Source organism: Tamandua tetradactyla, chromosome 16, assembly GCF_023851605.1.
Source record: "Tamandua tetradactyla isolate mTamTet1 chromosome 16, mTamTet1.pri, whole genome shotgun sequence".
NCBI classification, from domain to species: Eukaryota; Metazoa; Chordata; class Mammalia; order Pilosa; family Myrmecophagidae; genus Tamandua; species Tamandua tetradactyla.
This window is the reverse complement of record NC_135342.1, coordinates 39309430-39381518: the sequence shown is the minus strand read 5'-3', so window position 1 is coordinate 39381518 and position 72089 is coordinate 39309430. Positions and strand designations below refer to the sequence as shown.

The window sequence follows — 72089 nt, the reverse complement described above, 5'->3', positions numbered from 1 at the left end:
TCAAATTTTCCACTGACCTTTACTGTTCCCTTTGGCTATCTGAGAGGAAAGGAAGGTGAGTGCTGTGTTAGCAAGGGCCACCCTGTATCTGAGCCCACAAGTCAGCCTAAGAAGGATTTGGAAATGTCTTGTGGGAAATTTCATGGAACTCTCTGTGGTTAGCACAGCATGGGCAATTAGTCTTTTTGGCCTTCAAAAGTCCAAGCTAATTTAGCTCCACCCCGTGTGTCACTATTTTTCAAAATGTGCTATATTAGAGAAGACTCCAGATCACAAGTGCCTTGAGTCTTTCTTTAACTGGCTTAACTAAAAAAGGAATTTATTGGTGTATAAAACTGAAGAGTCTTAGGACAAAGCCATGGGGTCAGCTTACAAATTGCTACTCCCAAAACTCATGGACTGAGAGCAGAGAAGGCAAGTGTCTCAGAGGAATTACCAGAAGAAGGGTTATACACTGGGTAGGCAGGATCTCAAAGACAATAGTGTGGGCCTTAACTCCCCAAGCCTCCCTGGGAAGGTTGAATCCAGTGCAGCCTGGCTCCAAGGGTGACACCCATCAGCCTTGCTCACCCAGGGACTGGACACAAGTGCATATCTCGGAAGGCAGCAATATGGGGATCTCCAGTGCTTTTCTGTCCAGCATCTGGAAAAGGAACTCAGAGGCCTCCCTTCTGCCATGAGGATCCCACTAACAAGCAGATATTTGACATCTGCTCTGCTCCTTGCCTTGTGTGAATGGCTGAGCGGGATTCAAGGCTGGGAGAAAATGTTTGTCCCTTTACTTCCCAAATGTTCGATGTCAGTCAATAAACATACCTGAGACAGAGCAAGTTTTGCTTAAATATGATGGATGAACAGGACATCCATTCATGTGTGGATCACATATGAGGCTGGACAGAAAAGCCTAGCACAGAAGAAATTTAGGTGACGAAACTTAACTAAGAGAGAAAGAGAAAAAGATAGAATGAGACTAATGTAAATATCAGCTTCCCATACAATGCTGCCCCTAGACCATAAGCCAACTGACAAAGTAGATCTGTCAAATGCTGGAGAGAAAATGGCTGGGGTGGACTCACTGGGAGGAAGTATACTGGTTTCTCTAAGACAGAATTTTTCTAAGAGTGTTTCAAGAGTGATTTGGACCATCCATATTTTTTTCATTTTGTGTCCACTTTAGGAGACACATAAGGAGATGCCATAGGAAGCATCTCCATTGAATGTCACTGTGTTTGGACTTTTAAGAAGTTTTCCAGTCTGCTCCAGTTCCTGGCCCCTCAACAGCACCCATTTAGTAGCTGTTTGATGCATTTTGCGGGCTGTGTCTCCATCAGTCTCCACTCCTGATCTGGAATGAACTGTCTTAAAACACTGAGCACATGGTTAGTGTTCAGAAATGATAAGTATTTGTTGGATTTAATTTAATTTGACCTCCAGCTCTAAGTGCTTTGGCATTCCAAAAAGGGGCTGTCCCTGTGAGCTGGTTAGAGAGAGCAATCTTCCTCAGAGAGGACGTTGTGTGAACAACACCTTGAATAGTGGCTAGAGCTGAGATCGATGGTAAAAAGGGAGGAGAATGGTAGAAGGTGGTGGGGCTAGCTCCTTCCATTCTCTACATTCTCTGCTCTGTGTCTTGAGACTCACCAAGTCTAGGTGAGTTGGTTCTCCCATCACTGGGGTCAGGACTTCACTAACTTCTCCTTGACCCTCAAATTAATTGTTTTAGCAGACACTACCACAAATGCAGGTGTTTACCAGCCTAGAGGGCTGACCTATTCTTAATTGCATTAAGTTATGATAAGGAAAGAATGAAGGCTATTGAGGATGATTTTACAGGTGAATTGTAGGTAAATTCTCACTGTGAGTGGTAAAGAAGCATGCACCAGGTGTTCAGTCTTCACCCATACCCGCCCACTTCTAGAAAATGGCAAAGTTTCATTCTAGTCTGAAGAAAAATCCCATTGCAGAGTGATGTCATTGCAGAAATGGTGGCATAAGAAATCCTGGGGAACATTTCCCCTTACACTTAGCTAAATAAAAGGGCAGTTTTAAATCACTTAGAACTTTGGAGGATGATAGAGACTGGAGAAAGACTCCACAAATGCTGAATCAAGGAAGATAAAAACTTATCCCAAATGGTAAGAGAGTTTTGTTGGCTTGCCTTTTGGGATCTCTCCTCCATGCTTGGCCCCATGTAGTTCAAGAGACACACATCACCAGCATTCCAGCCTGGGTACCCCCTGCCATAGTCACTGACAATAGAACAACACATGGCAGTGACTTAGAGTCCCATGAACTCACAGTGGGATTCTGGCTGTCAGAATGCATACAACACAAAAAAATCCCTGGAAATCACAGCAACCCATGGCAGAACTATTAGCAACCTGTGCATACTTCTGGCCCAGTCCCTAATTGCTGGTGCACATAAACAAAAAAACTGGGTGTTTTTGAATATTGACTCTACCTGGATCTCTGGGTCTTGCTAAAGAGGCAGTTACTAGAGGCAGAAAATCCACACAAAAAGGAGAAACTAAACTAAACTACTGTAAGGCTGAGTAGACAAGGGCTGAAAGCTAGGGTGGAAAGATGACCCAGACTTTGGGAGAGGAGTTAAATCTAAATCATAAATGTTGAGGAGTAAAAGAAATGTGTAAAAAAAGAGAAAATAGCCTAGGACTCCCAGAGGAGAAACAAAGGAAAGAAAATCTTCTGGAGTGGAAAGAGTAGTATATAGTTAGGTAAAGTTGGTAGTTATTGCACATGACCAGGGTAAGAGGCAGGTGCAGAAAGACCTAAAATTTCACTTTAAATTGGACCAAATATTGAAGAAGAGGTTTAATATACATCTGTTCTACATTAAAGCTCTAGGCAAGTTGGAGAAACTGACTTCCATAGTTTATGTATCAAAATATTCAAATACCTAGACATCAACAAAAGATCACAAGCCATATAAAGAAGCCGGAGGAAATGGCTCATTCAAGGGAAAAAGTAAAACAGCAGAGTACACACAGATTTTGTAACAACTAGTCAAAGATGTTCAGTCAAATCTCCTGTACAGGTTTGAATCTGTTGTGAACTCCAGAAAAGCCAAGTTCTTTAATCCTCATTCAGTACTGCTGGGTGGGAGTTTTATTGTTTCCATGGAGATGTGACCCACCCAATGTGGGAGGTAACTTGTGATTATATGGTTTCCATGGAGGTGTGTCTCCATCCATTCAGGGTGGGGTTGTTTACTGGAACCTTTTAAGACAGAACCATTTTGGAAAGAGCCATGAGCCTGCACAGCCAGAGACCCTTGGAGATGAAGAAGGAAAATGCCCCCAGGAGAACTTCATGAAACAAGAAGCCTAGAGAGAAAGCTAGCAGACATCACTATGTTCACCTTGTGCCTTTCCACTTGAGAGAGAAATCATCAACCTTCTTGAACCAAGCTATCTTTCCCTGGATGCCTTAAATTGGACATTTCTATAGCCTTGCTTTAATTTGGACATTTTTTTTTTAATTTTTTTTATTAATCAAAAAAAGAAAAGAAATTAACACAACATTTAGAAATCATTCCATTCTACACATGCACTCAGTAATTCTTAGTATCATCACATAGATGTATGATCATCATTTCTTAGTACATTTGCATCGATTTAGGAAAAGAACTAGCAAAACAGCAGAAAAAGATATAGAATAGAGAAGAGAATTAAAATAATAATACTAATAAAAATATATATATATATAAAAAGGAAAAAGAAAAAAAACAAAAACAAAAGATACAAACACACCAACAAACAAACAAAAAACCATATTTCAGGTGCAGCTTCATTCAGTGTTCCAATCTAGTTACATTACACTTAGGTATTATTGTGCTGTCCATTTTTGAGTTTTCGTATCTAGTCCCGTTGCACAGTCTGTATCCCTTCAGCTCCAATTACCCATTATCTTACCCTGTTTCTAACTCCTGCTGGTCTCTGCTACCAATGATATATTCCAAGCTGATTCTCGAATGTCGGTTCACATCAGTGGGACCATACAGTATTTGTCCTTTAGTTTTTGGCTAGACTCACTCAGCATAATGTTCTCTAGGTCCGTCCATGTTATTACATGCTTCATAAGTTTAGTCTGTCTTAAAGCTGCATAATATTCCATTGTAGGTATACGCCACAGTTTGTTTAGCCACTCGTCTGTTGATGGACATTTTGGCTGTTTCCATCTCTTTGCAATTGTAGATAATGCTGCTATAAACATTGGTGTGCAAATGTCCATTTGTGTCTTTGCCCTTAAGTCCTTTGAGTAGATACGTAACAGTGGTATTGCTGGATCATAATCCATTCTGCCATTCTATGTCTTTTGATTGGGAAATTCAGTCCATTAACTTTTAGTGTTATTACTGTTTGGATAATATTTTCCTCTACCATTTTGGCTTTTGTATTATATATATCATATCTGATTTTCCTTCTTTCTACACTTTACTCCATACCTCTCTCTTCTGTCTTTTCGTATCTGACTCTAGTGCTCCCTTTAGTATTTCTTGCAGAGCTGGTCTCTTGGTCACAAATTCTCTCAGTGACTTTTTGTCTATAAATGTTTTAATTTCTCCTTCATTTTTGAAGGACAATTTTGCTGGATATAGGAGTCTTGGTTGGCAGTTTTTCTCTTTTAGTAATTTAAATATATCATCCCACTGTCTTCTAGCTTCCATGGTTTCTGCTGAGAAATCTACACATAGTCTTATTGGGTTTCCCTTGTATGTGACGGATTGTTTTTCTCTTGCTGCTTTCAAGATCCTCTGTTTCTCTTTGACCTCTGACATTCTAACTAGTAAATGTCTTGGAGAACGCCTATTTGGGTCTATTCTCTTTGGGGTGCGCTGCACTTCTTGGATCTGTAAATTTAGGTCTTTCATAAGAGTTGGGAAATTTTCAGTGATACTTTCTTCCATTAGTTTTTCTCCTCCTTTTCCCTTCTCTTCTCCTTCTGGGACACCCACAACACGTATATTTGTGCGCTTCATATTGTCATTCAGTTCCCTGATCCCCTGCTCAAGTTTTTCCATTCTTTTCCCTATAGTTTCTGTTCCTTTTTGGAATTCAGATGTTCCATCCTCCAGTTCACTAATTGTAGCTTCTGTCTCTTTAGATCTACCATTGTAGGTATCCATTGTTTTTTCCATTTTTTCTTCTTTGTCCTTCACTCCCATAAGTTCTGTGATTTGTTTTTTCAGATTTTCTATTTCTTCTTTTTGTTCAGCCCATGTCTTCTCCATGTCCTCCCTCAATTTATTGATTTGGTTTTTGAAGAGTTTTTCCATTTCTGTTCGTATATTCAGCATTAGTTGTCTCAGCTCCTGTATCTCATTTGAACTATTGGTTTGTTCCTTTGACTGGGCCATATCTTCAATTTTCCGAGCGTCATCCATTATTTTCTGCTGGTGTCTGGGCATTTGATCAGATTTCCCTGGGTGTAGGACCCAGCTGGTTGAAAGGTTTTTCTCTAATTTGGACATTTTCACAGACTTAGAACACATAAACTTTCAACTTAATAAACTCCCCTTTATAAAAGCCATTCCATTTCTGGTATATTGCATTTTGGCAGCTTGCAAAATAGAGTATCTCCTAAATCAGTACAAAAGTTAAAGAGAAAAATGGATAGAGATAAATTAAATGTAGCTATAGAACTAAAGAATATAAAGATGTATTTATGAGCAAAAAGAAGAATTAGAAAGTTTAAAAGAAACAGCAGAACTTATGGGGATGAAATACATTAATATTGGAGATTAAAATACACTAGAGATGTTCTTATAGAAGATTTGAACAGCCACATAAAAGGCAAAGAATTAAAAGATAGAAAGACCAAAATCATTCACTCAGAAAAGCAGTTAGAGAAAATAATGAACAAAATTAGCAGAGCCTAAGGGACCTATGGAACAACATGAAGTGTACCAATTTGAGAGTACTAGACAGAGAGAAGGAAAAGAGAGCTAAAAGACTATTTGAGGAAATAAAGGCTGAAAATTTTCCAAACCTTAAAAGTATAACAAACTCCAAAGGGAACAAGTCCTAGTAGATTTACTCCAAGACACATATTAATCAAAATGTCGAGTGCTAAAGATAAAGCAAGAACTCTGAAAACAGCAAGAGAAAAATAATTTATCACATAAAAGGGATCCTCAATAAAAGTAAGTGCCAAATTTTTTGGCAAGAAGGCAGTAGTATGACATTGGTACTGAAAGAGAAAACTGCCAGCCCCAAATTCTATATCCAGAAAAATTGTTCTTCAAAAATAAGGGATAGTTTAAGACACTCACAGATAAACAAAAAAGAATTTGGCACCAAATGCCTGTCCTACCAGAAATACTAAAAGAAATTCTTCCAGGTGAAATAAAAGGACAGGAGATAGGAGTTTGGAGCAGTGTGGAGAAGTGAAAGATTTCCATTAAAGGTAATTACACTGGTTAATGCAAAATCCAATAGTATACAACTCTGATCTTTATTCCCTGTAATGTTTACAGAACAATTGAATAAGAAATAATTATGTTTCCATATTATGGACACACAAAACATAAAGAGGTAATGTGTGACAAAAAATAACATAAAGAGGAGAAATGGAGAGGGTTCTGTGTATGCTATTGAAGTTAAGTTGATACGTTTTTTAATTGGTAGGTTAGAGACTTAGGGCATTTAATATAAACATCAGGGTACCCACAAGGAAAATATTTAAAATATATATAGAAACAGAAGCGAGAAAGGGATCAATTAGTTGCATTACAAAAGATCAACTGTAAAAACAAAAAAAGTCTGCAATAAAGGAAAAGAGAGATACAAGAGATAACATATAAAAAAATCAAAGTACAAGATGACTAAAGTAAGTACTGTCTTTACAGTAATAACAGAATGCTAATGGATTAACTCCCCAATCAAAAGACTTGGATTGGCTGCGTGGATATAAAGGACAATCTAACTATATGTTATAAGAAATAGCCCTTAGGCCCAAAGATACAAATAGGATGAAAATGAAAGGATGAAAAAATATTCCATGCAAATATTAGCCAATGCAATTGGACAAAATAGGCCTTAAGTAAAAAACTGCTACAAGAGGCAAGGAAGGAATTTATATATTAATAAAAAAAGTCAATCCACCAAGAGGAAATAACAATTATAACTATTTATGCACAGAATCATAGTTCCCCAAAATACATGAGGTGAATATTGACAAAACTGAAGGGAGAAATATATCTGTCTCAGTATTAGCTGTGGATATTCATACACCACTTTAATCAATGGATAGAACATCTAGACAGAAGAACAATAAGGAAACAGAGACATATACAGAATGCTGCACCTCCAAAACAGCGTAATAAACATTCTTCTCAACCACACATGGATCTTTCTCCAGGAGATACCAAATCTTAGGTCACAAAAAAAGTCTCAATAAATTAAAAAAGCTTAAAATTATACATAGTATCCTCTCTGACCACAGTGGAATCAAGCTAGAAATCAATAACAGAGAGAAAATTGGAAAATCCACAAATATATGGATGTTAACATGTTTTTAAAGCAATCAAAGAAGAAATCAGAAGGAAAATCAAAAAATATTTTGAGGTAGATGAGAACAAAAACACAACATAACAAATCTTATGAGATGCAGCAGAGGCAGTGCTCAGAGGAAAATTTTTAGCATGAAATGCTTACATTAAAAAAAAAAAGATCAAATAAGAAACCAAATGTCACACCTACAGGAACTTAAATAGAGAAGCAAATGAATCCGTATAGAGCAGAAAGAGGAAATAACAAATACTAGAACAGACATAAATAAAATAGAGAATTTATAAAACAGTAGAAGGCATATATTACATACCTATATGCCTTATAGTTATCTAAGGTTTGTACTAAAGTTTTGTAAGCTCTGCGTTTGTAGGACTAATAAAACAGTTTAACAATTATCTGCCTAAAAGAAAACAAAACAGTAGAGAGAATCAAGACAACCAAAATTCGTTCTTTGAAATGATCTATAAAATTGACAAACCTTTAGCTAGACTGACAAAGAAAAAATGAGAGAAGATGTGAACAAATGAAATCAGGAATGAAAGAGGGGACAGTACTACTGTTCCAACATAAATAAAAAGGATTATAAAAGATCCTGTGATTAATAAAGTAGATAACCTAGATGAAATTGACAAATTCCTGGAAACATATAAACACCTACACTGACTCAAGAAGAAATACATCTTAACAGACCAACAACTATAAGGGGGTTGAATCAGTTATCAAAAACCTCCCACAAAGAAAAGCCCAGGACCAGATGGCTTCAATGGTGAATTTTGCCAAGCATTCAGAAAGAATTAATACCAATCCTGTTAACGCTTCCAAAAAATTGAAGAGGAGGTTGCACATCCAAACTCACATGAGGTCAGTAATACCCTAAGGTCAGATAAAAATATCACAAGAAAAGAAAATTGCAGACCAAATCTCTTACAAAAATTTACAAAATTTATTTGCAAAAATTCTCAAGAAAATACTAGCAAACTGAATTCAACAACATATTAAAAGAATTATACAAAATGATTAAGTGGGATTTATCCCAGGAATTCAAGAGTTATTTGGCATAAGAAAATCAATTGATATAAAATACATTAGTAGAATGCAGGGACAAAGTCACGTGATTATCTCAATTGACACAAAAAAGGGCATTTGACCGAAATCATAATGCCATCATGATAAAAGCACTCAGAAAACTATGACTAAAAGGAAACAACCTGAACGTGATAAGGGTATGTATAGAAAACATTGGCTAGTATCATAGTCAATGGTGGAAGACTGAAAGCTTTCCCTCTAAGATCTGGAACAAGACAAGGATGCCCACTTCACCCCTGATGTTCAACATTGTACTGAAAGTTCTAGTGGAGCAATTAGGCAAGGAAAAGTAATAAAAGGCAGCCAAACAGGAAATTAAAAATTTTCTGTTTGCAAATGACATGATCCTTTATGGAGAAAACTCTGAAAAATCCAGAACTAAGCTCCTAGAACTAATAAACAAATCCAGTAAAGTGGCAGGGTAAAATATCAACATACATAAATCAGTAGTGTTTCTGTACACTAGTAATGAACAATCAGAAGAAGAAATCAAGAAAAAATTTCCATTTACCATAGCAACTAAAAGAACAAATGTCTAGGAATCAATCTAATCAAGAATGTAAAGGACTTGTGCACAGAAAACTATGAAACAATCATCAAACTCATATGCAATTGTAAAATGACCCCAAATATTCAAAGCCATCTTTAAAAAGAAGTACAAAGTTAGAGGAGTCAGATTTCTTGGTTTTAGAACTTATTATAAAGTTAAAGTAATCAAAACAGCTTGGTATTGGCATAAGAACAGACATAAAGAACAATGAGATTGAATTGAGAGTTCAAAAATAAACCCCTTAGGGTAGGCCACAGTGGCTGGGGCAGGCCATGGTGGCTCAGCAGGCAGAGTTCTTGCCTGCCACGCCAGAGACCTGGGTTCGATTCCTGGTGCCTGCCCATGCAAATAAATAAATAAATAAATAAATAAATAAATAAATAAATAAATAAATAAATAAGCAAGCAAACCCTCACATCTTTGAACAGCTGACCTTTGACAAGCTCCACTCAGTAGAGCTTTCCTATCTTCAACAGATGGTGATGGGAGACTGGATAGTCATAAGCAAAAGAATGAAGGTGGATCCCTACCTCATATCTTCTGTATCTTGTGATAAGCAATGGTTTCTCAGACTTCACACTCAGAGTTAAGCAACAAAAGAAGAAAAAAATGGATAAATGGGACCTCAACAAATTTAAAAAGTTTTGTGCATCAAAGAACTTTATCATGAAAGTAAAATTATAGGCTATGCATGGAAGACAATATTTGGAAACCACATATCTGATAAGGATTTAATATGCAGAATATATAAGGAAATCCTTCAACTTAACAGAAAAACCAAAAAATGCAATTAAAAAATTGGAAAGGACTTTCATAGACATTTTTCCAAGGAGGTATTTTGTGGACTTTTCAGTATCACCTGTAAATAGGGAGGGTTTTATTTCTTCCTTTCCAATTTGGGTGCCTTTTATTTCTTTTCCTGCCTAATTGCTCTGACTAGAACTTCCAGTACGATGTTGGATAATAGCTATGACAGTGGACTTCCCTGTCTTATTTCCTTAGAGGGAAAGCATTTGATCTTTCACCATTTTGTATAACGTTAGCTGTAAGCTTTTCATATATGCTCTTTATCATGCTGGGGAACTTTCCTTATATTCCTAGTTTTTAAGTGTTTTATCAATAAGGACTGCAGGATTTTGTCAAACACTTCTTCTACATCAATTGAGATGATCATGATTTTGTTTCCTTTTGTTCTGTTAATGTGTTGCATTACATTATTTGATTTTCTTGTGTTGAACCACTCTTGCAAAGCTGGGATAAATGCCACTTAATTAAGGTATATAATTTGTTCAGTGTACTGTTGTATATTTTGTTTAGTATTTTTGCATCTGTTCATAAGAGATATCGGCCTGTAATTTTCTTGTTATATCTTTATCTGGCTTTTGGATGAGGGTGATTTGGGCCACTTAGAATGAATTAAGGAGTGTTCCCTCTTCTTCATTTTCTTAGGAGTGTTTGAACAAGATTGGAGTTTATTCTTCTTGGAATATTTAGTAAAATTCCCCTATGAAGCCATTTGGTCTGGAGTTTTTCTTTGATGGGAGGTTTCTGATTACTTATTCAATCTCCTTATTAGCTATTTTTTTGAGATCTAATTCTTCTCGTGTCAGTGTAGGTAGTTGAATTTTCTAGGAATTTTTGCATTTTATCTAAGTTATCTAATTTGTTGGTGTACAATTGCTCATAGTACCCTCTTCTAATCCTTTTTATTTCAGTGAAGTCAGTGGTAATGACCCCTTTTTCTTTTCTGAATTTAGATATTTGTGCCCTCTCTTATTTTCTTTGTCAATCTAGCTAAAGGCTTGCCAATTTTATTGATCTTTTCAAAGAAACTGCTTTTGGTTTTGTTGATTCTATTGTTTGCTTTTAATTCTTGACTTCATTTATGTCTGCTGTAATCTTTGTTATTTCCTTCCTTCTGCTCACTTTTGATTTATATCTTTATCTGGCTTTCAGATGATATACATCTTTTTCTAGTTCTTTTTCTAGTTCTTCCAGTTTTGAGGTTTGGTCTCTGATTTGAAATATTTCTTATTTTTTAATGCAAGCGTTTATAATTATAAATTTCACCTCTCAGCATTGCTTTTGCTTTGTGCTGTAAGTTCTAGCATGTTGTATTTTTATTTTCATTTACCTCAATATATTTCATAATTTCCATTGTGATTTCCTCTTTAACTCATTCGTTATTTAAGAGCAACTAGTTTAATTTCCATATAATTGTGAATTGTCTTTTTCCCCCTCTGTTATTGATTTTTAGCTACATTCTATTATAACCAAAGCAGATACAGTTTATGATTTCAATATTTTTGTGTTTATTGAGTCTTGTTTTGTGACCTAAGATATGGTCTATCCTGGAGAATGATCCACGTATACTTGTGAAGAATGTGTATTCTGTTGTTTTTGGGTGAAGTGCTCTATTAGTACCTGTTATTATTAGAGCACTAATAATACTAGACCACTTAGTCTGTGTGGTTTAGAGTAGCAGTCAAGTCTTTGTTTCCTTACTGATCTTCTGTCTAGATATTCTATCCACTATTAAAAATGGTCTCTTGAAATCTCCTACTACTAATGCAGAGCAGTCTACTTCTCCCTTCAAATTCTGTCGATATTTGCTTTGTGCATTTTGGGGCTCTGCTGTTAGGTGCATATAGCTTTATAATTATTATGTTTTCTTGTTGAACTGACCCCTTAATCTGTATATAATGATTGCCTTTGTCCCTTTTAACAGTTTTTCACTTATAGTCTATTTTATCTGATATTAGTATAGCTACCTGGCTCTTGTTTGGTTACTGCTTACATGATATATAATTTTTCTATGCTTTCATTTTCAACCTACTTATGTCTTTGAATTTAAGGTGAGTCTCTTATAAGCAGTATGTACTTGGGCCACACTTTTTATCCATTCTGTCAGTGTCTGCCTTATGACTGAAGAATTTATTCCATTTATATTACTGATAATGGAGTCTTTACTTCTCTTTTAATAACTACTTACCATTCAATTCCAAGCCAGCATGATCTCCCTTCCAGACTACACAACTATATTCTGTGGTAGATGCTGCCAATTCCTCAACCACTGCCCTGTCTCCCAACACTTGTGTAACTTTACCACAACCCACTCTCCTTACATACCTATCAGGCCAGTAGGGCTGGGAAATTAATCCTGATGCTTCCCTCCCTCCACATCAGCCAATGACTGATGGGGGCTGGTGGATAAATATCCCAGCTCCCTCAGTTCTCAAGATATGCTGAGACACATGTTCTATATTACCTTCCAAAGTTCCCCAGTTGGATTAAGCTCCAGCTACCCACAGTGGTAGCCTGCTTAGGAACACATCTTGCTCTCCCTTTCCTGCCTCACTTCCCCTCTGTGCTTCCAGTTTTCTGACATCACTTCTCAAATAAATTGTTTACATATGATCTTTGGTCCAGAGTTTGCTTCTGGGGAACCCAAACTGAATCAGCCTTCTAATCTGGACTCTCTACTTTCATGATCATTTTCTTAAAACCTACTCTTTACATCGAAGCTAAAGTGATCATTTTGACTACAAATCAGAGCATGTTGCTCCCTGCTTAAAATTTCCCAATCCCTTCCCAGGGCCTTAGAATAAGATCTAAATCCCTACTAAGGTGGACAAGGCATGCATGGTCTGGTCCCTGATCCTGCTTTGACCTCCATGCTTGCCGTGTTCCTGTGACATGAGCTCATTTTTTGTGCCATGATCACACCAACTCAGGGTTTTGTAACTTGTTCTCTGCCCTTTATCTTATTATAGCTGTGGCCAGAATATATAGATATTAAAAATATTTAATAATGAATGCAGCTTGGAATGGAGCAATAAGAATGGGCACTGTCCACAGACAACATGGACAACTCTGCTGAGGTTTGCCATCCACACATCAGCCCTGGCCAGAGCCTTGATTTAATCCAAGTCTCACACTAATGTCTGCTCCTCAGGGAGGTCTCCTGTGACCACCTGATCTAAATGCTCCCTCTTCCCTCCATAAACTTCACTTTCTCACTTTGATTTTACAGCAATGATCACCATCTGCAATTATCTTGATTTTTAAAATTTATTTGCTTCCTATTTAGTGTTTCCCCAACTAGAATTTAAGCTCTGTGATGGGAGAGGCTGTATTCCCTAGGCTTGTCCCTTAGTAGACATTCAATAAATAGTTGTTGAATGAGTGACTGAACAGATAGATGAGTGTCATGGTCCCTGAAATCAAGAAGCTTATAGTCTTAACGAGTGGTAGGTCTTTTGCAGAGTGGCATTTTCCATTGCAGAGGCACAAAGAGCATGCTGTGGACACCTGCAGGATACCTCAGGGCCTGTGAGCTGCACAGAAATTAAAGTGAAGGGATGAATATTGGCTGATTGAGAAAATGGTCTTGGTAGGTGGATGAGCATTGAAATTTGTGTGATCAGGGCCCTGGTGACCTCTATGAGTGTGCCAGGAGCAGTGGTGGAGAGGGGGAAGTCAGGTTGCAAAGAATTAGGGAGCAAGGAGTATGGAGAAAGTAGGTTTGAGCAAGACAGAAGGTGTGATGCAGTGTGAGCTGGTAGAAGTGGCCAAGGGACTTCTGAAATCTTATTGGTGGGCTGCAAAAAGGATTTGGGGAGAAGTAAAGAGTGAAGGTGCAGGACTGTTGGGGACGGAGGCAAGCAAAGCCAGGATGGAGTTGAGAGGGGCCTGGACTGTGATCTCAGGGGTAGGATATGCTCTGGGTCAGAGAGGGACACTGTTTGGAAATGGGAAGGAAGGAGGACAGGATGAGTATAGAGACAGGTTATTGGAGTGGGAGAGAGAGGCTGGAAGGTGACCTTTAACCTTTAGAGTTAAGGGGGGAGAATTGGGGTCCTGAGGTCCTCCTGAAGGGAGGGTCAGTAAGAGCAGGAGTGCAAAGGAGTGGGTAGGATGGACTTCTGTCCCTCCTTATGTGAACTGTCAACCACAGTTATTTGCACTGCTGGAAATTAAATTGCTCAATGGGGGCTCCTTGAGGTGTGCCTGCAAGGGGTCAGAGGGCAGACTGAGTGGCATTTCAAGAACAGTCACAGGCAGGGCTGACTCAGTTTTGCCTGGCAGGGAGCGGACAGGAGAAGGAACAATTCCCACCTCCTCTCTCAGGAGTTGGGGAAAGAGGGGCTGCTGAGCCAGGCTTTCAAAGTTCCACTGTTTAGTTATGTGGTGTCATGTCATGGAGTGTGTTGGGCAGATTATCCTGTGGGCAGATGGAATCCTTGCCTGCCTGCCTCTATTTCCAGAGTTGCTGGGGAAAATTGCTGATCTTCCTTTCTCCAGCTCTCCTGATTCTGAAGTCACCTTGGTTGAATCTCTGATCATCCACAGGCTCTTGGTTGCTACCACTGCCCAAAGAAGTTTTCTTCAGCCTTAGTGAGCCATGGGGGCCAGCTCGTGTCCTGTGGGCCTGGAAAGGCCTCAGAACAGCTCGGCAGGTGGGAGAAACATGGGGCCAGGCAGAGCGCATGTCGATCTTGGAGATTTTGAGCCAGGTAGTCTCTTGACCTTGGGGTGCAGAGGCAACTGCAAGAGTAGAGTGGTCCCCTGGGCTGGGCTGTGCCAGCAGCTACATCAAGCTATTGAGCCCTTGACATGTGCTAGTCTCACTAAGATATGCTATACGTGTAGACTACATACCAGATTTCAAATATGTAGTATTTGAGAGAATAGAAACTATCTCATTAAAACTTTTTTATTTTAATTATGTTTAATATTTTTGATATATTGGGTAAAATGAGATACATTGTTAAAATTAATTTCATTTGTTTATTTTTATTCGTTTTAACATGGTTACTAGAAAAATGTAAAATGACGTAGGTGGCTTGCATTGCATTTCTATCGGGTATACAACTTTAGGGAGAATTATGTTCAGGAGTATGCCCTGGGCACAACTGAGAAAGTCCCTGTTATCTACGAACTCTGTGGTGTGGGAGAGACGGGTTGAGTGGACTGGGGCTGATAAGATTTCTGGGTCTTGAGAAAGATCTGGGCAGGGTTCCTGAGAGAGGTGGGAGAAGCAGCCACCCATTCCTGTGGGTGCCCCTGGCAGAGGACAGTGTGGCTGTCATCCTGTACAGTTTTGGTAAAGGGGATGGGAAGCCAGGAGCTTTGGGTGGTACTTGGTATTCTGCATGGATGCTGTGACTGACACAGCAATTATGGGTTTTTGCATTGTTTATGCCTCTCCAAAAGCATAGCGGAGTGGCTTTGAACCAGCAGCTGCAAAGCACTCCGCCAGGTTTCATTAAAATGTATAATTGTATTTACCTTTCAGGCCTCCTGGACTATTGGTGCCCCTTGCAGCTTTAACACTATCTACTTTTCTCATAATTAAATCACTGATTGAATGGGGGAAAAAAAGCAGAGAAAAAGTGAATCATTTTTCTAAACAATGATCCAAAATGGCTTGGGTGCATTAACATAAAAACACCCTACTTTCTGTCTCTTTACATTTTTCTGCTGTGATCAAGGGCATGGGCTTTATAGATTCCTCAGTGCCTGACTGGAATCAAGCAGTCCTGTGTCCAGACAGGTGCTTCCAGCTGAGGGATGGAGCCCCCTCCCTGCCCCTAACCCATCTCCTTGCAGACCCCAGCCTGAGCAATATTTGCTGGTCTCCCGGGTGAAAAACATTCCCTGCATAGTTCTGGGCTGGTAGGCTGATGGGAATTGTGTTCCTACTTGTTCACGGACCCCACCCTGGGGTCCAGAGCTGTAAAAGCACATCCATGCCTCTCTGGGGGACTTTTTGCTTAAGGCTGGATGAGATTCTATAAGTGTGAATGTATTTCCTCAAAGTAACACAAAATGCACATATATACTAAGATTAAAACAGTTTTGTTCTGGATTTTCTGACAGCAAAATTAATGGAAAGTGAGTATTTCTTACTCATACTGTCCTCAGATCCCCTGCTTTGCTGAGGCTTGAACTCCAGTAGTCTGCTCCTCAGTTAAGCCATTTCAAAGCTGGATCATGCCTATGGAGCTGTGGATAAGGGCAGGGTGGCTCTGTGTTAGGAGGTTAGGCAGACTGAGTTTACCACAAAGATCCTCTTTTCGCCTCAAGAAGAAAAAGTCACTCCTGTGGGGCCTTCTTTATACCTCTCTCCAACTTAATTTTAACACAGAAAGGCAGTATCTTTTGCAAGATATTAGGACTCGGGCTTTACTGCAGATTCCTTGTGAGAATGAATTCACATCAAAGAGTAAATGACCAATTAGAACCTCTCCTAAGAAAGCCTTTAACAGCATTGGGGATAATGATGAAAATGATAATAATAATAATAATAATAATAGCAAACACTTCTATAGCTCTTACTATGTTTCAGGCACTATTCTAAGTGTATAAATATGCCAACTCATAATACCCACTCAGTCCTCTGAGGTAATTAAAGCTGGGGGACGTAAGTAGCAGGGCTAAGATTCCAATCTGTACATTCCCTTAACCTCTACATTCTGCAGGGCATGGAAGAACTTGGTAACTGGAATTGGTGTGTGGTGGTAGCGTGAGGGCTGGGGAGCTTCAAAGTGAACCCAGCAGACCCCTCAATTGTGTTGGAGATTGAATTCAGTGGGAACAACTGAGGGGAGTATGAAAGGGGCCTGCTCTTTTCTGATCTTATTTAAGCCGGAAGTAATAGTTATTTTCCCTTCCCTCCTCCCCATTAGCAAATGTTGTGCACTTAGGAAACTGTGTCCTAGAAAACCATGTGGTCTTATCAAATATTTTAATCCCACTTTTGTAACAGATTGCATGGCTGTGATAATTAGACTTCTGGGAACAGGAATTCATTGCTTAATTAATACAATTTTTTTAAAGGGAAATTCAGTTATTAAAGAAAATACAACAAGGAATTGAAACTTAAAATTAGCATGAGAACACTACATGTCCCCCACCCTACCCTCACCCCAAAAGTAGCTCAATGCCCAGGAATTATTTCTTGGTGTTTCCTGGGGGAGTTTAAGTACAGTCAGACGAGGTAGGAAAGTGGAAACATTTGTGGCTTGCTAGGAGGATGTAATTCCACAGTCATCAGTTTATGGATACAGGGGTACAGACAGGGAGAGGACATAGCATCCATCCTTAGCCCCCAAATGGGGGTTCACGTCAGCTCTTATCAAAGCATTCTCTCCTAACTGGCAGGTTCTTAGGTGATGAGTGCATGTCACACTCTTCATTGTTGCTAAAAGAGGCATGGTGCTTGATTTACAGAGAAAACAATAACAGTGTGCCCAGTTTAATTCCAAAGGACATCGCTGCTTCTGCAGCACTAGCACATCAGCACCCACCCCAGTTTTCCCGTCATCACCATTCTTGCCCCTTTCTAATAAGATTCCAGAGTGATATTTCTAAAATATCAATAACAAAAAGATTTCTTCAAATTGTTTACAGACTCCTCATAGCTCTCCTGAAAAAAAGATGCGACTCCTTAATAGAACCCTTAAGGAGTCTTATGATTGGCTTCTGTTCATTTCTCCCAACTTGTCCCTCAACATTTCCCCATTCACTCAATGCAGTTGCTCAATCTAAAGCTTACAAGTTATTTTTTACTCTTCCTTTTTCCTCACATATTCTCCAGCTATCGATATAAGTTTTGCTGGCTCTACCTATGAAATATAATAGAGACTCTTCCACTTCTCTCTTTTGTTCCAGGCTCTCTATGGTGGTTTAGAGCTCTGTACCCCAGAAAAACCTGTTCTTAGTTTTAATCTACTCTTATTAGTGTGACTCCATTGTAAATAGGAACTTTTGATGTGGTTACTTCAGTTAAGGTGTGGCTCACCTGAGTAAGGATGGATTTTAACCCTATTACTGAAATCCTTTATAAGCAGAATGAAGTTTATACAGAGAAAGCCAGGAAGGAGCCAGAAGCTGGGAGTTAATGGAACTAAGAAGCCAGGACAGGCTGCCATGTGCATTTCCACATGACAGAAAATCCAAGGATGACCAGCAGCCAGTCCCAGAATGATATAGTCTTCTGGAATAAAACATAACCTTGATGACACTTTTATTTTGGACTTCTTCTAGCCTCAAAGTCATGAGCCATCAAATTCCCAAAATTTAAGCCAAGCCTGTTTTGCAATATTTGTTTTAGCAGCCGGGAAACAAAAACACCCACTTACTCTGTCATTCTTCAACTGGGTCACAATGACATCATCCTAACTGGTCTTCCTACAGTTCTTTCCCCACCAAGCACCAAGAGAGACCTAATATCTAAATTGGCTCATATCATGCCCCTCCTTAAAGTTCCTCAAAGACTTCTGAGAGCCTGAGTTGAAGAAGGCCCTTACCTTGGCCTTCATGGGCCCACATGACATCAGGCTATTCAACTCACATCAATGCACTCTCTCCTTTGGGTGCCTACTTCCACATGCAATGGCCTCTGTTCCTTTCTTCAAATTTTACTCTTCTTTCTTCATCAAATAAACTAAGCTGTTTCCTGACTGGGATAGCTGATTTTCATCCTTTAGGCCTTGGCCTTCCCTGACCACACTATCTTAATGTGTGTCAACCCTCATTGCTGGCTGCCTTGGACTCTGTCTCATCACAATTGGAAATCAGTCTATTTTTGGTTTACTTGTTATTGTTCATGTACTCTCAAGGTCATCTGACCTGTTCGCATGATGCTTGGCACATGGCAGCTCTTAATAAACATTTGTTCAGTGAATCAATGAACACTGGAATCTTACTTTTCCCTTATGCTCCATGTTCCTTCTTCTCTCCAGGCCTCTGTATGTGCTCCTGAACACTTCCTTCCCTTTAGGTCTCAGCTTAAACATCACTGATTCCCTCAATCTGTGGGTCCCTTTCAAATGTATTGATCTCATGTAATTGTCCTTACTTGGGTAATTTTCTCCCCATAATCTCTGAGAGGGCAGGGATATATCTGACTTCCAACCCACTGTGCCCTAGAACCGCCATAGTGGCTGCCATCATCATGATCCAAGGAAACTAGAACACTGGACACATGATTTCTAGTTGGTAATATTGCCATTTGGGTAGTTATTTAAGACTTCTTTATCCCGTTTGTCTTGATTTCCATACTTGAGCCTCTAAATTCAATTCTTCCCCGCAGAAGGCCACTGCAGTAGCTGTTTCTTCTTCTCACATTCTTGGTTCCCAAGCTTTGGTCCCATGGAGTCTCCTGGGATGACACATGATAACCAGCGTTGGTCCTTTAAGGTACCATCCACAAGGGAATAGGCCGAATCTTCCTGTGTCTCCAAATTTACCAGCTGCCTTGCTGCATGACACAAAGAACGTAAGTCATTGAGTCTCTCAGTGTTTGCCTCCACTTTATCACTTGCAGAAGGGCCTCAATGACAGAGTCACTGCATGTCCTTTTCTGTGCAGGAGAGAGGAACAGCTCCCACCCAAGAGAAGAACGTGAAGAAGAGGTGACAAGCTCCAACCAGCTTTTGGATGCACTAATTATAAGGAATGTTGGGGTCATTTGATTATGCCAAACTTATTTAGAAAGAGATTATGGCTTTATGGTCATATGAAATTTTGTCAGAATTGTTTTAGGAGAATGCCACTTCTCCATTATTCTAGGTCTCTGTGTTCCATGTGGGGACCAGTCCATTCCCTGGCTTCAAGGCATTGAACTCACACCTGACCAAAGATAATTAGGCTAATTCAAGAAGAGACTATTTGCCAAATTTTGGATGGGGTGTAGGGGAACCTGAGGCCAGCTGGATAGGGAGCTCTTATCTTCTTTATATCCTAAGGGATAAGGGAAGGAAACAGTTTTTAGGAACCTGGAAGGAGAGTTGTTTAGGGAAGTCTCATTGAGAAGAGGTCTGTATCTGGCCTAGGGAAAAAGCCAGAGGATCCCATGCCCTGACTCCATTCTCCTCTTCTGCTGTGTTCTTTTACAGGTGAAGCAAAATAATCCTGTAGTCCTTCATCAGAGAGCAAGGTGGAGAGGATGGAGTGAAGATCTGGAGGAACCAGTGAAAGATGCCCAGCTCATATGTGAATCTGCAAAGAGTCAGTGGAACAACCAGCCCTACAATAAAGCACATTATGCAAAGGGAAGGTAAAACTGGTAATGGATCTGATTAATGAGCAATTAGTGAATAGAATTTACAGATATTCTGTTGGCTTTCTGGTTGAGTTAAAAAAATCTATTGTACAAATTTTTAACAGTACATCCTTTTTTCATAAAATCTTATAAAGTGAAACATGTTGTTTATGGTTTCACCACTGAGGAAAAATAAGGTATGGGAATTTATTTCTCCCCTCCCCTTTTTTTAACCAATGAAGTATGCTTAGGTGAGTCTAAAATATCCACAGTAAATTATGTTGATGATAATGCTTAACATTTAGTGAACTCTTCTTAAGTGCCATGTGCATTTTCTTATTCAATCTTCAGGCATCACTAAGAGATTATTTCCCCCCATTCTACATAGGAATGAACTAATTTCAGAGGGTTCACATTTGATCATGGCAGAGCTGGGACTGATAGCAACCTGCATGACCCGGAGCTTGAGTTGGCAGACTCTCTGCTGCCCTTCTAGCACTGTGGCAAGAGGTTTCCAGGAACCAGCAGTGACCCAGCCTGCTCTGTCACAATTAAGCACCATGAGAAAGCTGCTAATGGTGGGTTTCAGGGAAGGAGGTCTCTTTAAAATCCATAAAGTATAATTATATAGAAATCATGACCCATTATATGATTCCATCTCATGAAACTGTCACTCCAGTGGAAAGGGCCCTCCATAGTGAATCTTCTGTGAGAGACCATCTCTCTGCATTATCCCAAACAAAGCGAATCTGTACTGCAGAGCTCTTAACTTAGTAGTACCTTATGACACTGTCTGAATCTTTCAATGAGATGAAAATGATTATAAGTTAAGTGGAACTGCCTATACCCTTTATACATTCTACCTGCTTGTTATATCAGTTGTTAGAATCTATTCAAGCATCACAGGAAGAATAAATACAAAGGAATTAAACATGTTAAGGCACAATAGCAGGAACACGATCTTGCTCCTACCCACGGCACTCAGACCTCTCTTCCCTGCCACCCACCTCCAAAAATGTAGCTGAAACATTTTCCTTTTGACAGTTATTGACGGCCTGTTTATCAGCAGCATTATCTGTGGAATTAAGTGCAAACCTAGAAAGTGGAGTTAAGGAGCCCGTTATTTGGATTTCTTCCAGGGAGGACTTGATGCTCCTTCTCTTGTCAGATGCACAAGTTTACAATCAAATGCCTGGGAACTGTAGGTGTTTTGCCATTCACTGTTGAAGTCACTAAAATATTGGCACACATTCCAGAGAGACAGCGGGATAGAGCAAAGAAATGTTTTCACCAGAAATACAGGGCTTTAGGGTACCATCACAGTCTGTTCCAGGAGGTCTGTGGCTGGGCCACTACTGCCTGTCACAGCCCCAGATTGCCTTGTGGGTAAAATGGAGATTGAATTTCGGCACAGGGCTGCTCTGGGAACTGAGGAAGGTAATGACAGAGAAAACACTTTGAAAAATGCGGAGTGGAAATGTGAATTATTTTTCCTACTACTCAACCTTGGTTTCAGAAATATTTTCAGGAAAATGTTGTCAGTCCTTGCCTGGTCCACAGAGAAATGTGGGACCTGAAGACTCAGGTTGAATTGCAAGTCTCTCTAAGCCTCGGTTTCTCACCAGTAAGGACACGGTCTTACTACCTCATGGTTTGTTTTAAAATTTAGTGATAACAATGAAAGCTAACCGTTTTTTGATATACTTGCTATAGACAAGTTTAAAAAGTGAAAATGGTCAAATCATCCAGTCTTCTTCCATTGTTGCTTCTGGGTTCATGCCATGCTGCTCCCTGTCCTAAGATTATAAAAGTATTTTAAAAATAGATCCTTCTATTACTTATGTGGTTTTTGTGCTTCATCTCATTAAGCCATCTAGAATTCATTTTTGTTTATGGTATTGGGCATTTGACCTAAATTTAACTTTCCCCAAGTAGATTGCAAATTGTCACATGTACTGAATTTTTACCCCATCAAGTTAAAATGCCATCTTTATCACATGATACATTCTCACATGGATCTGTTCTGGTAACTTTATTCCATCAATTTCTTTTGTTGACATTAGTGTCAATACCACATCATTGGAATTATCATTACTTTCTACATACAGTGGAAAGATTCTGCATCATTACCCACTACCCCCCCCCACTGGAAAACTGCCATATTTTCCTTTCCAGAGAAACCATAGCATTTTGTGTCTTTCTGAGAACATACATCTTACCATACCATGAAATGTCATCGCCCAAAAAGTTGGCTTAGGCATTTGTCTGTAAGCTCATCACAGGAGGTGCCCTCCTTATCCATCACTACGGTTAAATAAATGTGTTTCTATAAGTACTAGTTGAATGGAAAATGCTACACACAATAACAGGGAGCTCACATCTCTTCTGCAGAGGAGATTGCATCACTCATGATATTTGCTATATATCCAGGATTTTCACCAACTCTTTTGGAATCTAGTTCTTTCCACGGTGCCACACAATCCACCCACCATCATTTCTCAGGCTAGGAGTCAGGGACCTAGATTCTGATACTGGCAACGATGGTCACGGTTTTGGGGGCCTGAACAAATCCCTGAATCTTGCTGCGCACCCTGATTTCCTCATGTGTCTGTTGTCTCTGGTTCCATGTAATATAAAATATCAGTGTTGGGCTTGTCTCAAGTGTTTGTGATTTCCATTTGATGAATTAGTGAAAAGGTATTTAAAAGCTTAAAATTGAGTCTGAACTTTTCATCCTGAGTTTCTTAAAAAAATCTAATTATATGGCTTGCCTTGAACTCTCCCAACATAATTAATTTAGACAGGGAATCTTTTATGGTAAATTACCAGGCTGGTGACCTGTGGAATACCTACTTTCAGAAAGAGACAGGTTTTGTCAGGTTGCCCTGGGTATGGGCTTGTTCTAATTAACCTGAACTTGGAAATGAGAAGTTTCTAGTTTTCAAGGACTGGGGACCCAGACCCTATGAAGAATACGGCCTCTTTGCTTCACATCAGTCACAGGTTTCTCTGGGTAGTTTTTTTTTTACCAGAGGAACCTAAAGTCATGGCAAGTGTAGACCATTGGGTTGGTTACTTGGGTTCTAAATTCTGGTTCTTTGAAGGCAGTGGTTAAAGGGACTATACCCATAGGCTTCCAAAGGCACTCTGCCATATTGATTAATTTCAGACCTTTAAAAAAGTGCCCCCATATGCTTCTGGTTCTGCAATTTCCAAGACTGGAGCCATTGCATAATGATATCCCAGAATATTATCTTTAATCTGCATTACTATTCTTTTGCTTTCCTGTTTCTTAAGAAATTATTGAATGTGTTATTTGCCTGCATGAAAACAAACACCATTTAGATCATGGTAATTGGCTATTGCAAGTGTGTTTGATTAAACATATAGTCTAAAAATGCTGTATTTTATTAACCTTTCATCAAATAATAATGTTAAACAAAAAACACATATATCCACATCCTCCTCTTTTTCCTTCTCTTTGTCCTCCTCTTCTTCCTCATCCTTTCCTTCTTCCTCTCTTTCCTCCTGCTCCTCTTCCTCCTCTTTTTATTCCCTCTCTTTTTCTCTCTTCTTCTCTCTTCAGCTTCAAGAGAAAATTAATTAAGTCCATGTAGTGGTTCTTGTTACCAAAAATGATTCCATTTTCTGAGGACCCACAGAAGATTTAAATGAAATAACATGAGGCTCCATTTTTTGTAGAAGATAAACATTAACTATATGGAGTAGTTAAACATAAGCATGTTTTTTATGTAGTGGACTAGAGACAGTGAAAAGTGAAAGGGTCTGCTTTCACTCAGAGCTGGTAAAAAGAAATTTTCCTGAAGCTCAGTGGATATGACTTGGACAATGAAGAGAGAGAAGGAGACAGACAGGGACAGAGAGGTGCCAAGGGCATTTGCTGAAACTCTGAAGCTTTGGTGACTTTAGGATAAAATACATTTAAAATTGATTCATCAAGTACTTATAGTGCTAGACATTTAAACAAATGCATGAAAATAAATGAGATATCTCTAAAAATGTACATGCCAGATAGGATCTAATGAAGCATTCATTGAACACTTCATGGGCTGCTATTGTAGTTCCTGGTGAGCAGAGAGCCCCAGGAGGATAGGATATTTACTGGGTTGGGCAGGAGGCATGGTCCAGTTATCTGTGGGTTCAGAGGCATCTCTGGAGGTAAAGAGGTTACTGTTCTAAAAGAAGGGAAGACCAGGGAGTGTTGGTATTACTGCTCTGGGTTGCCTAGGTTCCTCTTCCCTAGGACTCTCAGATAGAAGGCCATCACTCTATATGAGATAGGAGGCCATCACATTGATCTGAGGGGTGGCCTTAGCACTTCCACAGATGGAGCATGGTGGAACAGGAGCACTGGGAGAGGGGAAGAGAAACTGGTGAAACCAAAGTTCTGGAAAGTAGACAAGTCATCAAAGTTATTTCAAAACAGCTATTCAATGGTATAAGAGACTTACCTGGAGCTGGCACTAGCTTCCAGGAGCCAGGACTGATGCCCTCAGGAGAGAAGATAGCCTTGAGCTCAGAGAGTTATCCTCAGTTGCCCTTTCCTAAAGGATATTTCTTTTGGCCAGATTTTAATTTTCATTTTATACTTGTAACAGTGTATTTCTGCACCCCTAACTCCTGTAATTATAACTTCGTCAAGTGTTGGGGACACAGTAAAAACATGCCTTTGGGTAATTAAAAAAATGTGCTGCATGCCTAATAAGTGTCATGCAATGTGCAAAGCAGTTAATATACATTAATCTCCCAAACAACTCTCTAAGGAAAATTCTACTATTTCTATTTCATAAGAGAGAGAATTTCATGGTTTGACCCATGTTTCTGGAGTCTTATGGACTGGAATGTTTGGGGATGGTTGAACTCCTATTTTCTGTATTTTTATCTCAGCAGTTACACAAAGAAAGGGAGAGAAAATGGAGAGTGCCATAGAGGACTTTATTCAGAATTTTTTTGATTACAGGTAACAGAAAATCTGACCCAGACCGGTTTAAGCAATACGGAAAATTCATTGGCTTGTGTAATTGAAAAATACATAGGTGCAGTGTGATTTAGCCTCAAACAGTATATCCAGGATTTATTTTCTCTATTTCTTGCCTCCACTTCATTTATGTTGGCTCCATTTTCTATCAGGCTTTTTCTTCAAATCCTCAAGATGACTATTAGTAGTTCAGGAGCTACACAGCCTTCCTTGTGCATGCACAGCAGAAAAGAGAGGATTTCTTTACTGGACATTTGAAGAGAAGTCCTAGGCTTGACTTTCATTGGCGTGATATAGGTCAAATGTCCACCCAAGAACAAGTCACAGTAGATAAGATGGTGGGATATAGTCCACTGGCTAAAGCTAATCAGGATCCACCTCTAGGCCTGGAGGGTGGGGTTAATCCCTCTTAAGGTCATGACATGAGAGTGAGGGAGGGGTGGATCATTGGGGTACTATTTTAACAAAAGAAGGGTGAAAGGTCCATAAGAACAACTGCTACCAACCATAGGGATGGAAAAGATGAGCTCACTGTTGGTCCCACCAAATTGCTGATCAGGTCATTTGGTCATGATTAAGTCACAGTTTTTTGGTTTTTTTTTTTATTATGGATGGACCTACCTTTTTATCCCTCTAATTATTGGCCAAGGTTGGTCTGTGTAACTCTGATAATTACATAAATTAATATGTAACATGACTTTTAAATTATATCTTATGATTTCCATGTGCTGTCTTTATTGCTCTCCACACAATTTTGAGGTGGAAAAGAATGAGATTACAGCTCTAGTTTTAGATGAGGAAACTCAGGCTTAGAAACAGTTGATGATGGATGAGTACTACATTTGCTGTTGATCCTACCATTCATACATATTAGGCCATTTCTCTACAGAAACATTTGACAGCACATTTTCTACAGTCACTATGGTAGGAGCTGTTGACAAGACACCACGTGATGCTGTGAGCAGGCCACATTTGACTTATTCATTTCTGAGAATCAGACTTTGGAAAGGTCATGGTCAACAAGAAAATGTTCAGAGGAGGGTGGCCAGGATGGAGAAGGTGACACAATGTCAGGCTTTCTCAGATATAGACAAAAGTAATGGGGAGTTTCTGGAACGGGGAGAAAAGGCTATGAGGTGACAGAATTGCTGTCTATAGATATTTGAAGAACTGCTAAGTTGAAGTGGAAGCCATCTGATTGCACTGGGAGGCAGCTCCTGAGTAAGAATAAAGAAGAAATTCCTAATTATGGTATCTCCTTTTTGGGTACTATTTGAGCAAGGGTTGAATGATAACAAATGAGTGATGCTTGCATTTGACGGAAGACTGGATTGGATTCAATTAAATTATCTCATAGAGTCCTTCAAGTTTAAGAATTCTAAGTTCTCTGCTCTCAAGAGGTTCACATTCTAGTCAGGGAGGTAATGCTGTGCCCAAGAGACACTGCTATGAAGAGGTAGGATATGGCCAGGTAATACAGAGGTGCTCTCTATGTCGCTTCTCTGCCTGGATTTCAATCTTTGCTCTACCACCTGCCTGCACTGTGGGCTTGGACAAGCTACTTGAGCTGTCTGAGACTCAGTTTCCTCAATTGTAAAATAGAAATACAGTGACAACAGTGACATAGGCATTCAGAACAAGGCTTGGTGTGTACAACATGCTCATTAAAGCCCAGTGATTGATTTTTCTATATATAGAGATAACGTGGTGGCAGAGATTGGGGTTTCTGATCCCATGAAGTCCATCTGGGAGTAGTGAAAGTGTACAGGAAATGGGAAAGGTTAAGTGGCAGTGGAGTCCTGGAGATGTGACAAGAAGGGCAGGCTTGCTTCACAGTGACTTGTGTTTCCAGTTTCTGGGCTGGCTTAGGTTTCTTTGCAGAAAGCTCATCCCAAATAGATTCTCATAAACCTAAGTTAACGTAAACATTATTAGGAGGACCTCTGGGGCTTTTACTGTGAGAAAATTGCAAAATGATAGTGTAGCTAGACCTCAGAGCAGATATTCCTGGTAGTGGTGGGGGTGGTCAAAGAGAGGAGATGAAAAGTTGGGCCAGCTGTCACTGGATGGAGATGGGATCCAGGTACCGGCCCCCACCCCCTCACCAGCTCTCTGCCCTGGTGTTGCAGCCACTGATTTTGCTGGGCCTGTGATGTGAGTGCTGAGATGATGATTCTTATTGAAATTTAATTTAAGTTTTTCCCCTAGTATCAGGCTTTCTCTTCTACTTATTTATTTATGCTCTGTAACTTGTTTTTCACCACTGCAGAAAACTTAATAATAAAAGTGATCTTAGTTGCTATACTTAAGAATTTAATTCTTACAGCTCAGAGTGCAAAAGTGCCTTTGGATTTCTTTCCCTCTAGCCTTAACTGGAACCTAGGCCTGTTTCAGGCAAGTGGACGCTAATGGATTTTGAGGCCAAATAAAAAAGAAATGTCCTGACACTATTCTAAGCATTTTACTTTTAAATAGAAAAATCTGTTTATCTCAACAGTTCTACAAGTTAAGCACCATTATGACAGAACTGAGGTATAGAGTGGTAAAGTAACCTGTGCAAGGTCACACAAGTAAGTAAGTACTGAAGCTGGGAGATGATTCCAGGTTACCTCGTTCAGGTAAATTTCACTGTAGCGATGCTGTCAGTGCCTCACCCATACTACCTACATACTTCTCTATTTTCCCACTTTCCTACAGGTACTTTCTGGGATCTCCTCCCAAATATACTCTTATACCCAAATTCTTGTCTCAGAGACTGCTTCTAGGGAAATTCAGCCTAAGACCACTACACCAATCCTTGCTAACTCTGTTTTATATGACTTCTTTGTTCCAATTTAGTTCCAATTTAATGACCTCTTTGAATGCTAAGATGATGTGAGTAAATTGCAAAAAATGGCCAAAATTCTTTCTCTCCTTGTGTCGATGTGATTAGATAGTCTCCTCTCACAAGGATGCTGGGGTTGACCAAGTAATTTGTTCTGGTGAATGAGACATTAGCAAAAATTGATACAAACAGAAACTTGAGAAGCACTTGTCTATTGCAGCTTGTTCCATTGTTGTTAGAACTCTTAGACCACCAGGTGAATGAACCTGAGCTAGTTTGAAAGGCAACATGGAGAAGAATTGAGATCCCTGGCCTCCAACCTACCAACTACCCAGTTGAGGCCATCCTAGATCTTCAAGCTGTCATTTGGCTCACTGCAGATGAAAAAGCCCAGCAGATATCAGCCAACCTAATGTGGACTAGAAAGGTCACCCACACAATCATTAGAAATAATAAATGTTTGCAACTTTAAGCCACTAAGTTTGGGGCCAGTTTGTTATGTAGCAAAAGCTAACTGATACATTTCCATTTAGGTCAGTGACCTGCCAAGTTCCACGATTTACATAGGGATGGAAATGGCAAATATGCCTTTAAGCTTTTCTTTGAGACATAACACACTAGCCTAAGTATATGATGTACCTTCATTAATTCTTCTGACATAGTGTTTGCATCTCAGTTCCCAGGGAGAGCTCGCTGGGTTTCATGTCTGACCAGCCAGCTGTGAATAATGATTTTGTTGTCTTTCATCCCATCCTGAAATATCTTTTAAGAAGCAAAGTATTGGATAACCTACAAGACACAGTACCCATCTTCTCCCCAGGACCATCTATGTGTCACCAGGATTCTGACTCTTCTCCAATCTCCATTCCCAAATCAAACTGAAAAATCTAACAAATTCCATGTTTGTAAGTTCAAGAAAGGTTTGAAACACATGCTTTGAGAGAAAGCTTCATTTCTGATGGTGCCAGAAACATGGGTTTATTTTCACTGGCAGTGAATGTAATTTAAACTATTAGGATTTTGAGATTCATGGTCTAAGTCTCTACAGCAACACATCAGCCTTCCAGCTTTTAATAAAAGTGTTTATAAAAGGTGTTAGCAATCAGGAGTATTCGTGCATCCTATGGTAGAGTGAGAAAGAGACAGAGCAATGAAAAGTGACTAGGAGTCAGAGAGGTAGAGTGATTAATGTTGTATACCTCTTCCAGTTGGAGGGCTTTATCAGATTGGGAAAACAAGACAAGGAATTCTCCCTCTGGAGTCACTCTCATGTTTATTGTTGGCTTTTTGTTTTTATTTTTCTGTTTTGATCCCCTGAGACCATACTGTGCAAAAGAGCCAGATTTCAGCATTTCTACCCTTTGGTGAATTTCCCTGTGTCTGTTACTGTTCACCTCACCTCACACCTAGGAAGATCCCACTCAACCTCTGATAGAATGCCTTGAAACTAACCAGCGAGCTTGTAGTAGAGATGAGTCTGCCTTATACACTTGTATACAAACTATAGGATATCCAATTTGAGAGTGTAAAAGTGGGCTCAGCTTAAGGGTAAGAATACTAGATTGATTGAAAGACTGAACTAGAAATAATGTCTCACCCCCAAATTTGCATAGTACTTTCTGCCCCGACCTTGAACCAGAAAGTGGTGAGTTGGTGAGTTGGTGGCTTCTGTTCTGAGTCACTGCACACATTGTGATGCCTGCTCCAGTAGAAACACGCCCTTTCCCAGAAAGGTGAAATAATGACAAAGCAGGCCAGGGGTAGACATGTTCCTCATTTCTATTTAGTAATAAGCTTTCTCCCATGTTTCTCAACTCATGTAACATTTTTAAACTATCTTTCTATATACCATTTTTAATGGGTACCAAAAATATGTCATTTTTCCTTTTATTGTTAACAATAGCTCAAATGTAACAACAAACAGCAATTGACACTGAACAATTGACACCGGGAGACAATTGGGCTTGGCGGGGGGGGGGGGGGGGGGGGGGGGGGGGGGGGGGGGTACTGTGTTCATCCAGTGAGTTCAGGACTGTCTGAACAGTAAATACCACTCAGGTGCAGCCATTTGTTGCCAGGAAGGGATGTGGGCCCAATGCTGCCAGAGTTTCTTTTTATTTTTAAAGAAGAGAGAAGTCTGGATTTTGATGTGAAAAGTATCTTTTTTTACAAGTTTTGCACGGTAGAGCCTGGGTTTTAGAGCCCACTTTTTACAGAGCAGGAAACTTGAATGTTAAAGGAGCAGACGTGCTCCTCTTCTTTCCCCCATCCTTAGGGCCAGCGGCTCTTGGTTTAGCCATGGGTTTCCTGGGCTTCTGGGAGGTATACAGGCTATGGAAACAAGAGAAGTAAGTGCATTCAGATCTTATTTATAACAAACATTAGTTTCATTTCAGAGCGTAAATTATTCTTTCCGAATACTGAATTACAAAATCCATTTCTATTTATCTGCTGAGATTGGAGAGAGTGTGACCCTTGTAGGAGAAAGACTTGTTTATAAAATGTTACTTTTCCCCAAAGCATTTCATATATTCAGGAAATTAATTGTTCCACTGAGGTTTCCTTTGGTTTTATTTCATCAGAAAACAACAAGGGAGAGCAAAGAAATTGGCTGGGTCTTCAAGCCAAGCAAAATGGTATTTGGAGTCTGTTAGCTTGATGACGGCTCTATATTCAGAGAAAGAAATGGCTTCTTTCATCCCCGTCCTTGGGGGGATATGCCTCTGGGACAACTCGCTCCTGGAGAGGATAAGTACTCCATAAATATGTCTGTTTGGTTAACACAGTCATTAAAAGGATGAATTGGGTTGGCGTTGCAGAGGCACTTCCACAGATGGCTAAGCCATTCTGGGAATAGAGTAAATTCCCCCATGTCCAGAACTGATGTTAAGCTTTACCAGGAATTCTGGGTCTCCTACTGAGCACAACTGTGAGAGCAGGACTCAGCTGCCAAATTTAGCTGGGCAATGGGTTCATCTATACCCTGTAATCACTTCTATTATGTTAAGGCTTTAGGTGTGCTTGCTAATGCATAGACCCTAAAATTGGAAAGTTTCAGTTGCACCAAAAAAGGAAGGGTCTAAATGCATTTGTATATTATGATCAATAATAAAGTGATGACTGGAAACTTATCATCAAGTATGGGTGTTCACATAGTCTTTGTGTTGATGTGAACCTATGTTGCTATTATTTCCTCTTTTTTTATAGCCACTGTTTAATTCACACCACCAGCACCAGGTTTAATTTCTCATTTTGACTACCATTCCCTATCATTAATTTCCATAGCCCAGTTCTGACATGCTGCTGGTTCATTCTGGCACAGCAGTAGACAGTTTATGGAGGCAACAAGGTTTGGGATTCATACTTCCGGTATTTTGCATCCTTTCCATATTTAGGCTGTTTGCAGTAATATTCTTAATGTTAATGAGACCTATCCAAGCTTACTGTCTGTCCATCACCCCTGTGCACATGCTATGGTGTCAAACACATTGAAGTCAAACTCTCTTTAATAAGCATTGTCTGTCTGAATAATTACTGTGGATTTGTTTTCACATGCGTTCCGGAGGAGAGAAATATTTGTATTCAGTGCAGCTATTCTATATATGTCTTGGTTGATTGGTTTTAGATTAGCCATTTAATGAAAATAAAATGTATTTGGAGAGCTTCAATGCTGCTGTCACTTTATCAGGGGTTCTGCAGACATAAAAATGAAATCATTTGGTGGGCTCCTCTCTCTTAACGGGAAAGTCATGCTACAAGCAACTCCTTGGGATAATGAAAGGAGCAGGATGTAAAATGTAAACATGTAATTAGGGGGGCCTAGCTGTTTGGTGTGTTTATTTGTTGCTTAATTCTCCAAACTAATTAATTTTATGCTAAACTGTGTGAAATCTAGATAATTTGGGCCTGATTTGATTACCTGACTCTTAGAAAAAGTGAACACCTCATATAAAATATGAATCCACTCCTGGATGCTGGGATATTTTAGTGCTTGAATCCAGACTAAATTAAAGTAGAGAAAGGGCTGTGATTCCAGTAAAATGTTTTGTGAAAATCCATTTGTACATCATTCCACTTCAATCTAGAGTTAATACATTGAAATCTCCTAGGTGTTCTGAAAAGTCTTGCAAATCTCAAGTATATGAGAATGAAAGATAAACTTCTTTAACTTGTCCCCTTCTGTGTTTGGAAAGGTGGATTGCTAGATAGGAGGTTGACAAAGTTGGCTCCTTCTCCACATCTCTGGCACATATCTTGGAGGAGAGTTTTTTGCATGTGAGGTTAGCTTTATTTAAGAGTTTGGGGTCTCTTGAATATTGTAATAAATTAACAGGCATTAGATAGTATTCTAGGAGTCAAATTCCTGCCTACTTGATCCTTGAGAGTCTTCCATTTATAATTCATTTATTTGTATTTATTGCTTCTTTCCAGAGGGGTCTCTTATAGGCTGAAAATGCTCCTGTGTGGGGTAACATGTAAATTTCTTACATCCCACATACGTTCTCCTCATTTGTACCCCTAGATCCTGCTCTAACATTGTTTTGGATTGAATTTTGGCAGTTGCAGAGGTTATTTCCAGGCTGGTCTGGAGTTGGGAGCTTGGGGATAAGAGTGTATCAGTGAAACATTACCAAGAAGAGAATGTATGTCCTTCTTGGAAAAGCCAAACCAAAGAGGCCTGATTTATATGTATGTGTTTCACCTTTATCATAATTATTCTAATGACACTGTAACAAGAAACAGATGGCTCTCTTTCCAGGAACTCTCTGGAAACCAGATGGCGTGAACATCTGAGACAAGCAGGGATGGGTTGGCGAGGGGAGCCTTCATGGAGTGAAAGGCCACAGGCTGTGACCTATGCAAAGCTCCAAGACTTTTCAAGCTAACCCACACAGCTAGAGGTTCATCTAGCCAGAGATGTCCATGGTGGCTTCTGGCCAGTGGGATATATCTAAAAACCCAAATACTAGGCTGGTAGGAAAGACCTTCACCTTGCCTCATTCCTTACAGCCTTCTGTATCTCACTCAAAATGGCTGTCCACCAAATCCTTTAGGGGTATCTGAGCACTCACAAATGCCATGTAAAAAGTGTGCATATGGCATCTGTCCCAGATGGGGTCCAAACTTCAAAGTTAATACATTGAAACCTCCTAAGTGGTATGAAAAGTCTTTTACATCTCAAGCATAGAAGCAAGTATGCTTAGATATATCATATTTGTAGCCAAGAAGAATATTGGATAATCTAAGTTGCAATATTCATGAAATAGTCATGATAAAATAATATGTGGTATCATGTGAACTTTGTACACAATTGATATTTAATGTGTTGAATGGAACCTCTGAATGCTGAATTTCCTCAGGTAAGATTCTGGACCTCCGCAATCTCCAACCAGTTGATCTCATTCATTCCTGCAGTTTTAAATGCCTTCTAACCACCAGTAATGCCAATGTTGACAGGCTGGAATCTTTTCTGATCCAGAAAATCACACATCTGCCTGATAGACATCTCTGCCTAGAGATGTCTAAACTCAACATGTCCAGAATGGACCCCTTAACTTTTCGCCGGACCTGTTTACCTCAGCATTTCTCATCTAAGTGCATGGCACCGCTGTCTACTCTGTTGTTCAGTCCAGTTAGTTCATCCTTATTTTTCCCTTTCCCTCTTCCATCTCATCCCATTCATTATCAAGTCCAAAATATATGTGAACCTCTCCTCTCCCCTCTACATGCACTGTCATGATGCTTTCTTTCTATATGCAATCAGAGCCTTCCAAGTCTCTTCGTTCTCTTGCTTGCCCAGTCCCAGGCCATTCTCCACAAAGTGGCCCCCATGACCTCTTAAAAATATGAATTAGATTACATTCCTCCCTTGCTTAAAACATTTCATTCCCAATTTCCCATGGAAGAAAAAATTAAATTTCCATGACTTACAAGCCCTTGTATACCTTGTCTCTGCCTTCTTCTGTGATCTTACCTCATTTCCTGCTTCCCCTCCCACACCATTTGCCTGCCCCTCTCACATCTTCCATACTCCTCTCCACATACCATGCCTGCCTACTCTCACCTCTGTGCACCCAGCTCCCCAGAGTCCACAGCAGTTTTTCTGTACATTCTGAGCAGGTGGATTGGTCCACCCTGCAGGCCCAAGACTAACACATCCCTTAGTTATCTCAGTGTAAATGCTAGCTGCTCAAAGTCTTCCCTGTTCACCCTATTTAGTTTCCTTGTCCCCATTTCTCTTTAGCTCTGCATATCATCTACTTCCTTCACTGCATATTATTACAATTTAAAAATATATATTTTCTTGGTTTCCTGTATATTTTGCCTCTCCCCTGTACTGTAAACTCTGTGAGAGCAGAAATGATGTATTTTTTATTTCATCCTTGAATGAATGAATGAATGAATAGATGAAGTGCCTGCATTGTTTTGGTAGCATAAACTCAGTTACACTTATAATTTGGACACTTAAAAGCCTGCTCAAAATCAGTTCCTTCAGGGAAAAATCCTCAACTGTGCATCACTCCACTCCTGGGCTCCCTTTCAGAACTTCTTACAAAACTGACCACCTGTTCATGGAAACCTTGGGATGGAAGAACCCTCCTTGCCAGCCAAGGGTGACAGAAGTTTCTTAATAATAATGAACATGTTTGGAATCCTCACCTGTGCCAGGCACTGTTCTAGGTTTTATATTTAACAAGTTATTCAATCTTCACAACAAGCCTATGAAGGGCTATGCCTGTCAGGATTCCAGCAGGACATCAAATAACCCAAAGGGAATTTAATTAAGTGATTCTTTATAGAGATTTGAGTGGAGTTAAGGGAATTGAAAGTGGGGACATGCTAAGGATTGACAGCAGGGGAGAAGATGTCATCACTCCATAGCAGATGCTGTGATGTGTTGCCCAAATGCCTCTTCAGACCTGGTGTACTCATTCCCCTAGCTGGTGGGAGTCAGCCAGAAGGAAGGCTGGGAATTGCCTTTAGCTGAAGAAAGCCCCCTGCATCCAATGTCTGGTGGATGTGTGTGGGACAGGGCCCTGGTTCCTCTCAAGGGCTATCCAGCTTCAGAGATGTCAGATGGAGTTAACAGGGATCTGCTCAATCCTGCTTCCTTCCCTTCCCTATAGGGGTTGATCCCAAGGGCCTTTTCTGATAAAATACCTTCATTCTAATCCCCATCTCAGGATTTGCTTCCTTGGCAAACCCAGCTTATAATGCCTCTTAGTCTGAAGATGCAAGGAAGAGATGGGGTGGTATCAGAATTCAGTAAGTACCGTAGCCATTGAAAGTAGGGCTTCAGGACAGAAGCTGTGTCCAGAGATAAAGAAACTCAGTGACTGCCCGAACTATACCTCATCTTTCTTTCTTCACACTCTCCAATCTCCTGCAGCTGCCTTGAATCAATCAAACCAAATGGAAACTAGAGGGCAAGGATGCCTGAGTGAGGCAGTCCTGAAAGGTCAGATTCCTGGGGCAGAGAGGATGGCAAGGAGAGTGGAGAGTCAGTTTGGGGGTGGAGGATGCAGATGGACCAGCAAAAGGCAAGGACTATTATTGCTCCTTTTCTTAGAAATGAGGAAATATATAAATGATATGACCTGAGCAAATTCATGCAGCTTGTAAGTGGTGGAACTAGAGTTTCAACCTCAAGGTCTTTGCTCTTAGCTACTGCTCTATATTGTCTCTTTAAATTTCAGTATTTCTTTTTCTTATAAGACTTATTATCATAAGCACCAGGCATGGCCTTTCTATTTCACTGGCAACCCTCTCATTCCATCATTCAAAGCTTATGAAACACAGGAGTCTTCTTCAGCATCTGCGAAGCTTTGTCTGGTAGTTTCTGGTATGCTCAGGGAGTCTAATGGCTGTGAACATCCAAACTGCATTTAGCCAGTTTGCTTAGGGCCTGAGAACCAAGAAGAAGAATTAGAAATTGAATGAGTGATGTCACCAAATCTTTGTTGAGTTTCTGCCTATGTCTAGAGCTCTGTGTGGGCCCTGTTTAATTGACTAGCAACTTTGATTTCAGGAATAAAACATCAAGCCATTGTTTGAACTGTGAAATCTTAATTATGTGAAATGCCACATGTGAAACACCAGCATGTTATTTTCTGGGCAATGATGCTCCTGATCAGAAAGGGTATATTACTTAAAGTGAGTTCACAATTAGTCTTGACAAAGGAATTGCAAATGGTTCACTAATTCTTGGCTGTGTTTATGATCTCCCCTGTTGTGTTGATTCAGCTCTAGAGCTGTCTCAGTCAGCTTCTTCTTCCAGAGGACAACTCTCTTATAAGGAACATCTGCAGACATAATCCAGTTGAATCAAGGAAGACCTTCCTGTTGGTCTTTCAGAAGGGCAGGAATCTGAGTTGAGCTAGGGTTGAAACCAGGGAAAAGAGTCTTCTTCAGCAGGAGTTTGGAAAAGGAATCAGTGGATGCTGACATTTTAGTTAGCATTTTTTTTTTCTGGAGGGGACAATACCTTGGTACTACCAAGGGCCATTGCTGAATATCAGAAGAAGGAGGAGGTCCTGGTAGGAAGACCAGGTAGTGAGACAAAATCAAGGATTGCTTTGAATTCCATTTCTCTCTGTTCCTAAACCTCACAGAGATTATTTTCCCCTTTGGGACAATTGAAAGTGCTTATTTCTCTGCTTGGGTTGGTTTCCCCAGTACTTGTATGGCTTACTGCTTTTCATTATTCAGTTCTCTGCTCAGATGTTGTTTCCTCAAAGAGATTCTCTCTGACCATCCTATATAAAATGTCTCTATCCTTCTGGGCATTTAAAATGCTATTTCCCATTTTATTTGCTCACATAATTTATCAGTCTATGAAATTATCTTATTTTATTTCTTTCCAACAAGAATATAAGCTCTGCAAGGCCAGAGATAGTTATGTTTACTCTGAGCACAACAGATGCTCAATAGATGTTTGGTGAATGAATGAATGGATTCCAAGTGCTATAACTGTGATCATAGAGTCAGGTGAATCTGCTTTCAATCTTTGCAGATAGATTTTGAGAATTCAGTTCAGCATATCTCCTTCAGAAGAGCATCTGAGGTGAGAAAAGATTTGAATGTAATCAAAAGTTAACGTTTGGCAGTGGATAAAAGGAGAATTTTACTGTTTTGCTCCAACTCAACTAGAAATCTTTCCTGAGGCAAAAATTTCAAGCCCATTATTCTGGCTGTTTTACAAGGCAGCAGAGGATCTATGGTTGATCTTGGTTGTCATGAGACTAAACAAATGCATTTCCCTAATTTGCTTCTGATAGAAACCGCATTCAATCCTGAGCTGAGAGCTGTTTTGTGCCCTGGACTATGGTACTAAAAGTAGGAGTAATTGTCTAGCACTGGAAAGGGATAAATCCAGTATGTATATTTGGGGAAAAATATTTTGTCTGAGAAATCAGGCAGCAGAATGATCTGATTAATGAAAATGAAATAATCATTAGATGCCTTGGAAAGAATGCTAGAAACACTGGGCAGGGGTGGGGTGTGGGGAGAGTGAATGAAAAGTTGAAGAAGATGAGATGAAAATTTTTCTCATTCTCCATTGTTCCTACCTTGAACTGTGGACCACCTTTGCTTCAACAGAAATCTGAGGCTCAAACATAAGTAAGTTTAAAAGGGTGTAAATCTCACTGAGAATTGGCATTTAAATGCATCTTATGCCTTAAATTAAAAAAAAATTAATATGTAATGCATGTAGTAAAGTTCATAAAATGTACTATTCTTAAATGTACATTTAGAAAATTAAGCTCAATCAGTTTTTTTTGTCTGTGTAAATACCAATAAGATATAAAACATATCCAGCATGAGAAGTTTCCCTCTTACTTCTTCCTTGTTAATATGGCCCAGAGGTAACCATGGCCTGACTTTTATCCCCAGAGTAGTTTTTTGTGTTGTTGAACTTCATGTAGACGGAATCGTATGGTATGCGCTCTTTTGTGTTTGGCTTATTTTGCTCAACTTAGTGCCTGTGAGATTAATCCATGTTGTTATGTTTGTCAGTAGTTTATCCTTTTGGACTTCTGGGTCATATTCCATTACACAAATACACCAAATATATTTATTTTCCTGCTGATGGACATTTGAATTGTTTCCAACTTTTGGCTATTACAAATTAAGTGATTGTTGGAAATGTGCTTGGCTATTTGCTGGGCCTTCTGTGGATGGCTTGGAAGATCAGGGCTTGGAATATGAGGACCAAAGCCTCATGTCAAGTCTGAAAGATAAGCAAATGTACACACTGGTTCTCAGCAGCTCTCCATATGGCAGCAATCAGCCGAGTCCCTGAAGCCTGCACAAAGTTAAAGAATTTATCTAAGCTTGAGAACCTGATAGGGCTCCATTGTAAAGTAGACAAGTAATATCTCCTGATACATGTTATGTCAAAACAAGAATTATATTAATAACCAACATTTATTGTCCCATAATATGTCCCAAGCTTTTTCCCTAGGTTACCTCATTAATCCACATTAACACTTAACGAGATAGACACTATTTCTTTTTCTTAAGACAAGAAAACATAGAAAAGATATTTTAAATATTAACACTGGGACAATGCAAGATCTTAAATCTATCAATGATCATAGACTCAAGTATTAGAACTTCAAATTAGGAGGAGTTGGTACGCTCGGGTTGGGACAGAGCCAAGCTAACTATGAGCCTGTGTGACCAGGTGAGTCAGGACTTGGACCAACATCACCGTGGAGTGTTTGCACTGTAACCAACTCTGCTGAAGCCTGACTAGATGGATAGACCAGGGATTCCCAATCTTAGGGCCAAATCTCAGGCACCTGAATAGGTTGAATGATTGATAAAAATGCAGATTCCTGGGTCCCACCCTAGGGATACTAAACCAGAATTTTGAATTATGATTCCAAGGCATCTTATTTTAATGTGCACTCTAGACAATTCTGATATGTAGCCAATGTCGATATCACTAGAGCTCCATCAAGCCATGACTTTCAAAGAAACCCTTGTCGTTCACTGTCTCATCTGTTCAACAGTGGGTGATTGACTGGGCCTCTGAATGCAATGATCAGATAGTTTGGTACCGTGAGGTCTTAATTATCAACTTTATATAAATCTAGTTTCACATGTAATGTAACTGGCACAATTCTTTCTGCGATGGTGTGCTATTATTGTCATGAATATCAAATAACAGAACATCTAATTAGGCACATAGAGTGTCTCCTGCTTATGAGTTTGGCTTTTGGAACTTCTCATTTAATTTTCAGCAATAGGATGGGGAATATAATTACCTTTAAAACCAAATTTTTAACTTTATAAGTTCTTCAAGATTCACAACAACCTGTTTTTCCAGGAATCAGTGATGATGTGGTTCTTACATTTCATTAAAAGCCCATAGTGGAGAGGAAAACATATGCTGCTCTCCTTGCTGGTATTCCATTTGGAGGATATTTTAGGAAAGTGTCAGATCAATGAGTAAAACATCCTTCTCCATTTTCAAACTTTCTAGGAAAATTCATTTACAAAACAGCTCCCAGTAATTTAAAGTAACAATATACAGTTAGCAAAAGCCTTTTTTCTCTTTTGTTTTCTTAAGTGAGAGAAATATCCTAATTTTGTGTTAATGTGACTATTAAAAGGTTTCCATATATCTACAGAAAGTTTAAGGGCTATTGAGGGATTTTGCCTTGTGGTCCAAGAGATATCAAGGGATGCATTTGCCTTGCAGGTGAGTCATTAAGGTCAGGAAGCTGTGTTTGCATAGGTCACTGGGTCACCATCTCCAGCTAGCTCCAGCCTCCTTCAGTTCCAGTGTGGGAAGCAGGGAAGTGGCCAGCAGTTGCAAGATGAGCGGAGAAGCTCAGCTGAGACAACTGAGAAGCTGGTTTTCTCTAGTGGAAAAGAAAATGTCTCATCAACATTCAGACTCTGGAGTTAGAGCTAGATTTGGATCCTGGCACTGATACATACTGTGAAAGCCTTGAACAAGTGGGTCAACTTTTTGATACCTCTGTATCTTTATATGTAAAACGTAGATGTGTCAGTTTCCATATGGTTGCTATGTGTGTTCCATAAAAATGTACATCAAGCTATGCTTGGCATCTTGGAACACCCAGTAATACCAGTTATCATTTTTCTTATTATATCTTGGTCTTTAGAACCTCCTGCTGTTTTCCAGTAGGCGCTATGAGGGTTCAACTGTGTTGCTTTTAAAATATATGAATAAGTTGCCAATTTGTTCAGTTTTGTGTATACATGGATAACTTTTATAATGAGACTGAAAAGCTAGATTACTTTGGGTAAAAAAAAGAAATGTTCCTGGAGGGTGGAGGTTGGAAACAATTCGTGGAGTGTCAGTTCCCTGAATTGTGTGATGGGCACTGATGGAACTAGATTGAGAGCTTGATGGACAACAGCCTCTACCCAATCTACTTACCCACCAGCTGGCCTGGGGTCAGAGATCCCATCATTAGAATTTGAATCAGCTAAGGAAGAGTGGAGCCAGATGAGAGTGGTGGTTGTCCTGACAAACTTGGTGTCACCTGGCAGAATCCTGGGTGAACCTGATTGTTCTAGTTTGCAAGCTGCTGGAATGCAATATACCAGAAACAGAATTGCTTTTAAAAAGGGGAATTTAATAAGTTGCAAGTTTATAGTTTTAAGGCTGATAAAATGTCCCAATTAAAGCAAGTCTGTAGAAATCTCCAATCTAAGCCATCCAGGGAAAGATACCTTGAATCAAGAAAGCCAATGAAATTCAGGGTTTCTCTCTCAAGTGAGAAGGCACATGGCGAACATGGTCAGGGCTTCTCTCTCATCTGGAAGGGCACATGGTGAACACAGCATCATCTGCTAGCTTTCTCTCCTGGCTTCCTGTTTCATGAAGCTCCCTGGGAGGCATTTTCCTTCTTCACCTCCAAAGGCCGCTGGCTGGTAGACTATCTGTTTCATGGTTCTGCTCTCTGCTCTTTCTGAATCTCTCACTTTTTCCAAAATGTTTTCTCTTTAATAGGATTCCAGTAAACTAATCAAGACCCACCCAAATAGACATGCCTCCACCTAATCCAGTTTAACAACCGCTCTTGATTAAATCACATCTCCAGGGAGATGATCTGCTTACAGTTTCAAACATATAATACTTAATAGGAATTAGAATAAACAGCTGCCTTAACAAAATGGGATTAGGATTAAAACATGGCTTTTCTAGGGTACATGCATCACTTCAAACCAGCACACTGTGGATGTGTTTTATGGGGGCAAGCCTTGAAAAATGGGTGCTTTCAGAGCCTATGGAACCAGTGAACCTGGAAGGGTCATGGTGGCCCTTCAGTGACTCAGTCACTGTTATAGCCCAGCACTCCTTCCATGGCTCACAGCACATGCCTAGAAAATATGACTGCAAAAGGGCTCCTTCATTCATCCCACACCAATTCAGGCATTCAGCAGGCTGGAGGGTTCTCTTTTCTCTTCTACTACTCAGCCCACCACCCTTCTCCAGGGAATCTTCCTTGTTGCCCCCAAGGATCGGACATTTCTCCATACCTGTATAATCCCCTGCATTTCTGCATCATAGTGCTTCCCATACTAGATCTTTCTGTTTTTTTTAATTTTATTTGGAAGTAATTATAGACTCATGAGAGTGAAAAAATGTACTGAGAAGTGAATCTATCACCGATCTTCCCCCAATGACTATATTTTATGTACACAGTGAGGTGCTCAGAAAATATGCATTGATGATAATAATGTCTTTCCTGATTGCCCTGTGTGCCAGCCCTGTGCAGGCCCATGCTGTGAGGGTGTCATGGACAGAGAGGCAGTTTCCTGCCCTCTGGATGGTGCTGGAGTCCTGGGCAAAGAAATTCAGGCTCACGCAGCAAAGATGCTGCAGTTCCAGACCCAGAAATTCCAAGGATGAACAGGTGGGTCTAAAGCCCATAATGCACTATGGACCATTTTCTGGTCCTCACAATTGGTTTTAGGGAACTTATTTTGGATACATTCTATGGCAAAACCTCTTAAACCCCAAATTGGGACCCACTTGGGATTCCTAGATCATCATTGGCTTACTAAAGTTATGCTATCTCCCCAAAAGGTCCAAAGCCATTTCTATCATCATGGGAGTAGGCTGGCTATAAAGAGACACTAATTGAGGAGCAACTCAGGTTGTTATATGATGCCTTTTTCCAGTCAAATCCTTCAGAGAAGAGAATCCCCTCTTCTTCACTGCCATCTCTATCCTCTCATTTTCAAGGCTTCTTTGGATTTTATTTTCCCTAGATACATAGAAGAGTTTAATAAAACAAATTCAGGAGGAACATTTTTTTCAAGTTTTACTTTTGTTCTTACCCATTATTTTCTCCCAGTTTTTGTTTACCTGTTTGTAAACTTGTGTAGTTGTTTGGTGAAACTTTGTGAGTATGAATCGTGTAAGCAAGATTAATTTTTCCCCACAATCCAATTTATTTCTGTGACAAAAAATTAGCTTAAATTTAAAAGTGTTTGGTGAATAAAATTAATTGCATCAACTAAATAAAATGCATTCTGTACAATTTATATATGGATGTTCTGTCAACAAGACAAATGGACTCTAGTATAAGTATCTGTGTGGATGAAATACATAAGAACATAATTACTTTGCCAACAAAATGTTAACTTGCTTTAATCATTCTGTTCATAACATAATGTAAAGTGATTTAGTGGGCAAAATGAATCCACTTACAAATTGTTTTATGGTCATAATGCAGCCTTTTGGTGGAATGTGAATTGATGATTATAATTTTATGGGCAAATGATTTTTCAATTAAAATATGTTTTCATGAACAAAATAGGAGCATTACAAATGGTTTTTGATAACCACATATCAAGTAGCAAGGAGAAAAGGCTGTCAACTATATTAACCAAAGCCTCAGTTGAAAGACTTGAAAGCTCAAAAGGTGATTTATTTTTGTCAAATTTATCATTTCCTCCCCTCCCATTTGAGAAGTATTTGCTCCTATCTTTACTGATCCAATAACCAAAATTAGATCCAATGACCAATCCACCAATCACCAGTGGCAATGCTTCTTTTCTGTGCCTTAGCTGACAGTGCCATATTGCTCATTAATAAAAACTTAAAACCAGGGCAATACTTTTCTGTAGTATCTAACATGAACCCCATTATCTTTAGTACAATAATTACTACACCTGTGGAAATAGGAATACATCATTATAATATAGTGGCTTTTAATTTGAAGGCTGTGATAGAATGCTTCTATCTCAGCTAATTGTCATAATTCTTTTTTAGTGATATGCAATACCCCAATTGCTCTTTAGTTGTAACTTCGCTGTTTCAAAGTCTTAGGTTCTTGGGAACAATCCACTTCGCCAATGGGCTAGGGAGAGCTGTGCTCTCAAACAGCTGCATTTATTTTCTCCATAAGGCTGGCCAGAGCAAGAGGGGTCCTGGGTGCACTCATTCTAGAGAGAGATGGATGAGGCGGTCCCCAACACAAGTCTCAGCTTGTTCACTGCACACACAGTGGGATCTACTTATGATCCTTTTATCATTTCAGCTAAGAGTCCCACGTTCTTTCAGATATCTTTTTGTGAGGCTAAATCCTCTGGAAATGAACCAAACAGCTCTTATGACTCTGTACAGAAAAGGAGAGGGTCATTTCAGAGACAGTGCATGGCTATGTGAAGAGTTGGTGGAGGGGAGTGGGTGAAAGCAGACGGCTAAGTCAACAGACCTGGAGCAGAAATTGGTTTTGCTGTTTCTTGTGTTATTTTGAACAGGGCACTTTAACTTTCTAAGCCTCCATTTCTTCATCTATGAAATAGGGACAAAATAATACCTACTCAAAGACTGCAGAAAGGTTAAATGAGAGCATGCACAGCAAGAGCTCACACATCATCATTACATAGTAAATGATGGCTATTTTTGTTGCTGCAGTTAATGCTCTCCAGCTAGACCTGGGATCTAGGAGGCAGAACACCAAGAAAAAATACGTAAGGTGCAGCTCTCCCCTTAGGAAGAGTGTGATGTAGAAGGAAATTCATTTACGATGGTGGGGTAAAAATTCAGATGGCTTTGTCTCTATTGTATTTTGACCCTCAGCTTCCTGCTTAAACTACCACAGTATTCAAGGGGACATGCTGGGGCTTCTGACACAGTTCCTCATTTTCTTCTTCTCTTCTTTTGAGGCCACCAGAGACTCTTGAGGGTAATTGCGCACTTCCAACAGCACTGTGAAGGCCAGCAGAAGAATACTGGGGTTTGTTCAACGCATTGTTGCCACAGGCTCCCAAAGCTCAACTTGAGATTTCCTCCACAGATAATTGATCAGGTCCCTTCTCCTCCATTCTGGTCCACAGTTTGTGCAATCCAGTGCTCAGGTGACAACTTCTTCAGTCTTTGCCTACGGTCTCCTTTGCACAGACTCAGACCCAGCCTTTGCAATTGGGTGGGGCAGATGGCAGTATTGCCCTTGTCTTCTGGTAAAAGCACACACTCTTTGGAAGGCATGCTGGTTTGAAATTGTTATGTATCCCAGCAAAAGCCACGTTCTTTTATTACATTCATGTAGGAGGCAGAGCTTTTGTGGGTGGGACCTTTTGATTAGGTTGTTTCAACTGAGATGGGACCCACCCAATCAAAGGTGGGTCTTAATCCTTTTTATGGGAGTCCTTTATGAGAGGATAAAAGACAGGGGATGCCTAGAGAGCTCACAGAGAGAGAAACACCCAGAGTTTGGAAAGAAAAGCCCAGGAGCAGCAAGCAAAGACATGCAGAAACTGAAAGAACCAGAACCTAAAGGCAATGAAACTCAGGAGAGAAGGATCAGCAGATACCAACCATATGCTTTCTCATGTGACCGACTTGTGTAAGTGAGGTTTCATGGCTTTCCAGTTCCAGTGATTAGATCTAGGAGGGGGACCTAACCAGTGGATTCAATGCCAGATGGGGCTTGTGATGGTTGAATTCTGGTTTCAACTTGGCCTAATAATTATGCCCAGTTGTCTGGTCAGGCAACCACTGGCATGACCATTGCTGCAAGGATATTTTGTGGCTGGTTAATAAACTGGAAAACTGTGTATTAGATCATCAGTCAGTTGATTGCATCTGTGGCTGATTACATCTGCGATCAACTAAAGTGTGTCTCCTACAGCAAGGTAATCTAATCAGTTGAAGGCTTTTAAGGAAGAAGAGAGACTCTTGTACTTCTTCAGCCAGCAAGCCTCTCCTTTGGAGTTTGTCCATACCATTCATCAGAGCTGCCAGCTACACAGCCTGTCCTACGGATTTGGAAACTCTTCCCTTTCCATGGTTATGTAAGAGATCTTTATAAATCTCATATTTACAGATATCTCCTGTTGGCTCTGTTTTTCTAAGAGCATAACAGCATTGTACCAGGAGGAGTTCTTGAAAAACAGAATCTTAAAAATGGGTTTTTACAATTAGTTTTCTACTCTGACTAGATTCAGAGGCACTAATGACTCTGTTTCCAATAATAAAGATGGCACTGGCAGTCCATGGGGTAAGTTGGCAAAAGAGATAGTTAAAATATCACCATTAGATTTTGCTAATTGTATGCTTATATGAGGCAAGGGTCTGGTTGAGAATTTTTTTGATACCTTTATGGAGTTTTGTGAAATTAAGAGGTATAATGATGTTGGCTGGTTGTTAGGTATGTTGGATACAGTGATGAGGGAAAGAGATGAGCTGAAGGCTTGAAATTTGCACCATAAGTGCTGTATGAATGATGTAAAAGTTTCCATGTGTGCCCTGAAAGAAAATCTTATTTCCTGTGGTAGCAGACTTGAGAACTCTGAAAACCAGACGGAAAGCCTGTTTGTGTGAGTAGCAGATTTACAAGGTAAACTAAAATCTCAACCTTGCAGGTGTCTGCTGTTAAAGTAAGGGCTTTAATTGAAAAAGAATGGGATCCTGAAATGTGGGATGGTGATATATGGTTGATAATAATGGCAATGGGGAGATGGATTTCCTGGAATCTGCTGAGCCTTTGCTAGATAGACCTGTAATGAACTACCCTGAGGAAAGAGCTTCCCGACCTCCAGCCTGCCTTGAGGAAATAGCTTCCTGGCCCCCAGTCCCGTCACAGGAGTTTGCTATCTAACTTCTACCTAACAAGATTAATCCTTCATTGTCTGCTAACCCTGTAACCACTTCCCCTGGGGAAAATCCTGTTTCACCAGATGAAACTGTATCTGAGGTAATCAGCTTGATATGCACTTCTATTTCTTTTCATGACCCACCTCTACCACCCCTCTTTTCTTCAAGACCTATAACTAGACTAAAGTTCAAACAAGCCCTGAAAGGTGAGATACAAAGTGTGACCCACGAGGGTTCTATACTGCAAAATAACTGCATGAGTTTTCCAATCTATATAGACATAAATCAGGGGAATATGTGTGGGAATGGATATTAATGGTGTGGGATAATGGTGGAAGAATATAAAGTTGGATCAAGCTGAATTTATTGATATGGGCTTACTAAGCAGAGATTCTGCACTTGGTGTTGTAGCTTGAGGGGTTAGAAAGGGCATTAACAGTTTGTTTGGATGGTTGGCTGAAACATGGATCCAAAGGTGGCCAACATTGCCTGAGGTTGAAATGTCAGAACTTCCCTGGTAAAATGTAGATGAAGAAATCCAGAGGCTTAGAGTGATTGAAATGTTAGATTGGATTTATCATGGAAGACTTGCTCACACACCCCAGGAGTGTCCAGAGGACACAGCTTTCACCAGGATCTTGAGAAATAAATTTGTGAGACTAGCTCCATCATCCCTGAAGAGTTCTGTAGTCACCCTTCTCTGTAGGTCTGATAGTTCTGAGGGAACTGCTGTCACTGAGCTGGAATCCTTAAACATAATGGGGATGATTGGATACCTGGTTGTCAGAAGCCATGTGGGGACAGTTCATCACTGTGGATAAGGTGGGCATGGCCACCACAGTGGACAGTGGACTCAAATTAGCAGTCAAAATAATGTGACTCACAGAGACTTGTAGCATTGGCTAGTAGGTCATGGGGTACCTAGAAGTAATATAGATGGGCAGTCTACTAAATTTTTGTTTCAGCTATGTAAGCAGAAGAATTCTAGGTCAAGTAGACAGAAGACTAACTTGAATTACAAAAATAAAGTGTCACGGTCCCTGAGTCAATACCCAGACCTGAGAGAGTTTATGGACCCAGAACCCCTCAAATGAGGGGAGGGTTGGGTACACTTGGGGAAGGGTCCTTTTATATTTCCCAAAATGCATACTGTTAACTTTCCTCCCAGCCTGCCTCAAGGAGACCTATGACCTTTTACCAGGGTGACTGTGCACTGGGGAAGAGGAAATGATCAGATATTTGGGGATTATTAGACACTGGCTCAGAAGGGACACTAAATCCAGGAGACCCAAAATATCACCTTGATCCACCAGTCAGAGTAGGATTTGTGGAGGTCAGGTGATCAATGAAGTTTTAGCTCAAGTTCACCTCACAATGGGTCCAGTGGGTCCCCAGACCCATTTGTGGTCATTTTTCCAGTTCCAGAATGCATAATTGGAATCGACATATTCAGCGACTGGCAGTATCCCACATTGGTTCTATGACTCATGGTGTTAGGGCTATTCTGGTAGGAAAGGCCAAGTGAAAGCCACTAGAACTGCCTTACCTAGCAAAATAGTGAAGTGAAAGCAATACTGTATTCCTGGAGGGATTGTAGAGATTGGTGCCACTCTTAAGGACTTAAAGGATGCAGGGGTGGTAATTCACATCACATACCCATTCAACTCTCCTATTTGGCCTGTGCAGAAAACAGATGGGACTTGGAGGATGATAGTGGATTATTATTAAGTTAACCAGGTTGTGACTCTAATTTGCAGCTGCTGTTCTAGATGTGGTATCATTGCTTGAGCTAATCAACACATCTTCTGGTACATGGTATGTAGCTATTGATCTGGCAAATGCATTTTTATCAATAGCTGTCAGTAAGGACCCTTAGAAATAGTTTTCATTCAGTTGACAAGGCCAGCAGTGTACCTTCACTGTCTTACCTCGGGGTATATCAGGTCTCCAACTCTATGTCACAATCTTGTCCGAAGGAAACCTGATCATTTTTCCCTCCCACAGGGCATCACACTGGTACATTATATTGATGATATCATGCTGAATGGACCTAGTGAGCAGCAAGTAGCAACTATTCTAGACTTAGTCATAAGGTATTTGTTGGTTAAGGGATCGGAGATAAATCCAAGAAAAATGCAGAGACCTTCTACTTAAGTGAAATTTCTAGGTGTCCAGTGGTTTGCACCATGTTAAGATATCCTTTCTAAGGTGAAGGATAAGTTGTTGCATCTTGTCCCTTCTATGATCAAAAACAGGCAGAATGCCTAGTTGGTCTCTTTGGGTTTTGGAGACAACATATTCCTCACTTGGGTGTGCTATTCTAGCTCATTTACTGAGTGATTAGAAAAGCTGTTTATTTTGAGGGGGGACTGGAACAAGAGAAGGTTCTGCAATAGATTCAAGCTGCTGTACGAACTACTCTGTCACTTGGGTCATATGATCCAGCAGGTCCAATGGTGCTGGAAGTGTCAGTGGCAAATAAGAATGTTGTATAGAGCATTCGACAGGACCTTGTGGGAGAATCACAATGCAGACCCTTAGGATTTTGGAGTAAAGCCTTACCATTCACTACAGATAACTACTCTTCTTTTGAGAAACAGCTTTTAGCCTGTTGCTGAGCCTTAGTAGAGACTAAACACTTAACCACGGACTGCCAAGATACCACAAGACCTGAGTTGCCTACCATGAGTTTGGTGTTGTCTGACCTACCAAGCCACAAAATTTGGCATGCACAGCAGCACTCCATCATAAAATGGAAGTGGTATATTAGAGATAGGGTTGATGCAGGTCCTGAAGACACAAGTAAGTTACATAAGGAAGGGGCCCAAATGCCCGTGGCTCCCACTCTTGACACATTATGTTCTCTTTCCCAGATCAGAGTTATGGCCTCTGTTCCTTACAATCTCTTGACTGAGGAAGAGAAAACTTGGGCCTGGTTTACAGATGGTTCTGCACAATATGCAAGGACCACCCAGAAGTGGACAGCTGCAGCACTACAACCCCATTCTGGGATTGTTCTAGTTTGCTAGCTGCTGGAATGCAACACACCAGAGACGGATTGGCTTTTAATAAAGGGATTTATTTTGTTGGTTCTTCAGAGGAAAGGCAGCTAACTTTCCACTGAGGTTCTTTCTTATGTGGAAGGCACAGGATGGTCTCTGCTGGTCTTCTCTCCAGGCCCCTGGGTTCCAACAACTTTCCCCGGGGTGACTTCTTTCTGCATCTCCAAAGGCCTGGGCTGAGCTGCTAGTGCTGAGATGAGGAATGCCGAGCTGCTTAGGCTGTGCTATGTTGTGATCTCTCATTTAAGCACCAGCCAATTAAGTCAAACGTCACTCATTGCAGCAGACACGCCTCCTAACTGACTACAGATGTAATTAGCAACAGATGAAGTTCACGTACCATTGGCTTATGTCCACAGCAACAAGACTAGGTATGCTCACCTGGCCAAGTTGACAACTGAATCTAACTAACACAGGGATATACTTAAAGGGCAGTATGAGGGGAAATGCTCCCAGAGGGCAGAACTTTGAGCAGTGCACCTGATTGTTCATTTTGCTTGGAAGGAGAGCTGACCAGAGGTGCATTTGTATACTGACTGATTGGCTTTTGCTAATGGTTTGAGTGGATGGTCAGGGACTTGGAAGGAGCATAATTGGAAAATGGTAATAAGAGGTCTTGGGAAGAGCTATGCAGATAGACCTTTCTCAGTGTGCAAAAAAATTGAGGATATTTGTGTCCCACATGAATGCTGAACAGAGGGTGACTTCAGCAAAGGAAGGTTTTAATCATCAAGTGGATAAGATGACCCATCCTGTGGATTCAAATCATCCTCTTTCCTTGGCCACTCCTGCCATTGCCCAAAGGACTCATAAACAAAGTGGGCATGATGATAGGGATGGAGGTTATGCATGGGCTCAGCAACCTGGATTTCCACTCACCAAGGCTGACCTGGTTACAGCCACTGCTGAGTGCCCAATCTGCCAGCAGCAGAGACCCACACTCGGTCCCCAATATGACACCATTCTTTGAGGCTAGCAGGTGATCAACCTGCTACCTCGTGGGAGGTTGATTATATTGGGCCTGTTCCATCATGGAAGGGATGGCAGTTTGTTCTATCTGGAATAGACACATACTCTGGATATGTGTTTGTATTCCCTGCATGCAGTACTTCTGCAAAAACTACTGTACGTGTACTTATGGAATGCCTTATCCACCATCATGGTATTCCACCCAGCATTGCTTCTGATTAAGGAACCCACTTCACAGCAAATGAAATACAGGAATGGGCACATGCTCATGTAATTCTCTGGTCTTACCGTGTTCCCCATCATCCAGAAACAGCTGAGTTGATACAACAGTGGAATGGACTTTTGAAGACCCAGCTAGGTGGCAATACCTTGCAGGGCTGGGGAAATGTTCTCCAGGAGGCTGGATATGCTCTGAACTAGCATCCTCTGTATGGTACTGTTTCTCCCATAGCCAGTATTCATGGATCCAGGAATCAAGGGTGGAAATGAGAGTAGCACCACTTACTACCCGTCCTAGTGATCCACTAGGAAATTGCTTCCTGTCCCTGAAACCTTTAGCTCTTCTGGTCTACAGGTCTTAGTTCCAAAAGGTGGAATGTTCCTTCCAGGAGACACAACAATGATTTCATTGAACTGGAAATTAAGACTGCCACCTGGCCACTTTGGGCTTCTCATGCCACTGAATCAATAGGCAGGAAAGGGGATTACTTTTCTGCTGAGATGATTGATCCTGACTGTCCGGGGAAATAGGACTGCAACTACACAATGGAGCTAAAGAATACTTTTCCTGGAATACGGGAGATCCCCTGGTACGTGTCTTAGTATTACAATGCCTTGTGATTAAAGTCAATGAAAAACTGCAACAACCCAATCCAGGCAGAGCTACCAATGGCCCAGAAATTTCAGGAATGAAGGTCAGGGTTATCTTACCTGGCAAAGAACAATGGCCAGCTGAAATGCTTGCTGCAGGCAAATGGAAAATGAAATGGGTAGTTGAAGAAGGTAGTAATAAATATAAACTATACCATGTGACCAGTTACAGAAATGAACACTGTGATTGTATGAATATTTCCTCCCTGTTTTGTTATGAGTTGTTTGCATTTGTATATAAGCAATATTTTGTTTTCCTCTTATCATATGACATAAGTTGTATTGTTCATGTTATAGTATTTAAGTCATAGGATATGAAGTTTAAGAGTGAATGTTACCTAAGGACTTGCACACTATTCTGAAGGGATGTAGGGTATTTCCAGTTGTATGCAGGACAGTTGAGTATTGTTCAGTGAAACATATATCTGTTCTTGTGCTTTATTTAGAAATTAAGCGTGTTTCAACTTGTTGTGTATAGCTGCCAAGTTGACAAGGGGTGAACTGTGAGGTTAGGTTCTAGTGTCAACTTGGCCAAATGATTATGCCCTGTTGTCTGGTCAGGCAAGCACTGGCCTGACCATTACTGCTAAAATATTTTATGGCTGGTTGATGAACCAGAAAGCTAGCGTATTAAGTCATTAGTCAGTTTATTGCATCTGTGGATGATCACACCTGCAATCAACTAAGGCATGTCTCGCACAGTGAGATAATCTAATCAGCGAAAGGTTTTTAAAGAAGAGGAGAGTCTTTCACTTCTTCAGCCAGCAAGCTTCTCCTGTGGAGTTCATCCAGATCCTTCATTGCAGCCACCAGCTTCATAGCCTGCCCTGTGGATTTTGAACTCTTCCCTTCCCATAGTTGCATGAGACACTTTATAAATCTCATATTTACAAATCTCTCCTGTTGGTTCTTTTTCTCTGAGAACCCTAACAGAGGGCTAGATGATGGTCAGCCTTGGAAACTAGAAAGAGGAGTCCCATTTGATATGCAAATGGACCAAGGGTCACTCCATAGGTGAGGTCCAGGTCTGCCTTGTCCACTCTAGGTGCCCAGCACCTAGCACAGTATTGGATCAGGGACCTGGGCAGATACCTCATCATCCTGCAAGGAGGCCCATTTAGCAAGGACTTTAAGAGGATGAATAGAGAGGAGCAGTAAATGTCATCTCTTCTCCAACCCCTTGCTGCCTTGTGGCCTGGCTTCATATTATTTTCCCTCAAATGCCTTTTTCATTATCTAAGGTTATCTGACCTGCAAGGTGGGATCAGGTGGGAGGGCAGAAGGTGGAGAGGAAGTTGAACTAACTCATGAAAAGCGATTATGTGCATGATCTTATTTAATTCACATAACAATCCCTTGTGGTAATGACCATTATCTCTATTTTAGATATGAAGAGACTGAAATTCAGGGACATTAATTAATGTACCCAAGGTTGCGCAGTTAATGAGCATCACAGCCCAAGATGGGACTAATTCCAAGACCTGTGTTCTGTCCCCTACCACTTAGAACTTAATGAGATATTTTGAAATGGGATCTGAACTCTTTAACCATTTATTCATTCTTTGCTCATTGCATATTTCTCAGGCAACCACCATAACCAGAGACAATGGCTACAATGATGAGAAGATCTAGTAATTGTCCTTGAGAAGTTCAAAGGTACCAGGAAGAAGGAGGGGAAACCAGGAAAACAAATGATTTTGGTATAGAATATCTTTTGAAACTGACATCTCTTAAGGAAGATGATTTTTCAAAACTCAATAGAAGAAAAAAATAGTTTATCTGTCAAGGACTTATCTTACAAAATGTACTCATAATCTGTGGATTTCTTTTCAGATGATCTGAAACAATTAGTGAAATTCTGTTGGATTTTAGCAAACATTTGATTATATAAAAATTCAGAATCCCTGGAAGATGCTAAAAGGGCTGTCAGAAATTTGGAGAATCACATAGCTGGGGTGCACCTTAGTGTACCTCTAGTTGTCAGGGCATTTCTGTGGATTCTGGTTGAGTGGATCCATTAAAAGATAGGAGAGGTGACTGATGGGACCTTATCAGACTTGCTCAGCTAGCCTTTCCTCTGTTCATATTTGGGTTGCTCTGGGAAAAATTCTGTTTGAATGTTTGCTCTTGCAGAGTCATGAAATGTTTTAACAATGTTTTTGTTTGAGAAAAAAAGACAAAAATCTTTAATTCACACACACACAAGACACTTGCACATTTTCTGAAGTTAGATAATTTTTTTGGTGATTATTCCTGACCTTTGCTGACCTACAGCTAAGATTCCAGGAAGCAGCATTTCGAATTTGAAGACATTTTCTTATTAAGCTGAGAAGGGGAAACAAATAGGTTCAAGAAACCTGAAGTCCCTGTTTCTGAAAAGTCATTTCAAAGTCCTCTCATCTCAATAGAGAATTGTGTACAATTGGTTGCTATGAAAGCTAGGCACAGGAATTTGTCTGTCAAGCACTCAAGCAAACTTGTGTGCATAATTCAAACTGAAAAGTTAACCAGCTTTACAGAACCTATTAAAAAGCCAATCAAGAGGGCAAGAGAAGAAGCCCGAGCTGGTGCACAGAAGGGTCCATTTCTGTAGCAAAAAGTCCCCCTTTGCATGGAATCAGTATTTTGAAAAGTCAGAAACTTAATTTGGGAAAGCAATGTGGAAAATCTGTGCACAGAGTCGAGCATTTCTCTTCTTGTATAAACTGCTCAACTTCTCTCAGTCAGGGCCAGGTTCACAAATCGGGATGAAGGCCAATTTTGTCAGGATGTCTTTCCAAGACTGGCTTGAAGCTCTGACAAAATACAGATCTACGTACTTGGATACTTTCTACAAATAAGGGTATGATCAGTAATTTCAAGTCCAAGTTCTTCTCTGTATCTTATTTTGGTTGATAGGTTTAATAAGTGTAATAAATTCTGTCTTTTGGACCTCGTGATGTAATTACTCAGAGAGAAGTTCGTTTTTTTTCTTTTATGGTATTTTCTTTTCCATGTTCATTAATTCGTTCCAATTAACCTTAGTCATTTAACTCAGTAGTATTTGAGTTTTTATCATGCATCCTATTAACAAAGCCTTTTGAGCACATAACCCCAATATTTATTAATTATACATTATAAATAGAGCTACTGTCTTTAGCTAATAGTTAAAGGCACAATTGACAATGTCTGAGGTTTTCATTAATAAAAGTAGATGTAAAACCTTATTGATTATTTTGCTTATTTTTGTTGTCTTTTTTTACCAAGTTGATTAGAATTATGGTTTTGAACTTCATAGTGTGGCTAACAAAGAACTCAAAACTACAGGATGAAAACTTTCACCCCGTTTTCTTCTTGGTCACCTGTGCTCACAGCATCAGCATTATCTCTACTCTGAACTTTCGCTGAAGGAATCTTCTTAGCTTTCTGTCCATTTGGTGAATGTTGATTTAATTAAAATGAGATATTGCTATCCATAAATCCACTCACCAGGCACAGTAAACTTCCGTATGTCACCAGTAGCTGAAAAGGAACACTCAGGCCTGATCTGTGAAAACCCTTACTCTTTTCAAGTTACCTCACAGACCATGGGGGATGTATGTCCATTGGACAAATAATCTGGGAGAGGGATCGAGGCACAATCATGTGTTACATATTAATAAAATTATTTTTTCCTTACATCTTAGACTAAAAATAAATAAACCATAAAAGTTCCTTCTTGTATCCCAATGTATCCCCCTTAGGTGTGTGTGGGTCTTTTGGAGGCACTGACTTCTGCAGCCCCTTGCTGGAGCAGAAAACCTGGCACAGAGATGAAAGGGAGGAGGTCTGGGTTCCAATACTCAGACAGTGAGTGTTCTGGGACTAGCAGAGGATGGGCCACTAGGTTGCCAAATTCCTGATTTAAGAGTGACTTCAGAAAGGAACTTGTGCTATACCAAGGTGTCAAAGACAAGCTTCACCTGCTTTACCATTATTTTTACTTCATCCCTTGTTGGTTTCTGCCCTTTATGATGTAAGTTAAACCTTCTTTTTTTTTGGCTGATATACCTGGTTTTGAAAACAATGGTGCTGTGTTCTGCACACAGTAAATGCGCATATATATTGAACAACAGCATTGACTGTCAATTAGTATTGATTGATTGTCTCTGAACTCAGCAATAAAAGGGCTTAATGGTGTTTTTCTTTTTTTAAAATCTTATGCATCTTCCAAACTCTTCGACAGTATTTTGTTCTATCTGTTCACAGGCATTTTGCTATATTCCAGATCATCCTACAATTGCCTTCACAACCCACCAGGCCATCCACAAGTTCCCTGAAAGCTGGGCTGTATCTAGGGCATATTGGAGCCCTTAGCACATAATAAAATGCTGGACATAAAATAGTTACTAAAACAAGATTTTAAATCGGGAGGGGTTGTGAAAACTGTCCACACATGGGAAATACAGCCCTGAGATGCATATCCCTTGCCTGAGGAGTGTTAAAATATTTTTTAAATTACTTGCCAACATTTAAAAATCAAGAGATATTGCATAAAGATCCAGATTCCCAGCTCAGAAGAGCTGAAAAACTTAGGGTACATTCCTGCAAGTAATTACCAGCTGGAGCTGGCTTGTGGCCCCATCTTGACAGGTTGGGCACTCTCCAGTTTGCCCCAGTCTATAGCATTCCCTATTTCCCTGATATTAAGAATGAATGTCAGTTGATCACTTACTATTACACTTGTGCTTTTGGTTTTATTATAGGGTAGTTAAGAGGAAAATGAACAATTTAAGTTTTAGCTGATGCTTTTGATATCTTACATATTTCCCCTTGGCTTTCCCTTCTCATGCCCCAAACTGCTTATTACTGATTACAGCTTATACGGGGCAAGCCATGTGTGCTGGAGAGTTAATGCCACCAGAAGCAGCCCACAACAAATGACAAAGAAAAAGTTGGGATAAGAGCCCCAGCTTTCTTTTCCCTGAGGTGGGATAACTCTTTGTCCCACAGTAAGTCGAGCTCCAGTGACCCATAGTGCTTGGTAACATACTCTTTATTAGCTGCCTTCCTATCTTGTCCCACCTGCCCTACTAGAGCTTCTTAGGATGACCTCCAAAAGTACTACTTGTCTTCAAACCCTGGTTTCAGATTCTGCTTTTGAGGAAACCCAAATTAAGCATTTTTATTTCTATCAGAAGGGAAGGGAAGATTGTGAGAATCACATATTTCAAGAAAATGAGAGTGAGAAAATTTCTTTATTTGCATATTGAGGCTGTGGGAATATTCTTTACTTGCACAAATTGTGTCTATGTTGAAGGAATACGCCCAACCCACTTCACCTATTTGCATTCTATTTCTATGAGCATGCGAATTTGCAAGGGGGGTGGGGTGCCTGGTCCAGGAACTGAACCCGGGTCTCCCACATGAAAGGTGAGCATTCTACCCCTGAACTACCCATGCACCACACAAGTCCTGTTTTAATAGAATAAATAAACGAATAAACAAAAAAGCAAAGATATCTAAATTATCCCTAACTGTTCTTAAACTTTCGTAAAGTTTTCCGAGCTTTAAGATAGCCTCTGGGATTGAAATAAAGGCTATGATTTGGAATCCAATTGGAACCATTTCTTACTTTTATAGAACTCACTTATGCCACTTCCTGTAGCTGCTAAATAATTGCTAATTGAGAATTGGAAATAATCTTTTAAAGATCACTAGAGTTTTAGGGCATGGAGTGTTTCTTCACGCCTTCTTTGTCTAATTATGTCATGGTAGATGCATGAGGCTTTAGAATCACAACCACATCTCATTTTCTGAGCGAGTTAGGCATAAAGCTCTTTGAAGCTCTGGCAGGCTGCTGGGTCTGGTAGACATCATTTCACAGGGTTTGGAACTCAAGGCTTTGTGAGCTACAGAGAGAAAAGGAAATGAAAATGTAGTTGAGATTCTGGATCTAAACATGCTCCACTTTTCTCTTATTTTCATAAAGGCTTCTGTTATTCCATATTCTTGCTAGCAACTGATATTGCCAGTTTTTTAGGCTTTACCCATGCTAATAGGTATGTACTATATTGCAATATTGTTTAAAAAGACTATTTTTAGTGTGTTTACTCTTCTCTTGGCAAAGGCAGTGTGGCCCAGCCAAGAGGACATTGTCTTTGGAATCAAAAGGTCTGCTTTTATCTTTAATACTGGTGAACCCTTCAGAAAGCCACTTAAACTCTCAATTCCTTGGTCTCTTTGGTTGTAAAATGAGAGTCAACCTTTAGAGGACTATTTGGTGATCATGTGGAATGATGCATTTGAAAATGTTGTAAAAAGTTATGCATAATGTGAGAGATTAGTAATGATAATATTGATTGCTACAACAACCATATAAAACATATAAATACTAAAGAAAACCCAACTTGTTTTAATAATGAAGAAAATTACCCTCAATCAAAGGGATTTATTTTTTCTTTTCTTTCCATTTTGGCTCTAGGAATGGAAAGAAAGTAGAGAATGAGATGGGAACATAAAAGTTTATTAAGAAATTTTTGTTTTTTTTTGCAACAACACCAGAGCAAAGGTTTGCATCTTTTCAATTAATAAGTAAAATGTCATTAAGCTAGAAATTGCTCCCTTGGTCCTGTGTGGTCTTACATTGCAATGTGTTTAAACCATTTTGAGTAACTAGCTGCCTTTAATCCAAACAAGCCATGGTTACTATGGCACTTTTTATTCAAGCAAATAAAGGAAAGTACATACAGTCTCAGAACCTGTATGAAATTTCATGGAACCGAAAAGAAATTTAACTTTCAGTGAGTAAGTTAGCATTAAAAGAAATGGAGTGCATTGATGGTAGTTTTGTTTAATCTATTAGGATGAGTTATATGAAATTGCTATTTTTTTTGTAGATCATAAATAGTTGAATGTTTACAATTTCATATGGTTCAAACTTTTATATTTAAAAAAATAAGAAACTGAAAAACAGACAACTAAGGCATGACTGTACTGTATTGGGCTAGAGCAATATGGAAACAAACAAGGCTGCAGTAGACCTAGCCTCTGCCCTCCAGAATGCACCATCCTGGGGAAGGAATAACGTTCCTAGAACACTGTTACAAAATAGGCCATGAGAAGTCCCAAGTGTGGGGGCTTGAAACTGTTATGTACCCTAGAAATGACCATGTATTTTTAAATTCATTCCTGTGAGGTCAGACCTATTGGTTAGGCTATTTCAATTGAGATGTGACCCACCCCATTCAAGGTGAGTCTTAATCCTTTTACTGGAGTCCTTTATGAAAGGATAAAGGACAGAGAGCCAAGAGAGCTTAGAGAGAGAAATACTCCAGGGAAGCTAAGAGAGGACCAACAGAGGAAGCCACTGGAGCTACTAGAAGCTGAAAGCAATGAAACCTGAGAGCAAAGGACAAGTAGATGTTGGCCAAGTGCCTTTCTATGTGACAGAGGTGTCCCAGATGCTGGTGCCTTTCTTCAGAGTCTGGGTATCACTCTGTTGATGCCTTCATTGGAACATTTTCAAGACTTACATTTCTAAGTATTGTAAATTGTAAGTTAATAAATCCCCATTGTAAAAGCCAATCCATTTTTGGTATATTGCTTTCTGGCAGCTTTAACAAACGGAAACACCAAGGTACAGCAAACACAGTGGCAAAGAGGCTAATTTTGTTTGAGGAAGTCTGGGAAGCCCTGCAGGAATGAGTAGACTGTGATCTGGGTAAGCAGGAGTGTGTTGCAGGGCTTCTGTTGGTGGTGATGGGTCAGGGTTAAGGTTAGGGTTATGCATTCATCTCTGGTGTCTGTCTTGCCAATGTCCATATTCACAAAGCCTGGAAACATCTGGATGCAAACAGGAAAGGTTTCAGTCAATTATCCATATGTTAATTCTGCATGTGATAGAACATCTACATATTTGTCAATATATAGGTATTAATATTAGATTAAGAATTGAGGTAGGAGGTTAGGACTGTGAAGGCAGTACAGACTCACTAAGAAATAAAATAGTTTCTATATTGATTATGTATACTAATATACAGTAGAGTATAAATAAATTAGCATTTCCATTTGCTCCCCTTTCTCCCCAAGGTTTAATGTTTAGGAATTGGTAGCATAGAAGGGAACTTAGATTTGTTGTTATCTTATTGTCTGTGATATGACTATGACTTAACTTTTTCATTTTGATTATATCTAAAAATGACTCATGTTCATTTCCATCTCAGCAGCCAGGGATGACTTTGATAGTAGCTTCATTTTTTCCATACCATTTTCCACTGGGGGTTGTTACCAGAACTCTAGCAAGAATGGTAATTTGTTATAGCCTGAGAAAATGTCTATAAATCCTTAAGGACTTGTCATATTAGAAAGAATTTAACTGCATGATACAGAGAAAAAAGTTGTAGAATCAATGATGAGAATAAATAAGGAACAGCGGTTGGTCTAAATTGATATTGGCATTTCACAATGACAGCTATCTCTACCCCATTATCCCTGCTTTAACCCTGAGGCATGCCAAGGCTCACTAGTATCGTATCAAGAGAAAGAGTTGAAGAGCATTAGTTTTGAATATGTTATATATTAGTTTCTTTTGTGCATGTGGGTTGGGAATGAATGTCCCTAAAGCTGTTATTTGTATTTTGGCTTTAGGTCTCTTAAAGATGTAAAGATTTTTCTTTGAAAACAGATGGGGCTTTAGACAAAACTAGGCTATCACTGTTAATGTGCTTCGTGCCAGTCAAAATAAATAAAAGTAGATTCGCTTTTTCCTTCCCCCCAAATAAAATTTCTAGCAGGAAAGAATGATGGTGCAGAGGGAGGAATGCCCCTGATATTTCTAGAAAGGAATTATAATTCTAGTTGTTTATTAAGATCCACTGATATGAAAGCCCTTCCCAGACATTTAGGGGAGAATGTTTATTAGAAATCTCTGGGCCCCTGGGGGCTGACTGATACCACCAGGAACTGCATGAATCCAGTATGGCCTGGGTAGGGCTGTGCACTGGCTCTTCTGTCTTCACATATGTAATTGAGGAGTAGCCTGCCAGAAAAGCAAAGATTTAGCTTGGTCATTGGGAATTTAGAAAGTATTTTCATTTTCCTGCTGCTCCCCAGTCCTGATCTCCTTTGTTGTCTGTTCAATTATAAAGCCAACCATTCCTTCTCCCGGAGCTGAAAACAAACCTGTCTGTCACATTTGAGAGTGTTTTGAAATTAGTGGCGAGTTGGATTCGGAATTAAATGGCCATGTGAGTGATCAGACTGCACAAACAAATCTTTCATGCAAAGCGATAAATTTTCTGTTGGATTTACAGGATGAGATTGAGGCAGTGGATCCCCAGATTTTAGCATGGCTGCTTAATGGAATACTCATTTACTGTTTGGATTTGAGTTTTTCCACTGTAGTTTGTCAGCATCTGCCTGTTTTACAGGCTTGGGCTTCTTGAGGCATTTAACAAAGGGCTTCACTCTCCATAGACCTTTTTCCTAGAGGGGCGGCAATTCAGAAATCCAGAAACCTCATTCTGCCCTCAGGAGGGAGGGAAATGGATGCTGAACATCCTGTCATAATGAAGCCTTGTGAGAACAGTAAACTGTGATATGGACTATTATGGTTAAAAATATAGAAGTATATTTTTGGTTATAAATATACAAGTAATGAGACACCTGGGCCTCCTTTCTATGTTGAGATGTTTTAAAATGTGATGTTTGGTGAATTAATATTTCTGTAGCATGTTTGCCAGATAATCTGAGGATTACTGGGGATTACTGCTTGATGCTGATACCCATTAAATATTAGTGTAGATAACTGATGAGATTATGTAAAGCCTCAGAGAAGTTGTACATAAACATTAAGCAGATAAACCTCCTCAAGTCTTGAACCAGAGAGCTCCTTGGGTCCTTTGAGAAAAACAATGGTTCACCTGGTGTGCATGCATGTGTGTGTGTGTGCATGTGTGCAAAGGTGACTAGGGGGTGGACATAGCCACAGCACTTCTTGATGATGCAGGGAATCCTGTCTGCATAGTTGGCAAGCAGCTTCAGACTCATCTGCGAACAATAGTGTCTCCCTCTGATTCCCCATTTATGCCAGAAGTACTGGATCAGAGTGATTATTCCTGAAGTCCATTCTAGCCTTGTTCCTGAGCACTGAAATTAGTGTTTGAGGAAAACTACTGGAAAGTCAAGGGCACTGCTTGTGGCCAAATCATGCAAAGGAGAAATGGAGAGAGAGCTGGAGACAGAGGCAAAAGGATTTTAGGGAGAAGGCAAGGAGTCAGCTCTTCACAAGAACCCGAATCAAGACATTATTGTTTGTGCTTCCACCACCACTACCTCAGGCCTGGCACAATGTCGCCATCTGGTAAGATTCAATGCATACTGTGCAGGTTTGAGACTATTGTGTACCCCAGAAAAGCTGTGTACTTTTTCCTAATCCAAATTTGTGGAGGTAGATCTATTGTTTAAGGTGGGACCATTTGATTAGGTGGATTCCATGGAGTTGTATCACCGCTCATTCATGTGGGTCTTAATCTGCTTACTGGAGTCCTTTAAGATGGAATCATTTTGGAAAAATCTCAGAGCTGACACAGAGACATTTAAAGATGCAGAAAGAAAACACCCCTGGGGAAGCTGTTTGAAACCAGAAGCAAAAAGGAACAGCAGACACCAGCCACACAACTTCCCAGATTGGGCTTTCTTAAGTCACATTATCTTTCTCTGGATGCCTTAGTGTGAACATCTTAAGGCCTTAGAACTGTAAATTTGTAACTTAGTAAATTCTCTTTATAAAAGCCAACCCATTTCTGGTATATTGCATTCTGGCAGCTTTAGCAAACTAAAACACATACAAACTAAAATAGGAATAAAAAGTGTCATTGAAACACTTTCTGTAAAGTTCTATTGCCAATGTTGTGGCAATAATAGTAACACCTTTATTACTTGACAATACTAAGAAACTACTCTGGCACTATCTGATTTAATCTTCACTCACACTTAATCTGTAAAGTACATGGGATTCCCCACTTTGTTTCTCCATGAAGAATAGAAGCTTAACATGGTTAAGTCACTGCCTGAGGTCACATGCCTGGTGTGTAAGGAATCAGGACTTCAGAGATCATTCTCCCTATGATGGCAGAAAGCATGCCTGTCAAATTCATTCTGATGTTCCCAGAACCTGGCACAGGGCTTAGAATATAGCATGCACTCATTAATGCTTATTGAGCAATGAGGTATCCTTGAGCTGCAATGGAAAGCTCCTACTGATTATGACTGTGCTGGAGCATTATCTGCCTTATCTCAGGGAACAATCTCTCCCTAAAGCTGTTGGTAGTGTTGGCCAGCGTACCCATTCTCTGGCTGCTGTAGATGTTCACTCCTGCATGCCTGGTGATGTCTGAGAGGTTAGGCACCACCTCTCCTGCTATCCATTGTCAACCTCTGTGGTACAATTCACATTCTAGAGAACCCCCTAGAATCAGTTTAAAGCAAGCAATTTTTTTGCTTTACTCCTTCTCTTTATAAATCTCTTTATGAATCTCTCCTGAGAACATCTTTCAATTAATCACTTGTGTAAGAATCCCTTCTTAGCCTTTGCTTTTAGGGAACATGACCTAGGACACCAAAGAATTTAAAACTTGAAAGGAAGATACTTATGCATCTTCCACCACCTTCGTTTATATTCATAAAACACCCTAGCATCATGTTTGGCTTTTTGCTAAGGTCAGCTGGGGTAGTTTTTGTTGTCTTCAATCAGAATAAACTCAGCATATATAAATCTCAATCTCCCTGTTTTTATTAATCAGGGTAAAGAAGCCTAATGTTCAGAAACTGGACAGAATCCTGGTGATACCATGGTGCACCAAGGATGTGGTTATTTTGGTCTGGGGTGACAAGCTGAATCTGGTAATGGTCCTGCCAACAAGCTCAGAGATATGTCCTTGCCACAGGCTGGGTCACATCCAGAGAAGCTTAATTATCTGAATGCACCATTCCAAGGAGCCTTTATAAGGTTCCTGTGGAAGAAAGATGATGCTACCACGAGTTTTGTTCTCATTGCAAGGTTACATTAGCATGCTTGGAACCTGTACAAATTCATCAAGATCTTAAAGGAGTTTGAGGCAGTTAATGGGATCTTTGGCTGTACTAATAAATGCAGAATTTTCAGAACAAGAGAGGAGGAAGTCCTGCTTTGGCTGGCACTGTTCAGATGCCCTATGGCGTGGTATGGTCAGTTAGGGAATCATTAATTAAGAAGAAGATTAACAATCTAGATGGGGGAGGACCAGAAGGGAAAAGTCTAGAAATCATGTCACCTTAAGGACTGATGATGTTGGGCCTAAAGGAAAGAGATATAACGGGGAATCATTGAAGGCTATCTTCACATATTGGAAAGGCTGCTATGAGCTACAGAGGGAAGAATGGCCAACAGTGGGTGGAAGCTACACAAGGATCATTTTTCTCAATATAAGGAAGCATTTCTAACAAACAAGGTTAAACAAATTCTCAAAGGCGGTGTGATGGGTATCCCATAACTAAGCTATTTGTTTGAGGCCTGAGAGTCATTTCTTCGTTATAAAATCGACAGTGTATGTTATGTAGAAGTTTCTATTCGTGCCTTCTGGATTCCCTTCAAATCTGAGAGCCTCCAATTCTCAGAATTGGATTTGAACAGAGACTCACTTGGTGGAGATGATCTGGCATGTCATATAGCATTTGTTGGCAGGACTCTTGAGCAAAACAGCGGGTATGAAACCAAGGAATAATCAGATACATTGCATTTGTAAGATTTCCAGAATCCAACTCAGTACTTTGCAAGATAAGTTCAGTGAAATCAGTCCTAAGGCAGACTTTCTCTTTTAGGGCTTCTCAAGAGGTTTCAAAGGAAGCATGGTTTGGTAAACAGAATTTGAAAGTGCTTGCTCTTCTGCCCATTAGCTTTCTTACCTTAGAAAAGTCCTCTATGCCTCTGTTTCCTATAAAAATGACAATTTCTGCCCTACCAAGAGACGAGACACAGGGAAGTTGGGAAGACATCCAGAGATGACTTTGGGTTTCCAGACTCAGCAGTCTCAGAGCTACAGTCTAGTTCTTAACATAAATGTCATATTTACTGTGAACAGTACTGAGTTCCTTTTGAGGCATGTTGAGCTTGTTGAAGAAATGGAAAGCTGCATAAGTAGCCTTGGGGTATAGGTAGGAGAGAATCAAGGATGGATCTAGGAATTTGGAAACTACTAAGGAGTAATTAACAAGACCATGTGAATGGTAAACCCTGGGAAAAAGAGCATACAGGAAGGAGAAGACACGCAGGGTAGATCTTCAGGGGACTGAGGAGGAGTCAGGAGGTGAAAGGATTTACTGGGGTCATCAGAGGAGCCCAAAGAGAGTAAGCTAGGGTTGGGGAATGTGAAAAGGCAAACCAGCAAGGTGTGGAATTATGGTGTAAGTATATGACAAACAATGTTTGATTCTCCAGAGACCCTCCAGGGAGAAGAGGATTGAGGAAGGGACATTGAAATAGGTGATTAGGGCATCACTACTAGTACATGGCAAGGCAGGACTCTCTCAGTTGCAACCTAACTCAAATGGGCAAAGTCAAAATTAGGAATTTGCTCTTAAATATAAAAAAAAGAATTGATTCAGGAAACTCCAAAGAAGGGCATGGTTGTAGCTATCCTTAGAATAGTTAGAGTCAGGAATTCAAGCACCAAAAAGGCTCTCCCTGGTTTTCACCTGTGCTTCTTTTTGTTTGAAGGCCACATTCTTTCAGAGTGAATTTTTCACAAGACAGGAAACCTGGGCACCCACAGCTCTAAAGCCCTTATCATAATAACTTCATGCCCAGAGAAGGAGAGGACTTTCTTCCAATAGCTCAAATTAAAACCCCATGACAGTAACAGTATTCTAATTGGTCTGCCTTGATTACAACTCCATCCCTAGACCAATTATGGTTGTTACTGTGGTTATACAATATAGGATGTATATAATATATAAGGTTATATATTTATGTATGTATGTTAAGATAAGTGTCCATTTTCCAAAGAGATGACAACCTTTATTCTGATTACACACCTGGAGCTAGGCAAGGACTGGTGCGCCTAAAAGAAAAGAGGTAGTTCTGTATCCTGATAACTGACCACTTTTAGCTGAACAGTGCTAGAAAGACAAAGAGTTAATGTCCTCTACAGAGAAATGAGAAGTGTAGCTGTTCAAAGTTGACAATTTCAGATGGGAAGATAGAGTCCCAGAAAAGAAGAGGCAGAGAGACCGGGGCTTGAAGGGCCACTGTCTCAGATATTTCACAGCTGAAATGGGGGCAGGATCTGGAGGAAGAATGACAGCCAAAGGTGCCAAAGTCACCTTGGGAATGGAAACAGATAATGGGTTGTAAAATAAGAAAGCTCTAAATCAAAGCAAGAGCTTGGCATTTTCAACCCAGCTATTTTCTTTACCCTTCTTGCCCCCTTCAACTCTCCTATTCTCTCATCTGATTTCCCTTTCTCTAAAAAGGACAAACAAAGTGACAGCAGTAGATCCTTGAAAAGGGCATGTGATGTCAGCATCTTGGACACTTGCTTTCTTTGCTTCTTTCCCCTGAATCCCAAATACTGCACCTTGACATCTGCCAGAGTGACTCCTCCTACCCATCTGTCTCTCCCAGGGAGAAGGTCTTGGGGTTTAGAGCCTTCTCTGAGAACATGAAGCTGAATCCTCTGGGTGCTGCCCCACATTCTACTTTATTTATTTGTTATAGAGCTAATATGGTTGTGGGCTGGCAAAGGTAAGGGGACTGAGAAGTGAAAAGGGAAGAGAAACTTAAGTGAAAAACAGAAGATGTTTCTATTCTTTGCTTCCTTCCTCAGGAAGTTGTAGGCGTATGGCAGAACCAGAGGATCCTGATTTCTTTGGGGAAGCTGCTAGGGACTGGGTGGTAGAGATGGAGGTGACAACTAGTATGTGCAAGCTGGGGCATGATTAATTTATCAGGCCCACTTCCCACAGCCTCCTTGCTAGTGTCTGGAAATCAGGAACACTTTTAAAAGCAAATTTAGATTTCTGATGGTAAAGCTTGCATGTGTCTTCCCAGGAAGTAACTGATATTCCCATCAATAGCGGAGATGGAGAACAAAACCAAAGAGAAGAAGATGCTAAGCAAGGTCAGTCTGTGAAGATTGCCAAAGCCAGTGGCCAAAGCTGTCTGGAAGTGATCTAAATATGGGTGATGGTAATGCAGGGGTTCTACCTGTACTGTGTGCCTAACTGATGAGCAGGAAGAATTTTCTGAAGGGTTCTTTTCTAACTTGCCTGGCTGATCTTCCTATGCTAACTTAGTGATTGACATATATTTGGTTCAGCTGTACCACCTGGATCTGATAAAGAGAATGGCCCCAAACTAGACTGGGATGGACAAATATGGGTGAATAAATAACTTACTATTTTAAAACAGATACTAATGAAAATTCAATTTTGGGGGACCAATTAAGTATAGAAATCTGTCTCTGTCTAAAATTAAATTTGTTTTTTGTCAACTTCTAATGATTCAGTTATGGATCTGATGATTTGGTTTTGTTTCTGGTGCTTGCTTTTGTTTCTAACTTTCTAAACAGCTCTGTAGAATCATAGCTCTTAGGAAGGGTGGCTAAGAGCTCTAGAAGCTTCTGTCCCAGCCCAGAGTGCCTGATTTCCTATTGTAACCTTGTAGCTGCTGTTGTTGCCAATTAGCCCATTTCCCTTTATATGACTTTAATTATAAATATAATTATAAATATAATTTTAGCTTACTTCCTCTCCCCTACTTATTATCTCATTTTTCACAGCACTGCTGTTGCTGTAATAATCTATTTGTCCCAGCAGGTGTTTTTTTTGTCATCCCTCCTCAGCTTAGTCTCTTTACTTGTTATCTTATGTTAATTAAACTATTTACACCATTACTGTAAACTGTAACATAATGCTTACCCTGCTCTTCAAAGAGCCTCTTAAGACATATGTTAATTCAGTAATCTGTTTACTCCAGCTCTTGTTAGTCCCCAGGGCCCCCTTACTTTCAATTAACCATAACCAATTAATTAATATCTATCAATGTCACTATCTCCACCTCCCTCTGTCTAATCCCACAAAAACCCCAAACTTTGAACTGAGGGAGACAGATATGAGGCCTTTTCGCCTCCTGTTTTCCTATACAGCACAGTCTGTAATAAAACTTTTTTTGTCTCTGAAACCCTGATGTCATAGATTGGCTTTAAAATGCATGGGCAGAGATTCCAGTTCTGTAACACTGAGAAGACGCATGGAAATGTATCCATATGCCAGTACGTGCCTTTTTTCCTGACTCTGCAAAGGTGAGCTCCATCCCCAAGTCTCAGGATGACTGCCTGTGCACAATCTGACAGGCCTTAATGAGGGCTAAGTCCAAACAGCCTCTACTTGACTCCACTCTATGCCAGGACACATCCATTTTTTGCCCACTCCCCCCATCCCCAACAACCTCTTCACTAATGTCTGCACTGAGCCCTGCTGGTGGCTTCTCTGAGAATGCTGTTCCTGTTACGGCCTGCCTCTTTGAAGTGCTAGACTCATAGGAAGGGAAAGAAGGACTGTGCTTTGCTTCCTGAGCCCCAAAGCATGGCTGTTTGTGCTTCATACACTTTAAAAACTTCACAATGTTCCCCGGGGATCTGAATGTGAAATATCTTGCTCCAAGCCTTCTTCTTTCTATGATATTCATTCATGCAATAGATGCCTGCCAGAACCATGAGCCAACTAATCTATCTGACATAACCAGGCTCTACAACCCAGCTCAGGTTCTGTTGGGGTTCTCACAATAAGTACACAGCATATATATATATATGGAATATATATATTCCAGATACACCTCCCATATAAAGCCTTCCGTTATTGACTAAGCCAGATGTTATTTTTTTCTCTCCTTCCTTTGAACTTAGAGTCCTTTTTTTCAGGACTTTCCTTAGGCAGATACTTTGCATTGCCTGAACTCATCATTCTGTATATGTTCTTCATAGACTGTAAGCTCCATGGATGGAACTCACACAGAAAGCATTCAAGTGTCTGGTACGTAATACACATCCAATGCCTCTCTGTGAGTGTGAGTGTGTGTTTCTTTTCTACATTTTCACAGAAACTCTGCTTTCTTTGGTATTCATCCAATAATTGTTTCTGTTGCAAGCGTTGAGTGATCTCATGGTTATGTGGGGGCACTCACTCTCATGACTACATGGATCTTGCAGCACAAAGGATTCCTTGGATGCCTGTGGAAAGGAAAGGCTTGGACATCTCTGCCTCAAATGTGCACCTGCAGAAAAGTTCCCAAGCAGAGGAAGATTGTGGAAACTCAGAATGAAAGGTTTAATCAGTTCCCTTCCATGTGTAATGGCAGCTTCTAATGCCTCAGGTTACCACTCACTCTCCAGATAAGAACAGCAATTTACCTGTTGCTCTGGGGGTGACCTATGAATTGCTCTTCTTTTCCACTTGGCTCCTGTTCTGATGGAAACTTCAGCTGCCACTCACCCCCACCCCCACCCCCAGCAGGGGCACATGGGCCAAGTAACTCTTTAAGAGAAGGACTTGGAGGTTTGAAACTCTAAGTTTCTTCTAGTTCTAGAAACTTCTAGTTTCTAGTTTTCTCCTTGGAAAAAAGTGGGGTCATAGCCCATATGACACCAGAAAGTTATTCTCCAACAACACTGGTTTTTATTACCAAAAGTAAGTGAATACTTATGGATCTTGGACAGACCACAACAAATTTCCAAACTGGCCACATATACTTTCTTGGCTGGTCCCTGAGGAAATCTGATTTGTTTATTCTGAGTAAAAATCAGTATGATTGCCTTTGCATCCCGAGTTTAGGACATCCTTATCAGTGCAGGCTTGTTTTCATTACCTGCAGAATTGTGGCAGCTCTAATTTGAGCATGGTATGCTACCCTGTTCTTCCATCTGTTGTTGTTGAACAGGCTGCCTCTATTGATAGTGTAGCACGGAAACCAGGAACAAGGCCACAGGCCTCCAGGAGCGTTCCGCGAAGTTAAAACAGGTTGAAGCTAAGGATCCGTAGTTTCAGGAAGCAGGTTTTATTTGCTTTGGCCATAGGGCTCAGCCGAGTAGCCTCTGAAAGTCTGAGCCCCCAACAAAAGGCAACCTTAGCTTTTACAGACTCTTTGACATGTTAAAGACAAGGTAAACAACTGGCTGATTTAAGTTGAGAATGTCCCAGAGCTGAACTGTTGAGGGACTCCCACCCCAGGAATGTCTTCCCTTGCCTATGTGCATCTTCACCAGTTCCTGAAGGCTAGGAGAGGGGGTTTCTATCCCAGGAAATGTGCCTTATCTTGCTTGCCTGCAAGGAGAGGGGGTTTGGGGATTTTCCATAGAGAGCACAGCCAAACCAGAAAGAGGGGAAGGCCTGTCTGCTACAAAAGTAAGCATCTATCGCCATATCTCCTTGGGGGGTGAAATTCCTCCTTGACTGAGTATTCTGAGGCAGTGTTGTGGTCCTGGGACTTGAAAGTTGCTGTGTGTTAGAAATGTTCATTTCTACCCAGATTAATTTGTGTTAGGTAGCTTCCATCTCTCTGAGTTCTGCTTTAATTGAAACTAATGACAAAAATATTTTTAGTATCTGCTTTGAGTTCTGTTGATCTTTCTGTCATGAACATGTTTCTTCAGACTGGAAGACTGTCGGAAAACTCTCAGTTCCTTTTATAGTTTCAGAAGAACGGTATAATGTAGTAAAGAAAATGTCCTTCACCATTATTCTTCCTGCTGGAAATGTTTGGATAAGCTGCTAAGCCTAGAAGGCAGATGGGAATAAGGGGGTCTGGATGTGGGCAGAAATGTTTTTCTTTACTCAAAGGTAGGAATTAGCTTGTTATTTTAGAAAGATAGCAGAGACAGCCAGAGAGTGGGGGACAGAGAGAGGCAGTGAGAGGGTAGAAATTATGTGCTCTGTATTGTGAACTTTTCACACATCTCTTTGTACACTTTACAAGGAAACAAAATATTTGAAGTGATACTGTTTCTCTTAGAAACCAATAGAGCTTGGAAGTTTGAAAATCAGGTTGATATGGGCAAATCAGAAACAGCAGAGAGTGGGAGTATGGAGGCTGAGAAGTGCAGGAGAAAGAAAGAAGAAACGTCTCACATAGCTCTGGGCTATCATAAGTCATGGAATTGGGGCTTAGAGATAAGGTTTCCTTGGTCACCTGGGTTTAGAGGGTGCTGGACTGACATCTGCATGATAGTATTACTTGATAAAGGTGGTGAATTCTTTTGCCAGGTGCTCAATTGACCAATTCTTACTGCACTGGGGTTTCAAAGAGAGAAACAGTTTATTACTAGGCACACAGCAGGAGCTCAGATGGCCTAGCACCCAAATATCTGTCTTTCCAAGTATAGGGGGTTCAAAATTTTTATGGATTCTAACAAGGGGCATGAAGTCTTACAGTTTCAAATAACAACTTCTATGCTGAAAAGGAAACAGAGTTAGCATTTCAAAAGTGCAATCCAAAATGCAAGGAAGCAGAGTTATTTCAACAGTAAAAATTTAACCTGAAAGGAAGGAAGCAGAGCTTTCATTTCAATAGCAGAGACTACAATTTACACATGTAAAGGCTGGAACTAGTTAATGGCAAATTCAAATTCTTTATTAACATTAGGGCCTTTGCCTTACAAGTTATTTTAAGAAAATGACCAGATAAAGGGAGCAACAGCTCTTACAATCACAAAAGCACAAGGTAAGGGCTTTTACCATCATTAGATATCAGGGCAGCTGAATTACAATTCAGAGATTTCAGGTATTTCCCTGTGTCTACTTAATACGGCAGAAAGTAAAAAGGAATATTTATATAATGATTTAGTAATTATAATCATCCCTTAAATCCTAACTTCTCAGTTACAGTTCCCCTTCACTTGGTAATTTTCACTCAATCTTGGGGGATAACTGGGTGAGATCTTTTCAAGGCTGAAAAAGGGCATTGTCTTTTGGGGATAGATAAAACTCATTCAAGTCCTTGAAAAGACTGGTATTTCTGGTTTTCAGAGCTTATCTGTCATTGGAACAATCTGGAGGTTTTAAATCTTTGCAAAACAAACTTTATAATTAAAATTTTGTAGCGCCCAGGACATCTTTCAGGGTTTTCAGGAATACTGTTGGTTGGGGTTTGCCATATTGTGGTAGTTTGCAATATTGTAACCAAGAATTTAAGATTTAAGGGATGATTTTAATTACTGAATCATATTCCTTTTTGCTTTCTGGGATATTGGCGTAGAAAGGGGAATACCTGAAATCCCTAAACTATAATTTAGCTGCCCTGATATCTGAAATGAGTATAAAAGCCCTTATCCTGTGCCTGTGTGACTGTAGGAGGGATTATGCTTTTTATCTGGTCATTCTTTTGTAGAGCAAATGTCCTAATGCTAATGAAGTCAGCCATTAACTACTTCTTTTCTTTTGGTTTACCCCTTTAGTACTGAAGTGATAGCTCTACCTCCCCTCCTTTCAGCTTATGTTCTGCTATTGAAATGATACTGAAAACACTGTCTCTTTCTCCTTTTCTTCTTTGAAATTGATATTCAAAATGACCTCATTTCCCCTTGCTAAAATTCTTAAAAACCCTGAACCCCCTAAACTCAGGGAGACAGATTTTGGGCCCTTAGGCTGTCTGCTCTCCTATTAAATGTATAGTAATAAGCTCTTTCTCTCTTTGAAACCCCAGTGCCTCAGGAATTGGTTATTGAGCAGGTCAGCCAGAAGAATCCATGGCCTTTATCCGGTAACAATTTCTAGTTGAAACTTGCATAAGAGTAACCTCCAGAATGACCACTTGATTTGATTTGAAATCTCTTAGCCATTGAAATTCTATTTCTTTTCCCCCTTTTGGTCAAGTAGTTCCACAGTGTCAGGGTCAGGCTCTTCCCTGGGAGTCACGTTCCAAAATGCTGGGGCCAGGCTTAACCCTGAGATTCATGCCCGTGATGCTAGGGCCAGGCTTACACCTCTGGAAATCATGTCCCATGTAGGGGGGAAGGTCAGAGTTTGGCTTAGAGAGAGGCCACGTTGAGAAACAGCAGAGGTAC

General features: G+C 40.2%; 1 long non-coding RNA gene across 2 annotated transcripts; it reads left to right on the top strand.

Annotated features, from left to right (window-relative positions):
• Positions 1-26633: 26633 nt before the first annotated feature.
• On the top strand, positions 26634-67332 carry LOC143660269 (uncharacterized). 2 transcript variants are annotated; one of them, XR_013163905.1, is made up of 4 exons: positions 26634-26688; positions 27715-27787; positions 66083-66152; positions 67228-67332. It is a non-coding gene; the product is annotated as an uncharacterized LOC143660269 (long non-coding RNA). The 2 variants fall into 2 exon arrangements; XR_013163906.1 differs by having other exon boundaries at positions 26644-26673.
• Positions 67333-72089: the final 4757 nt, after the last annotated feature.